Source organism: Rattus norvegicus, chromosome Y (genome assembly GCF_036323735.1).
Source record: "Rattus norvegicus strain BN/NHsdMcwi chromosome Y, GRCr8, whole genome shotgun sequence".
Taxonomy (NCBI): Eukaryota; Metazoa; Chordata; class Mammalia; order Rodentia; family Muridae; genus Rattus; species Rattus norvegicus.
Window position 1 is genome coordinate 36,283,199 of NC_086040.1, and position 72,089 is coordinate 36,355,287.

The following is a 72,089-nucleotide window of genomic DNA, read 5'->3' on the forward strand; positions in this document are numbered from 1 at the left end:
AGTGTTGAGGGTTTCCCCAAGCAGCCCAGGCTTAAAGGTAATGTCCAATAACATTGCGTGCATTTTCTCCACTCATAGGAGTAGCATGAATGACACCTGAACAAGTATCCACAGAAACATGAATGTAGTTTATAGCCCCAAATCCAGATATGTGTGTTACATCGATTTGCCAAATCTTTAGGAGCAAGAGGCCTCTAGGATTAACCACTACACTAGGGGGATGGTGAAAGGTAATACACTGCTGATATCCTAAAACTATCTGTCGAGCATCTGCTCAAGACAGATGAAACTTCTGCTCTACGGTCTCAGTAGGCACATGAAATTGTTGATGAAACTGTCAGGCTTGATCCAATGATGAGCTTAAGAAGATGAACTCCATGAGGGTACATCTATCCATGAGATCATTTCAATCACTGGGAGGAAAAGGCAAACCTTTATGAGCTCTAATATGTAGGACAAAAAACTTGTGACCTCTTTTCCAGATCAATTCCTGAAGTTCCCTCAGTAGCTGGCATACCGTGCTGCTAATTTTAATAGGGCCAGCCACTTCTAATATCTTAACTGCATTAACAGATATGATGAATCACAGAGCAAATTAAAGCCAAAGGAACAATTTTGAGTTCAATTATTTGTGGAAACCCGGGTTGATATTGACACAAAATTGGGTCTTGATGGTTAATCACATAAGCTCCACAGCCATTTTTGGATCCATCTGTAAAAATGTTTGGCGCCCCCTGTATAGGAACACTGGAGGTAACCTTAGAAAGATCATGGGATGTTCTTTAAAGAAGGATAGCAAAGAGTGTTTTGGATAATGACTATCTATCTCTCCATGGAATCCACAGCATAATATACCCTAATCATCGACAGTGCCACACATGATCTTCATCTGCTGACCTGTACAGGGCACTATGATCGAGGTTGGGAAAACACCAAAAAATTGTATGCACTGTTGGATCCCATTCAGGGGTAATCATGCAACTGCTGTAGGATAATACTCTACTGATTTACCTAGAGATTCCTTGGGATAAACACAAAGCAGAGGGCATTCTTGCCACAACAATCCTGTGGGCTGCATGTAGGTGTCTATAATGGATAGCACAATGTCTGCACCCTCTTTCCATCGATGTAAATTTGCCTTGTAATCCTTTTTCAACCTTCTTTAAAGCTCCCTTGCTTCATCAGATAATTGTCTAGGAGAAGCCAAGGCCGAATCCCAACTATAGTATTATACATTGATTTTACTTCATAATTTGGTAATTTTAAATAACATCAGACCAAATTAATATCTCCTAGTAATTTGGGAAAATCATTAAGAGTCTTAACTTATCTTTCCTCAATTCAACCTTCTGGGGGATAATGGTATAAGGACTTATTTTTGCTCTTAAATAATTTACAAGATTGTCCATTTGTAACTTTTCCGGGGCAACAAACAGTCCCCTGCCTTCTAGCAATTTAACTAAATTTCCACTAGCTAAATCTAAAATCTCTTCATTCTTTGAAGTTAAAAGGATATCATCCATAAAATGGATGAATCTCAGTGCAGGAAACTTCTGTCTTATTGAGGCGATGGCGTTGCCCACAAAAAAGTTGACACATAGAAGGGCTATTGGCCATGCCCTGTGGTAAAACTACACATCCATATCGTTGCTCAGGTTTCATGATTGCATGATGGAACAGTAAAAGCAAATATTTCACTCTCCCTAGGACAAAGAGGTAAGGAGGAAAAGAAATCTTTCATATAAATCACTACAACAGGCCAACAGGATGGTGCACAGGATAAAAGAGGAAGCCCGCATTGCACTGGGCCCATGATTTGCATCTGTTGATTAATAACTTGTAAATGATACAACAGTCTCCATTTCCCTGATTTCTTTTTAATCACAAACATTGGGGTATTCCAAGGTGATACTGATGGTTCTATATGCTTCGTAGTCAGCTTTACCTGTGGCAAGCTTCTCAGAAGAAAGCAGCCACTGAGGAACCCACACTGGCTCTCCTGTTTTCCAGGTAATGGGAACCCTTTCCCAGTGGCCCCAAGGAAAAACCCAGGTCCTGATTCCTTTCTCTCTTTTGGGCAGTTATATGGCTAGTCCTACCCTGCAGGTATTTCCCTATTCCTTACTGGGAAAATAGCCCATATGTTTCATAGTCTTTAGTGAAGTTTCAGAATACTCAGTGGTCAATTTGAAACCCATATTTTTTAGCAAATCTCTCCCCCAATGGGAAATGGGCAAATGCAACACATAGGGTTGCATAACTCCTGAATGCCCTTCCTGATCTCTCCAACTCAGTTTTCTTGCACTTATATCAGGATCTGTTGCATAAACGAGACCTTGTAAAGTTTGAGATGAGGCCTGTACTGGTCATCTAGAGGGCCAATCTTTCTTAGCTGTTATACTTCTATTGGCCCCTGTATCCAATAGTCCTAGGATCCTTTTACCATCTAACCTTAGCTCCATTACTGTGCGTTGGTTTAAACCCAAGGCTAAAAATTTCAGGTTGGATCCTGTGGAACTGAAACCATTCTCTCCTCTCCCTCTAGACTGGGCTACAAATCTTTCATGAAGGCTAGGAAAAAGTAATATTTGGTCTATTCTGTCCCCAGGGGAAATGGCAGTAATCCCTTTTGTTGATTCTACCTTGATCTTGACTACCCCAGTATAATCTGGGTCAATAACTCCTGGATGGACATGTAGTCCTTTTAAATTTGAAGATGTCTCCCTATAAGTAACCCTACTGTGCCATGTTCAAGGGGTCCTTTAAAATCAGTTTCTATCAACTGGAACCCCATCCAAAGAGTTAGTACGGGTCTGGTGGTGGAGCAGATGTCCAGTCCTATGGAGCCCTTAGTGGCTCTCCTTGGCCACTCAGATTTCGAAGGGACGGCCATCTCTTGTGACTCTATTCTACATCCTGATTGTCGACTGGCCCATAGATTTGTGGGACCTGGGGTAATGGGCACCACAGTCCATTTTTTGGACATGCTCCACCAAAACCCAAGCTAAGAGGCTGCCCATTGATTTCTTTTACCGAGTGGCACTCAAGAGCCCAATAGTTCCCATTTTTGCAATTGGGACACAGCCCTTGTTGCCTTGGGCATTGGCCACTTACTGTACTGAATAGACTTCTCCTTTCTGTACATTGCCTTTTTAGGTGCCCCTGTTGATCACACTTAACATATGCTCCTGAGCTTCCTCCTTTTCTCTGCTTCATCTGCATAACAGCACCCACAAGTCCAGCATTAATCAAAGGTCCCCCTATTTCTCTAAAGACCTTCATCCAAGCTCCAAGTCCCTTATTCTTGTAAGGAATGATAGCAGCTCGACATTCCTTTGTGCAAAGCTCATAGGCCAAGTGTTTAATTAAGGGCATAATCATATTAGGGTCGCCAAAGACTCTCCCTGCTGCTACCACTAATTAGGCTACAAAGTCAGAAAATGGCTCCATATGTCCTTGAAGGATCTTGATGAGGTTTCCATTCACTTCTCCCTTATTATTTAAGGATTTCCATGCCTTTGTTTCAACTTCATTAATCTGCTGGTAAACCTGTACTGGATACACTGTCTGAGCATTGGCAAAGCATTTCTAACCCAGCAGCATATATCTATCCCAGGCAGCTTGGCCACCCCCCACTTCAAAGTTAGCGGCAGCCTGTTCTTTGACAAACTCAATAAGAAAAGCTCTCCAGTCCAAATACTGTCCCAGACAAAGACAGGCCCAAGCAAGGTTAGTCTAATGACTAGAAGTCATGCAAAATCTGTGTAAGACCTCAACCTGAGCTATGGTAAATGAGGCCATAATGCCAAATGTCCCGACTGATTCCATCAGGGTCTTGATCACCTTAAAGTCTAAAGGCTCATGATACCTTTGTTGATTAGCATCGGCATAAACAGGATAGGATAGATGCAGTTTTGTGTGGACTGGCTTCCAGACTTCTGGGCAGAATGTACTACCCAAAACTCTACTTCCTCCTTCTACAACATTTTAGGGAGGAGAAGCGGAGGAGAACTGCCCAGGAAGTTACTCCGCCATTTTAGGCTTTTTTCTTTTCTTCTTCTCTCTATTCCTTAGAGACTGTTTCCACATTTGATCTGTCAACTCTTGTAACTCTTCTTCTGAATCTGTTTTGTCTGTTTCTTCCTCTGTATCTGTCTTTAATGAGTCTATCTACTTTGTGCTTCCCTGCTTTTCTGACCTCTACATTTGAAGCATTTCTAGGGCACCTTGCCCCTTCTCTATAGTTGTCTGACAACCTTTTTGATCTTCAAGGCAACTACTTGCTAAGCACCACAGTGGATGGATCCCAGGTCTGAGAGTCCCCTGTTTCCAGGCAAAATCAAGGTCTTTCCCTACTTTTTCCCAACTTGCCACAGTAAGATTACCAGAGACTATGAACCAGGGGCAATGACTTCACATTCATTCAAAAATCTCCCTATGGCGCTCCTTTTTATTTTTAGTTTCTTATGCTCAAATAGCTCTTGAAGAGCCAGAAAAATTGCATGAGACTGTGAGGTCCCCATGACAAAAACTTTCTATGCTGGCTTAATTCCCAAGCATCTTCCTAATTTTGGTTCGCTGCTACCGAGAACTTTCTTGTTAACTACCCTGAGAATTTATAGCCACTTATTTCCCACAGTCCTTATGGTCCCACATTCCTTGGGAACTTTCCAGCGCTGCCCTGACTGCAAGAAGTTCTGATTTCAGGAGGTCCCTGTACGGACCACCACTTGCTGCGGCCAACCTCGAATAACAAGGAAGACACGAATAGTGAAGATCTTCTTCAAGCAGTTTTACTCAGGTGTAGAGGACCGCTATAATAATTGCCACCACTAGATGGCGCTGGCTTCCACTGAGCCCCATGTGGAAGGCCAGGATAGCTTTCGCCATTACAAGATGGCACTGGCCTCCAATGCGCCAGCCGACTTCCTTTCAGGAAGTTAACTGTGTGCGCATGTGCAAGAGTGCCTTCGTGCCAGGACTTTGACAACTGCGGGGCGTGCCTAGTGAGATCGTAGGTAAGCAACCAATCAGGTGTGGGTGCGCCATGCTGGGGTGTATATAAGCCGTGCCATGCTGGTGCACGGCGCCTCTCCGTAAGATTCAAAAAAAATTTAGCTGTAGCAAGGATCCGTATGTCCCTGCGTGTTTTCTTGCTGGCAAGGGCACGTGGGATATTTGCTGCTGAAACCCGGGACAAAAACCTCACCATCGCCGGCGCCGAGGAGAGCCTCCGTTCACGGAAAGGGTCCAGAAGCTACAAGACGCTGAAAGGACCTGAAAGACAATGTTTAGCCATGATCTATTCCACCTCACTCCCTTGCTAGATGCGGCAGAAGCCTTTATTATTATTTTGGCAGCTCTCGGGCTTTCTGTATTGGCCTTTGAGTTTCTAGTTACTGCCAGATGGCATCAGAGGTCGCATGGGAGCCGCCCAGCTGTAACAGCAAAGCGGAAAGTGTTGGGTGAGGGGCAAGGCAGCATGACAGAAACCGGATGGGAAGAAAAATTAAAGAGCTCAAGGAAAGACAACCAGACAGTCCCCTCTGCGGAGGTGAGAGAGTGGGGAAAAATGCCCCAGGACAGATAATACAGAGAAGGGAGAAAAAGGTCTTGAAAAGGAGAAGTCTTTATCCGGTAAAGGATTTAAAGACTTCAGAGCTTGATAGCTCATAGACAGACAAGCTTAGCTCCTCTGAGGAAGAGGATTTAGAAGATGAGACACCTCGCTATGAAGAAGAGCTTCACAGAGTCATACTGATCAGATTTGATAGAGTTAGACCACATGAAAATTTATTCAGAGAATCAAACAAAAGGACATCTCAATGCCCATACACAGCTCGATGGAGTTAATGTAATTGGGTTGTGAGTAAAAATATTCAGGACTGTTTTTCACTTCCATACCATTGGCGAATGTCAGTTGTGCTGCACAGATAATATATCTCAGTATCAGACAGAAATTGGGTTTAACAGGTTGATGGACTAGTCCAGGAATTGAGACAATCCATCGACCATAACAACTACACTTGAATGGATAGACAGCGTAAAAGTGGTGAGAAAGAGAAAATCCTACCTATCTGCTGACACCATCTGTTTTTTTTTCCCTCTTTGTCTATTGTCTGCCATTGGTGCACCAAGCTATCCCCATGTCTGTCAGTTTGCGTCTGTGCTTCTTCCTTCTCGTTGTTTAAATGTTTTATGTTTCATGTTCAAAAGAAAAAATGGTAAAAACTTTATCTGCTGGTCGTTCACACCTTGACTTGGTTTTAACTCTCTTAAAAAAGAGAACAAAAAATAAAAAGCAGTTTCAATTAGGTTTTAGAGCCTAGGTCTGTAGCTAGAGGCCTAAGTCCTCTGAAGCATGCTCCCCAGGGGGTGGCTAAATGTTTATACTAGCTTATCTTAAAGGCATCAACAGCTCCTCAGCCTCTTTGGTACAAAACTGATGGCTGTTAATCTTTGAAAAATCTTTGACTGTGATCATTAGACTCAACATGTGACAAGGTGCTTCTCTAAAATAATAGGTAAAAAGGTTAATATGGTGTTTGGTCTAAATATTAAAGATATGTATAGCCACGTCAATTTGCTTCTGATTGTTTTTCAATGTATAAACGTGGTCTACTTGCAATGGTTATGGACTATTGGCTTTTAAGTTATTGGATATGGTTAAAAAAGGTACAATATTGGTAACAAAAAGTTGACATTAAGTTGGTAATTTGTATGGAGTCATTCTTGACAATATGCGGCATGAGCCAACCTCGGGAAACATATCTAAAATGAGATATTTTTATTGGATTCTTATTCGAGAAACCAGTCTTCTAAAAAAATTTAGGACAATGTCTCCTTGTTGAGATATTAGAGACTACACCATCGTGTGTTCACATATAGGAATTGGCAGTCAAACTTTGTACTAGATTGTTGGAGGTCGAGTTTTGCTTTCCAAAGTTGTGGTTTCCCTGAAGCTCTCTGTATTTTGATGCTAACTCCCCTGTCCCAAGAAGAGCTGCCTAGTCAGTACTCAGAACTCAGGTGACTTTCCAAAATTGTGGCTGTGCTCTGGTGATACAAATAGAACTTAAGGATTTGATTAAGCATTGTCAGTGTTACATGGACTAACTCAAACTTATTTATAATTGAGGAAAAATCAAACAGGTAGAGATTGTTACAGGATTTACAAAGGATTGATGAGGTTTTAGAACTTGTGAGAGCATTACAGCCAGATTCCTTATTCCAACTGCCATTTCAAGACAGATTTAGAGGATTGTTTTTATGCAATTTTTTACGTCCTGGCGATTGTGAGTCTTCATTTCGTGAGCTTGCTTATAATTTTAGAGAGCCCATAAAGTGATATCATTAGGAATAGTTAACAGCCTTATATTATGTAATTTTGTTGCTTCTTCAATGTAATAAGTTAGAACTTTAAATCTTTCAGTGTATATGGAAATTTTTACTACAAACTTCTGCTTTCAAAATGAGCTTTAATATTTGGGGAGTAGCTGTTGCACTACTCCAAAAAAGAATATTTGAAACTAATTTTAAACTTCTAGGGCTATGTTAATTGGCTAAGTACCTCACCTTGCCAGAGGACTTAGGTCTTTGTCATTGGATATAAAGCTTAAGTTGTGTTAATACAGAATTGTAGGCTAGAGTCCTGGAAGTATTTCAAAAGGAAACCTGGAAAAACATATCTTATTCCAAACAACAGTTAATAGGTTATTACAAAATACTGATATTTAGCCTATTACATATACAAATTTTTCCAGCAAAATTGATAATTTTACTATTTACATGTTTTTGTACTTACTGTAAATTTGTACATGCAACCCATAGAAAATGCACTTAGTATATTTATAGGTGGTTCATCTAATGAAAAGGCTACATGCATGATTGGATCACTTGTTTATTCTTTTGAGAGTTTCTATTGCTTCAACACAGATTATTAAATTCTGTGGTTTAGCCACTGTTTTTAAAATCAAGCTTTCAATTCACATACTGATAGCCAATGTGTGGCTTGTAGTTTACAATTGATTTCAATTACTTAAAGCTTTACTATAGACAAGTTTTCTACATAAAATCAGTGAGTGAAGATTTCAGTGTGAATGTCTGACAACTCACTGTCCTTTCAGTGCTCTGGCTCAGACAACTAAACAAAACCTTAGACCCAGCTCTTTGAAAATGGTAATAGAGTTGATATGAAAAGAAAAAGCCTTCATTTGCTTACTTTAAATTCCCAGCCTTGCCCTGCCAGCTCAGGGATTTCTAGTATGACTAAATCTAGACAATATTTACAGGATTTGACATTTCTAAATAATGCTTATTTTTAGATAAATAAAGTTTGTGAGGTACTAGAGAAATGGCTTAGTGGTTAAGAGCACTAAGTACTGTTCCTTAATAGACCATTTAAATACTCAAACTGTATTGCCTGGACACTTTAGCAAGGGAGGGCAATGATACCAGACAGATTATAGGCCTTACAAAAGAACAATTAGTCAAAAAAATCTCATTCTTTATATATCCAAAACAATAATGCTAGAGACAATAATTTGGTATACAAGTCAATTTATAAATACAAGTGCTCAGTGTCCTCAATTTAATCCTCAAGGACTTACCTTAATAAATAATATCTTTACTATATCTTAATAATTAAATAGGGGGAGTTATCCCTGTGTGCTAAATAATGATCCTTTTATTTCAATTTTAAAATTTGGATGCCAAAGTTTATGGCACCCTACAACTAGGCATACTTCTTCCTAGGTGAAATAGAAAGATCCACGTATTGACATGATCCTATCCAGATATTTTATATGGGGAAGAGGGAATCTTTGTGTTTTTTTCTACAGGATGCTACAGAGTGTGCCAGCTGCCTGAGTGGATGGTGAGACTTGCTGATCCTGGGAGCATGAAGATTCAGCTCTCCTGGTTTTGGTCCCTGAAGTCATTCCTGTGCCCTTAAGAAGAAGATGGAAGATTCCCCCCTCATCTTTTGTCATCACAGAGATTTTGCTGTTGCTAAAGTCAGTGTTACCGCTGCGTGTGTCCCGTCCCACTATGGCCTGTTCTCTGACCCTCTGTGAACTGCTGCTTTCTGGAGAAGACTGGACTCCAGCCATTGCTGCCCCCCTCCTTCCCCTGGTGGCAGACTGTGGCTTCACAGGATTCCCACCTGCGTAAAGCTGCTTTGGACTGGGGAACTATGCCCTGGTTGTACAGAACTCAGAAATGGTTCCATTGCCTGCCGGTTGTTCCAAAAATCCTGAACTGACCTGGAAAAGACCTTGACACTTTCGTTGCTATTGTAGCAGCCATTTACTACTACAAACATTGTGTCTGCAGTGTCTGGAGTTATCCTCCCCCAATCTATTGTTAGACAAGCACAGTGGGTGAACTTTCTGGAGTTGTTGCTAACAATTGGGAATTCTAAATTTTATTATAGGAGCGGCTTGACTATGGCCCTTGTTGGTAACATCTGAGGAGGACCAAATGAGGTTCCCACTACTTATCGGGAGTGGCTCTGTTTGGTGCAGCCCTATGCTGTGGATTAGTGTTCATGCTATGGTTGGTTTACAAAGTCAGATCTCAACAGAAAAGTGACAAGGCCGTTATCACTCAGGCACTTGTGGCCATTGAACAAGGGGCCTCCCTTAAAATTTGGTTATCTATCTTCAAAAATTAGTCGGTATCTGAGTTCTCTGCTCTTGCACCCCATGGATCTGTGGATCCATTACACTGGGATGAGACAGACTCAATGATTCTTTGATCAACCCTTCCACATTGCTGAGGTTTCCTCATAACACGTGATAGGGTGATCATGATCTTTATAAATAAAATAAGAAAGGGGAGATGTAGAGGGCTGCTTTAACATTCGCCACCACTAGATGGCGCTGGTTTCCTCTGCGCCTCACATGGAAGGCCAGGATAGCTTTCGCCATTACAAGATGGCGCTGGCCTCCACCACGCCAGCCGACTTCCTTTCAGGAAGTTAACTGTGTGCGCATGTGCAAAAGTGCCTTTGTGCCAGGTCTTTGCTGACTACGGGCTGTGCCTAGTGAGATCATGGGTAAACAACCAATCAGGTGTGGATGCGCCATGCTAGGGTGTATATAAGCCGTGCCATGCCGGCGCGCGGTGCCTCTCCTTAAGATTCAATAAACGTTTAGCTGTAGCAAGGATCCGTATGTCCCTGCGTGTTTTCTTGCTGGCGAGGCTGAGGAGGACAGTCAGGAAACTTGATACAATCTTCTGAACCCAGGGAACCCTCGAACCACACTTAAATAGCTAGCGCTGGCCAATCCTATCGAGCCACGTGCGTCATGAAGATAGGCTGTCACTATGCGGAAGCTAAGAGGCCAGGCAGTTGTAGCCAAATAAAGACTAGTTTACTAAAAGGAGAGCTCACAGTTGGGAAGATGGAAGGCAGAAACCAGCGCTATCTTTGAGGCCTGGCACGTTGCAGCTGCCTACAGTCGCGTTTCAAGGAATTTACAATAAGAAATGGAAATACAATATTCATTCAATTAAAGGTCTGTAGGAAACATACTAGAAATTGTGAAACAGAGAAAACCTAGAAAATTGAACTGTATGTCACAGGAAAAAACCTATGACATACATAATAAAAATATTCTCTAGAAGAATCTCCTACACGCCATGTTCCTATAACTTTACTACCCATGCCAAACCCCTGAACAACTTTCACCATTCAGATCATGAAACAAATAGTGAAGCAGAGAGAAGTCTCTTGCTTTAGAGAGATGGAGTACATAAAGGTTTCCACTGTGTCACAGGAGACATACTTAGAAAGTGCTTACTATTTGGCATCTAATTCAGAGAAATTGGGGAGTGATAACAAAGAGGATGAAGAGATTGGAAATGGAGAGAAGGATGCTGGCCTTCTATCTTGGAATAAAAAAAACAAGAAATATGTGGACCTTTGAAAAGCTCAGTGATTCTTTGGTAGGAGTTGAGTGTTATCGCTGAAGAGTAACCATGATATGATCCTTGTACATAAGGGAATAAGGAACTGTGAGTCTCTCAGAAGCATCTGGACTTACCTTTTCTTATCAAAAGGTTTATATCATTCATTTCTTAACTCCAAAAGCCAAGTGTTGGGAAGGGCACAGTTTTTTTCCTGAGAGGTCATGACTTTTACTCTTTTTCTCAAGAAGAAAAGGTCCTAAAGAAGAAAGGAAAAACAAGTATTGTGTCCCTAATTCAAGGTAAACTCCTCCATGCTTTGGATAAATATAGTGCAGTTTGTCTGACACTGATATTTGCTAGAGAGAAGTGTTTCTAGTTGAGACTTCAATAACTCAGTCTTTCCACTAGTATTACTCTACCACTTCAGATTTCCAAATCAATATTTGTGATCACTTTGCAGGTTTTTTTTTCTATTATATCATTCATTTTTTTTTATATTTAAGCAAAATTTATTGCTTTTTAACTAGATGTTTCTATATATACATTTAAAATATTATTTCCTTTCCCAGTTCCCTACAAGTTCCATTTCTTCTTCCCTAATAAGCCTTTGTGCTGCATGACATTCCCTTGAACTGGGAGACAAACTAGGGAGGACAAGGGCTTCTCTTTACTATGTTGACCAAAAAGGCCAACCTCTGAAACATATGGATTTGTAGTCATAGGTCAGTCCATGTACTTTCTCTGTATATTGGTCTAGTAAAAAAAGCTCTGGTTCACTAACATCATTGTTCTTATGGGCTTTAAAGCAACTTCAACTCTTCTAATCCTTTCTCAAAATTTAACAAGAAGTCTGTTTTCAGGTTACTGGTGTGCTACCAGCATTCACTTCTTGTGTCTCTCAGTAAATATCTATATACAGTTCCTTGCAGAATGCACTTCCTATTTTCATTAATCTTATCTAGGTTTTTTTTCTTTTTTTTTTTTTTGTCTGATGTATACATATATACTTTTGGTGGCTCTTACACCAATGAAGTTAATTGGAATGTTAACATGGATTCTGACCAACTATGTCAAGAATATAGAATTCAAAAATGACAATTTCAAAGAGACACCCGCTGTTTTTATGAACGTATTGAAGTAGACTTTATTTTTTCTCTTTTATTCGGAGTTGGGGACCGAACCCAGGGACTTGTTCTTGCTAGGCAAGCATTCTCCATTGAGCTAAATCCCCAAACCTGAAGTAGACGTTTAACTGGTCCTTAAGTCAATCTTTTCCCTGCACATCATCCAGTATCTTACATTTACCTGAAGAAAGAATCATGGTAAATCATCCTAAACCCTGAAGTCTGGCCATGGGAACACTGGAAGCTAGATAGTGTAGTACTGATATCAAATGGGACAAGAAACAGAATTCAATAGTCCATGTTGTCCTTTGCTCTCCTGATGTCTGGTAATTTTTTGATAAAATAAGAATTTGGGAGATTACCATTTGAAGTAGGTACACAGAATTTACACTAATATACTTACTCTGTAGCTGGGCAACATTTGTGACCATATCATTCCAGAAAATGGTATTCGAAACAGAATTTTTGAGTACACTGAAAAATATTTATAAAGTCCAGTATCAAGGAATTTTCAATAAGTAATTGAAATACAATACTCAGTCAATTATATGACGGTAGGGAAAATACTGGCCATTGGGAAACTGAGAAAACCTAGAAAATTAAACTGTATGTCACAGGAATGTACCTGGGAATAAAAATATTATCTAGAAGAATCTCCTACACTCCATGTTCCTAAATTTTTTTCACCCATGCCAAGCCCCACAGCATGTAACCACTAGTGAATCAGAGAGAAGTCTCTAGGTTTAGAGAGAAGGAGCATATAAAGGAGTCACAGGAGACATACCTGGAAAGTGCAAACTTGAATCTTTTCAATGTAAGGAAAGAGTTCAGCACATAGGCCATGACAGTTTTCAGTGACATCATCATTAGGCCCACCCTGAAAACTCTCATGTTACTTGGAGAACACTAGCTTCTTCTGTGATGTCACAAGTGTTGTGACTGCAACTGCCTCTGAGATATTCTTTCAGTACCTTTAGGATTTACTAATTGGCCTCTACTTCAGAGCAAATTTGGGAGTGATAACAAAGAGAATGAAGAGAACAGGAATAGTTAGAAGAAGCTGGACTTCTGGCTTGGTATAAAAAAGAAGGAAGAAAGATGTGGTGCTTTGGAAAGCTCAGTGAGTCTTTTGTAGGTGTTAAGTGGTTTTGCTGAAGACATAGCCTTGATCTGAGTCTTCCACATAAGGGAATGAGGAGCTGGGAGACTCTCTAAAGCATCTGTACTTCTCCGTTCTCATATGGACTTCTCTGTTCTTATGGTTCCTTGAAGTCAGAGAGTTTATATCATTAATTTCTTTATACAAAAAGCCAAGTGTTGTGAAGTTCATAGTTATTTTCCTGAGATATCATGACCTTTAGTCTTTTTGTCAAGAAGGAAAGGTCCTAAGGAAGAAGGGAAAAATAAGTATTGTATCCCTAGCTCTGAGTAAACTCCTCCATGCTTTGGATACCTATAGTGCAGTTTGTGTCTGACACTGATATCTGGAATAGAGAAGTACTTGTAGTTGAGACATCATCATCTCAATCTTTCCACTAGTATTACTCTGAATAACACTTCAGATTTCTGTGTCAGCTTGAAATTTACTAGGCAGCTTTCTTTCTTTTATATCACTCTTTTTTATTTTTTAGCAAAATTTATTGATTTTTTATCAGGATGTTTCTATATTTACTTTTAAAATATTATTTCCTTTCCCAGTTTCCTGCCCACAATGCATTCACTTGAACTGGGAGACAAAGTAGGGAATACAAGGGCTTCTCTTTCCAATGTTGCCTAAAAAGACAATCTTCTGCCACATATGCATTTGGAGCCATAGGTTATTCCATGTACTTTCCTTGTATATCGGTCTTTTATGAGAAAGCTCTGGTTTACTGGCATTGTTGTTCTTCTTGGGTTGAAAGCACCTTCAGCTCTTCTAATACTGTCTCAAACTTTACCAACAAGAGGTCTGTTTTCAGTTCATTGGTTTGCTACTTGCATTCACTTCTGTATTTCACATGCTGTATCTGTTTCTTTCAGGAAGTATCTAAATCCAGGTCCTTGCAGAATGCACTTCTTTCATCAATCTTACCTAGTTTCTTGGCTGATGGATACAAATATAGTTTTGATGGCTCATACACCTATTTTGTCAAGGGGAATGTTCACATGGATTCTGCCCAACTGTGTCAAGAATGTAAAATTAAGAAATGGCAATTCAAATAGAGTCCCTCCTGTTTTTATGAACCTATTGAAGTAGACATTTATCTGGTCCTCAAGACATATTTCCTCCTGCACTTCATCCAGTATCTTAGGATTGGCCTGAACAAAGAATCATGGCAAAACATCCTAAACCATAAATTCTGGCCATGGGAACACTTGAAGCTAGATAGTGTAGTACTGACATCAAATGGGACTTGATAACCGAATTCAATAGTCCATGTTGTCCTTTGCTTTCCTGATGTCTAGTAATTTTTCGTTAAAATAAGGATTTGGCAGTTTATCATTTTAAGCAGGTATACAGTATTTACACTGTTATACTCACTCTATAGCTGGGCCCATGTTGTGACCAAAATCATTGCAGAAATTGGAATTGGAAAACAGAATTATTGAGTACACATTGAGGAATATTTACAAAATCCCCTATCAAGGAATTTACAATAAGAAATTGAAATACAATATTCATTCAACTACAGGTCTGTAGAGAAAATACTGGCCTTTGGGAAACAGAGAAATCTCAGAAAATTGAACTGTATGTCACAGTAATGAACCTGGGAATAAAACTATTATCTAGAATTATCTCCTGCACACCATGTTCCTAAATCTTTTCTACCCATGCCAATTCCCTGTCAAACTTTCTCCATTCAGAAAATGTAACCACTAGTGAAGCAGAGAGAAGTCTCTACTTTTAGAGTGATGTGTTAGAGTATAGGTTTTCACTGTGTCACAGGAGACATACCTGGAAACTGAAAACTTGTATATGGTCAATATAATGAAAGGTGTTCAGCAGGTAGGCCACGACAGTTCTCAGTGACATCATCATTAGGACCACCCTGAAAACTCTCTTGTAACCTGGTGAGTCATAGCTTCTTCTGTGATATCACAACTATTGTAGTGACAGCAACTGCCTCTCAGATATTCCTGCAGTACCTCTAGGGTTTATTAATATCCTCTAATTCATAGCAAATTGGGGTGTGATAACAAACAGATTGAAGAGATTATAAATGGGGAGAAGGAAGCTGGCTTTCTGTCTTGGTATAAAAAATAATGAAGAAATATGTGGTCCTTTGGAAAGCTCATTGAGTCCTTGGTATGTGGTGAGTGGTATCGCTGAAGAGATAGCCTTGATCTGAGTCTTCTATATAAGGGAATCAGGAGCTGGGGGAATCTCAGAAGCATCTGTACTTCCCTGTTCTTATAGTTCCTGAGGGATTATATCCTTCATCTCTTTATTCCAAAAGCCAAGTGTTGTGAAAGGCACAGTTGTTTTCCTGAGAGCTCATGACCTTTACTCTTTTTGTCAAGAAGAAAAGGTTCTAAGGAAGAAGGATAAAACAAGTATTGTGTCCCTAACTCAAGGTAATCTCCATCGTGCTTTGGAAACCTATAGTGCATTTTGTGTCTGACAGTGATATTTGGGAGAGAGACATGCTTCTCATTGAGACTTCATCATCTCAGTCTTTCCACTACTATTACTATGACTACGACTTCAGCTTTCCGAGTCAATAATTGTGATGACTTTGCAGCTTTATTTTCCTCTATATCTTCATTTTTTATATTTTAGCAAAATTAATTCCTTTTTAACTAGATGTTTCTCTCTCTATATATGTATATATATATATATATATATATATATATATATATATATTTTGAAAATACATTTTCCTTTCCCAATTTCCTGACGATAAGTTCCTGAACCCATTCCATTTCCTTTCTTCTCTATCCATCCTTTTTGCCTCATGACATTCCTTCCAACTGGGAGATAAAATATGGAAGAAACGTGCCTCTTTTTCCAATGTTGCCCAAAAAGGCCATCCTCAGCAACATATGCATTTGGAGCCATAGATCAGTCCATGTCCTTTTTTTGTATGTTGGTCTAGTAAGCAAAAGCTCTGATTCACTGTCATAGTTGTTCTTATGGGGTTGAAAGCACACTCAGCTCTTCTAATCCTTTTTCAAAATTTCACAACAAGAGGTACATTTTCAGGTCACTGGTTTGCTACCAGCATTCACTTTTGTATTTGACATGATATATCTGTGTCTCCCCCTAAATATTTATATCCAGTTCCTGGCAGAATGCATTTCGTACCTTCATCAATTTTATCTAGCTTTGTTGGCTGATGTATATATATATATATATATATATATATATATATATATATATATATATATATATATATATATATATATATATATATATATATATATGGTGAATCCTACACCTAAGTGGTTAAGTGGAAAGTTAACATGGATTCTGCCCAACTATGTCAAGAATGTAGAATTCACAAATGACAATTTCAAATAGACTCTCTTCTGTTATTATGAACCTATTGAAGTAGACATTTAACTGGTCCTGAAGACATATTTCTCCCTGCCCCTCGTCCATTATCTTACGTTTGGCCTTAAGAAAGAAACATGGTAAATCATCCTACCCTCACGTCTGATCATGCAAACACTGGAAACTGCATAGAGTATACAGGAATGACCTGTGAATAAAAATATTGTCTAGAAGAACTTCCTACACTCTGGACTTTCCTGTTCTTATGGTTCCTGGAAGACAGTGTGTTAATATCATTCATTCCTTTATTCCAAAAGTCAAGTGATGTGAAGGGCATATTTGTTTTCCTGAAAAATCATGACCTTTACCCTTTGTCAAGAAGAAAAGATCCTAAGGAAGAATGGAAAAAGAAGCATTGTGTGCTTAGGTCCGAGTAAACTGCATGCTTTGGATACCTATAGTGCAGTATGTGCTGACACTGATAATTGGAAGAAAGAAGTGCTTCTAGTTGAGACTTCATCATCTCAGACTTTCTACTAGTATTACTCTGACTACCACTTCAGATTTCTGAGTCAATATGTGTGATTACTTGTCACTTTCTTTTCTTTTATATCATTTTTTTATTTTTTAGCAAAATATATTGATTTTTTAAAATTGGATCTCTATATTTACATTTAAAATATTATTTCCTTTCCCAGCTTCCTGCCCATAAGATCCCTAACCGTTCCATTTCTTTCTTCTCTAAACAGCCTTTCTGCTGCTTGACCTTCCCTTAAACTGGGAGACAGACTAGGGCTGACTAAGGGCATCATCTCCATTTTTGTCCAAAAAGCTCATCCTCTCCCACATATGCATATGGAGCCATAGCACAGTCCATGTAAATTCTTTGTTTATTGGTCTGGTATGTGAAGACTCTTGTTCATTATCATTGTTGTTCTTATGGGGTTGAAAGCACCTTCAGCTCTTCTAATCCTTTTTCAATATTTACCTACAAGAGTTCCGTTTTCAGTTCAATGGTTTGCTATTAGCATTCACTTCTTTATTTGACATGCTGTATTTGTGTCTCTCAGTAAATATCTATATCCAGTTCCTGGAAGAATGCACTTCTTACCTTTATCAATCTTATCTAGTTTTGGTTGCTGATGTTTAAATATAATTTGGTGGCTTCTACACTTATGTTGTTAAGTGGAAAGTTAACATGGATTCTCCCCAACAATGTCAAGAATGTAGAAGTCACAAATGACAATGCAAATAGACTCCCTCCTCTTTTTATGAACTTATTGAAATATACATTTAACTGGTCCTCAAGCCATTTTTCTCCACTGCCCATCATCTGGTAGATTACGTTTGCTCTTAAGAAAGAATCATGGTAAAACATCCTAAACACTCAAGTCTGGCCATGTGAACACTGGAAGATAGATCGGGTAGTACTGACATCAAATGGGAATAGAGAAGCAAATTCAATAGTCCATGTTGTCCTTTGCTTTCCTGATGTCTGGTAATTTTTCGATAAAATAAGGATTTGGGAATTCATCATTCATCATTTGAAATAGGTCACAGAATTTACACTGTTATACTCACTCTATACCTGGGCCACCTTTGTGACCTAAATCATTTCAGAAAATTTAATTGAAAAACAGATTTTTTGATTACACATTGAGGAACATTTACAAAGTCCCCTATCAAGGAATTTACAGTAAGAAATTGAAATACAATATTCATTCAATTAAAGGTCTGTAGAGAAAATACTGGCCTTTGGGAAAGAGTGAAAACCCAGAAAATTGAACTGTATGTCTCAGGAATCAACCTGGGAATAAAAATATTATCTAGAAGAATCTCTTACAATCCATGTTCCTAAATCTTTTCTACACATGCCAAACCCCTGTCTAACTTTCTGCATTCAGAGCATGTAACCACTAGTGAAGCAGAGAGAAGACTCTACTTTAGAGTGATGTAGTAAGTACAGGTTTCCACTGTGTTACAGGAGACATACCTGGTAAGGGCACGCTCGAATCTGGTCAATGAAGGAAAACTGTTCAGCAGGTAGACCATGGCAGTTCTCAGTGACATTTCATTAGGATCTCCCTGAAAACTCTCTTATAACCTGGTGAACCATAGCTCCTTCTGTTGTCATGAAAGCAAATGCCTCTCAGATTTTCCTTCACTACCTGTAGAGTTTAGTAATTGGCCTCTAATTCTGTAGAATTTGGGAGTGAGAACAAAGAGGTTGAAGAGATATGAAATGGGGAGAAGGAAGCTGGCCTTCTGTCTTGGTATAAAAACAAGGAAGAAATATGTGGTCCTTGGGAAAGCTTAGTGTGTCCTTGTTAGGTGTTTAGTGGTATCTCTGAAGATATAGGCTTTATCTGTGCCTTCCACATAAGGGAATCAGTAGCTGGGAGCCTCTCAAAAGCATCAGGACTTCCCTGTTCTTATGCTTCCTGGAAGTCTGAGAATTTATATCATTCATTTCTTTATTCCAAAATTCAAGTGTTGTGAAGGGCACAGTTGTATCCTTGACATGTCATGGACTTTATACTTTTTGTCAGAAAGAGAATGTTACTAAGAAAGATGGAATGGACAAGTATTGTGTCCTCATCTCAGAGTAAACTCTTCTATGTTTTGGATTCCTATATTGCAGTTTCTGTATGACACTTCTATCTGGGAGATCACAGTGCTCTAGTTCAGACCTCATCATCTCAGTCTTTCCTCTAGTATTACTCTGACTATCATTTTAGATATCCAAGTCAATAGTTATGATTATTTGGCAGTTTTCTTTTATATCGTTCATTGTTTAGCAAATTTTATTTCTTTTCTAAACTGGATGTTTCTATATTTAAATTTAAAATGTTATTTCCTTTCTCAGTTACCTGCCCATAACATCCCTAACTAGCCCCCCTCCCCTTCTTCTATAACCCTCTTTACTACCCCTTGACATTACCTTGAACTTGGAGTCAAACCTAGGGAGGACCAAGGACTTCTCCTTCCATTGGTGCTCACCAAGTCCATCCTTATCCACATATGCAGTTGTATACATAGCTCTGTCCATGTACATTCTTTGAATATTGGTCTAGTTTCAGAAAGCTGTGGTTCATTGGCATTGTTGTTCTTATGGTGTTAAAGCCCCTTCAGCTCTTGTATCTTTCCTCAAAATCTACCAACAAGAAGTCCATTTTCAGTTCACTGGTTTGTCACTAGCATTCACTTCTGTATTTGGCATAATCTAGCTGTGTGTCTCAGGAAATATCTATATATGATTCTTCGCAGAATGCACTTCCTATCTTCATCAATTTTGTCTAGTTTTGGTGGCTGATGTATACATAATTACTTTTGCTGGCTCTTATAGCTTTCAGTTTAGCTGGAATTTTAACATGGATTCTGCGCATCTAGGTCGAGACTCTAGAATCCACAAATGGCAACGCCAAATAGACTCCATACTGTTCTTTTGAATCTACTGAAATTGAGGCTTCACTGGTCCTCAAGTCATTCCTCTCCCTACCCAGCCTCCTATATCTTATGTTTGGCCTTAATAACAAATCATGGAAAAATATCCAAAACCCTCAAGTATGGCAATGAAACACAGGAAGGTAGATATTGCAGATCTGATATCAAATGAGACTAGAGAACCAAATCCTATAGTCCATGTGGTACTTTCCTTTATTGGTGTCTGGTAATATTTGGATACAATAATTATATGGGAGTGTGTCATTTGAAGTACGTACACAGTATTACACTAGTATACTTACTCTATAGTTGGGCCCACTTTGTTGCCAAAATCATTGCAGAAAATTGATTGGAAAACAGAATTTTTGAGTACACTTTCAGGAATATTATAAAGTCCCCTATCATTGAATGTACAATAAGAAAACATAATATAACATTCATTCAACTAAAGGAGTATAAGAAAAATCCTAGTATTTGGAAAACAGAGATAACTGAGAAAATTGAACTGTAGGCCATAGGAATGGACCTGGGAAAAATTATTATCCAGAAGAATCTCCTCCACTCCAGGTTCCTAAATCTTGTCCACCTATGCCAAGCCCCTTACTATGACTCTCCATTCAGAGCACGTAACCAATAATGAAGCCAGGAGAATTCCATATATATATATATACATACATACACTATATCTATATACACTATATCTGTATATAGTATATCTATATATCTGGTTCCTGGCAGCATGCACTTCTTAGCTTCAACAATCTTTCTAGTTTTGGTGGCAGATATGTTTATCTATCTGTATCTTTATCTGTATCTGTATCTGTATCTGTATCTGTATCTGTATCTGTATCTGTATCTGTATCTGTATCTGTATCTGTATCTATCCATCTATATCTATCTGTATCTATATCTATCTATCTATCTATCTATCTATCTATCTATCTATCTATCTCTATCTATCTATCTATGTCTATGTCTATGTCTATGTCTAAATCTATCTATCTATCTATCTATATCTATATATATCTATCTATCTATGTCTATGTCTATGTCTATATCTATCTATCTATCTATCTATCTATCTATCTCTCTCTCTCTCTCTCTCTCTCTATATATATATATATATATATATATATATATATATATATATATATATATATATATGGCTCCTTCAGCAATGATGTTAGATATGGATTTGAACAAATAGGTCAAGAATGTAGAATTCACAAATACCAAATAGATTTCCTCCTGTTCTTATGAATCTATTGAGGTTGAGGTTTCCCTAGACCTAAAGCCATTCCTCTCCTTGCACTTCCTCCGGAATTTTGTTTTCCTTGAAGAAAGAATCCAAACATCCAAAACCTGCAAGTCTAGCACTGGGAAAACAAAAAGTTAGATATTCCAGAACTGAAACTTAATCAGACTTGAGAACCGCATTCTGTACTCCATGTTGTCCTTTGCTATACTGATATCTGGTAATTTTTGGATAAAATAAGGATTTTTGAGTTTATCATTTGAAGTAGGTACACAATATATACACTGTTATATTCACTCTATATGTGGGTCCCCTTTGCTTCCGAAATCATTGCAAAAAATTTAATTCATTAACAGAATTTTTGAGTATACACTCAGGAATATACATAAAGTCCCCTATCAAGGAATGTACAATAAGAAAGTGAAATACAGTGTTGGGGATTTAGGTCAGTGTTAGAGCGCTTGCCTAGCAAGCTCAAGGCCCTGCTTTCAGTCCCCAGCTCCAATAAGAAGATAAAAAGTAAATGTAATAGAATATTCACTTAATTAAATATCTGTATGGAAAATACTGGCCATTGGGACACAGAGAAAACCTAAGAAATTGAACTTTATGTCACAGGAATGGACCTGGAAATATATTTATTATGCAGATGAATCTCCTCCACTCCATGTTCCTAGATCTTTTCTACCAATTGCAAGCCCCTGACTAACTTTCTCCATTCATTGCAGGCAACCACTAATGAAGCACAAAGAACTCTCTAATTTTAGAGTGATGTAGTAAGGAAAGGTTTCCACAGCGTTACAGGAGACTATCCTTGAAAGAGCACCGCCAAATCCTGTCAATGTAAAGTTAGCTTTTTAGCAGGTAAGTCATTGCAGTTCTCAGTGACATTATCATTTGTCCCTCCCTGAAAAAATCTCTTGTATCCTGGAAAGCCATGGTTTCTTCTGTGATGTCACAAGTGCTGTTGTGTATGCATCTGCATCTCTGATATTCCTTCAGTACCTCTAGGGTTTACTAATTGGCCTATAGTTCAGAGTAAACAGCCTTTAGGAAGGTGACCAAACAGGATGAAGAGGTCAGAGATGGGGATAAGGAAGCTGGCCTTCTGTCTTGGTATATAAAAAAGGAAGAAATACTTGGGCCATGGGAAATATACATGAGTCCTGGGTAGGGGCTGTGTGGGTTAGCTGAAGAGACAGCCTGGATCTTAGTCTTCCACATATGCAAATCTGGAGCTGGGATTCTCTCAGAATTATCTGGTCTTCCCTGCTTGTTATGGTTCTGGGAATCTGAGAGTTTATATCACTAATTTCTTTATCCCAAAAGCCAAATGTTGGGAAGGGCTCTGTTTTCCTGAGAGCTCATTAATTTTATTCTTTTTGACAAGTAGAAACACATCCTAAGGAAGAAGGGAAAGGTCATTATTGTATCTTCAGCTCAGTGTAAACTCCTCCATGCTGTGGATTCCTACAGTGTACATGTTGTGTCTGACACTGATATATGGGAGAGAAAATGCTTCTAGTTGAGAATTCGTCATCTCTGTCTTTCAACTAGTATTACTCTGTCTCCCATTCATTGACAGTGACTCTTTATATTTCTTAGTTATTAGCGGTGATTAACAGGCAGTTTTCTTTTCTATAATTTCATTTATTTTGAACATATTTTTTGCTTCTTTAATTGGATACTTCTATATTATCTTTTCCAGTTTCCTGTCCATAAGATCTCTAAGCAGTCCCCATCCAATTCCTATAAAACCACCCTTACCGCCCCTTGACATTCCCATAAACTGGGAGCTAAACCTAGTGAGGAAACCAAAGGGCTTCTCCTTCCATTGGTGCCCAAAAAGGCCATCCTCTGCTACATATTCAGTTGGAGCCTTAGGTCTGTCCATATACATTGTTTGAATATTGGTTTAGTACCTGAAATCTCTGGTTACTTGGCATTGTTGTTCTTGTGGTGTTTAATGCCCCTTCAGCTCTTGTAATCATTTCTCAAAATCTACCAGCAAGAGGTCCGTTCTCAGTTCACTGGCTTGCCACTAGCTTTCATTTCTGTATTGGACCTGCTCTAGCTGTGTCTCTCAGGAAAGTTCTATATCCTGTTCCTGGAGGCATGCACTTCTTAGCTTCAACAGTCTTATCTAGTTTGGTGGCATATATATATATATATATATATATATATATATATATATATATATATATATATATATATATATATAGTGGCTCATACAGCCTTGAGATTAGGTGGAATTTTAACATGGATTCTTTGGAACTACCTCAATTATTTAGAATCTACAAATGAAAATACCAAATAGACTTCCTCCTGTTCTTATGAAACTAGTGATGTTGAGGTTTCCCTGGACCTCAAGTCATTGCTCTCCCTGCACAACCTCCTGAATTTTATATTTTATCTGAAGAAAGAACCATAGTAAAACATCCAAAAACCTGAAGCCTGACACTGGGAACACAGGAAGGTATATATTAGAGAACTGACATCTAAAGGTATTACAGAACCTCATTCTCTTGTCCATGTTGTACTTTGTTTTACTGATGTCTCATAATTTTTGGATAAAATAAAGATTTGTTTACCATCTGAAGTAGGTACGGAGTATTTTCACTGATATATTCACTCTATAGCTGGGCCTCTTTGTTGCCGAAAACACTGCTCTGCCACAAACATTCACTTCTGTATTTGGCATGCTATAGCTGTGTATGTCATGAAAGACCTATATTGGTTCCTAGCAGCCTGCCCTTATTAGGTTCATCAATATTATCTAATTTTGGTGGCTGATATATCCATCTGTCCTTCAATCTATCTATCTATCTATCTATCTATCTATCTATCTATCTATCTATCTATCTACTTATCTATGTATCTATCTATCTCTGTATATGTATCTATCTATATCTATATCTACATCTATCTATAACTATATATTTCTATATCTATATCATCTATATCTATCTATATCTATTTATATCTGTATCTATATTTATATATTTTTGTATCTATCCTATTTTATCTCTCTCTCTCTCTCTCTCTATATATATATATATATATATATATATATAGAGAGAGAGAGAGAGAGAGAGAATATATATATATATATATATATATATATATATATATATATATATATATATATAGGCGCCTACTGCTATGAGGGTAGGTGGAATTTTAACATGGATTCTTTGCAAGTAGGGCAAAAATGAGGAGTCCACAAATGATAATGCCAAATAGACTCCCCATTGTTCTTATTAACCTTTTGAAGTTGAGGTTTCACAGGACATCAAGCTATTCCTCTCACTGCCCATCCTCCTGAACCTTATGTTTGTCCTGAAGAAAGAATCATGATAAACATGCAAATCCCTCAATTCTGTGCCTGGAAACACAGGAAGGTAGATATTAGAGAATTGTTATCTAATGGGACTACAGAACCACATTCTATAGTCCATGTTTTACTTTGCTTTACAGATCTCTGGTAATTTTTGGATTAAAAAAAAGGATTTGGTAGTTTATAATTTGCAGTAACTACAGAGTATTTACACTGTTATATTCACTCTTTGCCTTGGCCTTCATTCTTGTCAAAATCATTACAAGAATATTGAATTCGAAAACAGAATTTTTGAGTACACATTCAGGAATATATATATTCCCTATGTGCCCTATCAAGGAATTTACAGTAAGAAAATGAAATACAATATCCACTCAATAATAGGGCTGTAGGGAAAATCCTTTCCTTTGGGAAATAGAGAAAACCTAGGAAATTGAACTGAATGTAACAAGAATGGACTTTGGATTTGAATTATTATCCAGAAGAATCTCCTCCCTTCCATGATCCTAGATCTTTTCTACCCATGACAAGCCTCTGAATAAGTTTCTCCATTCAAAGCATGTAACCACTAATGATGCTAAAAGAAGTCTCTATTTTAGAGAGATGAATACATAAAGGTTTCCACTGTTTCACAGGAGACACTCCTTGAAGGGGCACCCTCAAGTCTGGCCATTAAAGAAAGAAGTTCAGCAGGTAGGCAATGGCAGTTCACAGTGACATCACCATTTGGCCCTCCCTGAAAAATCTCTTGTACCCTGGAGTGCACTAGATTCTTCTGTAATGTCACAAGTGTTGTCATCACAGCCTGGCCTAAGGGTTATTCCTTCTGTAACTCTAGGTTTATTAATTAGCCTCTCATTCAATGTAAACAGTCATTTGGGAGGGAGAAAAAAAGGATGAAGAGATCCGAGAAGGGGAGAAGGCAGCTGGCCTTCTGTTTTCGTAAAACAAAAAATGAAGAAATATGCCATCCGTGGGAACATTCAGAGAGTCCTGGGTAGGGGCTGAGTGGATTTGCTGAAGAGAAGCCTTGATCTTATCCTTCACGTATCTGAAACAGGAGCTGGGAGCCTCTGAGAAGAATCTGGACTTCCCTGTTGTTATGATACCAGGAAGTCAGAGCGTTTATATCATTTATTTATTATTCCAAAAGCCAGGTGTTGGGAAGTGTACAGTTGTTTTCCTGAGAGCTCACGCCTTTACTTTTTTTGCCCAGAAGAAAATAGTCCTAAGGAAGGAGCTAAAGACAAATATTGTGTCCTCTGCTCAGAGGAAATTCCCCCATGCTTTGCATTCCTATAGAGCAGATTGAGTCTGACACTGATATCGTGCTTCTAGTTGAGACTTCATGATCTCAGTCTTTCCACTAGTATTACTCTGACTCCCATTCCCTGAAGGTGACCCTTTAGATTTCTGAGACAATTGGTGACATTAACTTGCAGTTTTCCTTTCTTTTATTTCTTTCATTTTTCTTTATTTTTTACTAAATTTTATTGCTTTTTTTAACTGAATGTTTCTACATTTACATTTCAAATGTTTTTTTTTCTTTCCCAGTTTCCTTTCTGTAAGACTCCTAACCTGTCCCCCTACCCTTCTTGTATAACCTCCCTTACTGCACCTTGACATTCCCTTGAACGGGGAGTCAAACCTAGTTTGGTAAAACGGCTTCTCCTTATTTTGGTGCCGAACAAGGCCATTCTCTGCTACATATGCAGTTGGAGTCATTGGTCTATCCATGTACAGTCTTCGAATATTTGTTTAGTACCAGAAAGCTCTGGTTTGTTGGCACAGTTGTTCTTATTTAGTTGTAAGCACCTTCATCTTTTGTTATCATTTCACAAAATCCACCAACATGAGGTAAGTTTACAGTTCACTGGTTTGCCACTAGGATTCACTTCTGTATTTGACATGATCTAGCTGTGTCTCTCAGGAAAATTCTATATCTTGTTGCTGGCAGTGTGCAATTCTTAGCTTCTTCAATCTTATCTATTTTTGGTGTCTGATTATACACACACACACACACACACACACACACACACACCCACACACACACACACACTTCACACTTTTGGTGGCTCCAACAGGTATGATGTTAGGTGGAATTTTAACATGGATCCTGGGAAACTAGGTCAAGAATGTAGAATACACAAATGACAATGCCAAATAGACTCTCTCCTGTTCTTATGAAACTATTGAAGTTGAATTTTCACTAGACCTCATGCCATTCCTCTTACCGCCCATCCTCCTGAATCTTATGTTTGGCCTGAAGAAAGATCATGGTAAAACATCCAATACCGTCAAGTCTGGCTGTGAGAACACAGGAAGGTAGATATTAGAAACTGATATCAAATGGGACTACAGTACTGCATTCCATAGTCTATGTTGTCCTCTGCTTTACTGATGTTGGTAATTTTAGGGAAAAATAAGGATTTGGGAGTTTATCATTTGAAGAGAGTACACAATATTTACACTGTTATATTCACTCTAAAGGTGGCCCCCTTTATTGCCAAAATCATTGCAAAATAATGAATTGAAAATCAGAATTTTTAAGTTCACATTCAGGAATATATATAAAGTCCTATACCAAGGAATTACAATAAGTAAATATAGTCCAATTTTCATTCAATTAAAGGTCTGCACAGAAAATACTGACCTTTGGGAAACAGAAAACCTAGCAAATTGAACTGTATGTCTCAGGAATGTACCTTGGAAAGAATTATTATCCAGAACAATCTCCTCCTCTCCATGTTCCTAGATCTTTTCTACCTATGCCAAGCCCCTGAGTAACTTTCTCCATTCAGAGCATGTAACCACTAATGAAGAAAAGAGAAGTCTCTACCTTTAGAGAGTTGTAGTATGTAAAGATTTCCACTGGGTCACAGAAGACACACCTGTAAAGGGCACCCTCGAATCTGGTCAATATAAGGAAAGCTGTTTCCCATGTAGGCAATTACAGTTCTCAGTGACATTATCATTAGGCCCTGCCTCAAAAATCTCTTGTATCCTGGAGAGCCCTAGCTTCTTCTGTGATGTCAAAAGTCTTGTTGTGTCTGCAACTGCCTCAACGATATTCTTTCAGTACATCTAGGGCTTACTAATTTGCGTCCAATTCAGAGTAAACAGCCATTTGAGAAAGAGAACAAAGAGGATGAAGAGATCAGATATGGGGAGAAGCAAGCTGGCCTTCTGTCTTGGTATAAAAAGAGGAAAAAATATGTCGACAATGGGCAAGCTCAGTGATTCCTGGGTAGGAGTTGAGTGGGTTTGCTGAAGAAATACCCTTCATTGAGCCTTCCTCATATGGGAATCAGGAGCTTGTTATGGTTCCTGGAAGTCAGAGTGTTTATATCAATATTTTCTTTATTCCAAAAGCCTGGTTTGGGGAAGGGCACAGTTGTTTTCCTGAGAGCTAATGGCTTTATTCCTTTTGGCTCATGTTTGTAAAGATTTTAGTCCTTGATAACTTGAACCCTTCAGGTCTGTAGGAAGTCACATCCCTTTTGAAACAGTGTTAGAGTCAGTTGCTCACTGTTACTATTAGTAACACAACTCGCTGGGGACAGCACACATGACATCTTTACCTTTGGCCAACGCTTGGTTTCCAAACAACATCCTTCATATTTTATCATTTACACATACAAGAAATCTTTTTACTGTGTCTTCATATTCTTTGAATTTTATCACTCTTCACTCCTGCCATTATTACTATATTTGTTTCCACATTTGTTTCTTATTTACCGTATGACAGTGTGCATCTACCGTGAGCTTTTTCTAACCACAAGTCTGTGCAAGGTGGTTTTTCTTCTGTTCCCCTTTCTTCATCCTCTCCCCCTCCATAGTAAACAGTATGTTTAAGGATGTTGCACCTTAGTTGTTGGTTACTTCCAATCTTTTCTTAATCCCCATGTTCATTCAGCTGAATTCATTTGTCTTTGAACACATCTGTTGCTTAGGGAGCTCTTTCCCAGAGTGTCTCTTTGCCTTTTCTTTCCTTCATTTAGATTTCTGTTTAATGCTGTGTTTTTAGTGAGGCACTCTGAGATCACACTACACTAAAATGTTCTCTCTATTTTTTCTATCCCTTTAGCCCATATTAGTTTTTTCAGATGCTTGTGATATGACAGTGCACCACATACTCCTGCCTCTACTTCCCACTAATATGTAAGAAATAGTTGGACTTCTTCACAAACACCTTTATGCCTGGACTGTTTTCTCTAAGCGCTAAAATACTGCATGCAGCATAAGAGGAGTTTAGTAACATTTGGTGAGGTCTGAATGGATTGAAGAGAAAACCAGTTGAAATTAAATGATCTACAGAAGTTTACTATTTCTTGGATGCTTTTTATTAAGAATTGTCATTTTATATCATAAAGTTATAAGCCTAGTTGCAAGGAATTTTACATGAACTTACCTATTGACTGTATATTTTCTTTGTATTATTAGAGTTCTGTAGCTAGTAGGACAGGTCAACCATTACAACCAAAACTTCAAGGTTCTCCTTCCTACTAGTTGATAAAAAGTATTATGCACCCAACACATACTATTTAATATTGCTGAGAGTTATGATAATTTTGTAACCTGTTTCTGTGCATATAGGGTAATTACAGTTTACATGTCTAGGATACATGAAACGTCTACAGTACACATGACCAACCAAATTACCAGGCTACTATGGAAAGAGCATTACTCTGCCTGACTGTCAGGTCCAGCTCCACCATTGGTGGGTTGTTGTTTTGGTCATATGGACAAAACTTCATTTCTACAGAAGTTTCCTCATCTATTCAATGAACTTAGTACCTTAAATTTACAGGAGTACTATAAATTTATTTTTATTTGTTCATCTATAAGTAACTTAAAACCTGACGTGTTTGTATTTTCCATAAATGTATATGTGACCCCCTGCACAGGTAGAATATCAGAGGACCATGGCAGGCATTGTTTCATCTTGTATTGAGGCAGGGTTTCTTTTGTTTACCTTGGCTCTGCCAGACAAGCTGGCCTATCAGCGTCTAAGATTCTCCTATCTCACCCTGCCATCCAGTTGCTGGAGCACAGGGATTATAGATTCATGTTATAAAATCTTGCTTTTTATGTGGATTCCTTGCACTCAAACTCAGATACTCACCCTTGCACCTCAAGCTCTCTGCTCACTGTGCTATCCCCCCAGTAAACCTACAAGTCACCTTTATGTGTCTAGTAACTGCCCTTGACCCCCATGTGTCTTCAGCCAAAAAAGTGTTTGGGGGTGCCGAGGAAGGGGAGGGTTCTGTAGCTCAGTAGCAGAATGGTTGCCTGTCTCAAATCGACTCCTGAGTTCAGTCCCCAGTACTGAAAAACCAGGAGAAGTTAAACCTTAAGAGTTGAAATAAGTCATGGAAGAAGTAAGTCAGGGAAAGATTTCTTTCTTTTCAAGTGAATTAAAGGAAAAGATGGGTTTTTTTTAACATAGTTGACAAACTGAGTTTTTAGTAAACATAGACAGTATTACCGAGTTTTCTATTAATGCATGCAATTTATATATCTAATATTGTTCATTACACTCTAACATCAGAACCACATTTTGTTTGATTTTTGTGTGCATTGCTGAGGGGGAGGGTAAACAGATAAGTCCAGCTGTCTGTCTTTATTTATCTCCCTAAGGTACTGAGAATATAGCAGTGTTGAGAGTCAGAGGGAAACACAGCAGCTGTAATGCATATACAAGCATGATTCTTTACTTTGAGCATTCACATAAAAAAAAAATCTCCTTATCTGAAATCATTTATTTGACTTTTAAGTTGTGTTAGGATTTTAGTCAACCACTTGCCAATACATTTACCACTTACACTTAAAGAATTCTGCAGTTATATCTCAACGTTAATATGTGTTGGTCGCTGCATCATAACGGCTCGAGCGCCAGCAACTTGTCCTCATATAAATGCTCAGGATGCCATTATAGGTGCTGGTGGTCCAAGTACTGATTGCTTAGAATCAGGTCGGATGCCTTGAGAAAGAACATCCTGATCAATTCAGAAGTCGTGACCTTCTTCTGGCACTTTACCCATGCTTAGGTGACACCAAGTTCATTTAGTTAGGAAGTTTGCATTAATAACAAAGATCTAATGTAGAGAGATCTAGCATGTACTCAAAAAGATAATGATAAATTGGGTGTGGCAGGCCACCACTCCCCTGTAATCCCAGCACTGAGGAGGGTGAAGCCATAGGATGGTCGGTCATCCTGGGGTGCATAAATGAAATCCTGTCCCCAGAACAAAAACTACTGGAGAGCAGCAATAAAAAACAATAATGAGCCATAAGCTTTCCCTGATTATGAGGAGGCCATAGACCGTGTGGTCTGGGTGTATGTTTATAGTAACTTGCCACTTAACAAAGCTGTCTCAGTACTCGTGATATTTCTACGTTTTCCTATGTTTAAAGTCATTGAACAAAGCAGATGTTTTTCTTCCTTTTACTCATAGATTCTTTTCCTATAGTTTTATTACACTTGAAAAAAGTACAAAATTATTTTAGTTGGTTCTAGGATATTCAGAAATCTCAAAAACCATTGCCCAGTAGCCCACCTCACCTTTTCCCGGTTTCTCAGCCACGAAAGAGTTTGACCAAGTAGTGTCTGCATAGAAGAGAGTGACTGTGAACCCACGGGTTACGGTTTTAGGGATACGCTGATGGTTAGTTGTACTGTGTGACTAAATGGTACAAACAGTTAATTTATTTGAATTGTGATATTGTTTTCCTTCTTCTTTGAAATCTTCACAGAACCAGAATTTTACCACAGATATACTTTCGGAGTGTGAGCCACTGTTCAGTGCTTTCCTGCTTGGCTTGCTTCATCCAGTGCCTGTGCTGGTACTGTGACACAAGAAGAGCCTCTTGTCATCCATTAAATGCTGCCTGGCAAATCCTCTACGACTTTCTTCACCAGGACATTTCCAGCCCTTTACAGCTCTCACAAAGTTAGGCTGAGGTCTCCCATCTAAGCCCTTACTACTGCAATCTGTTGCCCTGGACTCTGCCATCCCTGCTGCTGGTTCTGCTGAGGCTCCAGAACCTGGTCAACTCAGATTAGCCTTGAATACAGTTTTAATCTCATTACAATTAGCAGTTTTTATCAGTAAGACTTGCAGTCAGTTGGTAAGACTTGAGATCCTATTTCAATCCTGTCTGTTGCTCAGTGGCTTTAACTTATGAGTGCCTTGGGTTTTAATTCAGTGGTTTAGAGTGTTTTTTTGTTTTTGAAGTTTTTTTTTTTTCTTGTTTTTTCTTGGGGGTGCTGGGGAGGTTGAAATTTCCTTGTTTATTAATGAGGTTAAGAAATGGTTAGGTGCACAAGAATCCCTCTCTCAACCAAGTATATTTTTAATCATTTTCTTTGACGAACTTGTAAGGATTGTCTACAGCCCACTTAACTGCAAATTGAGTTCTCTCATCGCTCCACTTTCTCATCTCCATGGCATTCTGCTATGACTTGCTACTGCTCTTCTGTTGGAAGTAGGAAAAAAAAGCTTTTAAGTTCAGAACCACATACAGACACACCTTTTTGAATTTTTAACATTTTCCCAAGAACTGTTAATCAGTGATTTCCCATCCTTGCACTAAAACACATTCCTTCTTTGTATGTTGAGAAAAGGGCATCAGCCCACACCTTACACAGTGCAAAGAGCTGAGACTCATGCAGATTAGTAACGTGCTTTTTAAATACTCACGTAAATTGTTCTCAGTAACCTTTTCTGTGTGGCTCTACTGGGAGATATATTCTGAAGTGCGAAACTGTTGGTCTAACATGTATCTGACGCCATGTCAGATGAGGGCACTGTTAGTACCGTGATATTGGTGTCCCTGAACATTCACAGTATGACATAGGGTCCGTGCTAGAATAGTATTGATCAATGTAGCCATTCTTTTTTTTTTTTTTTTTTTTTTTGCTCCTTTTTTCGGAGGTGGGGATCGAAATCAGGGCCTTGCGCTTCCTAGGCAAGCGCTCTAACCACTGAGCTAAATCCCCTACTCCTAAATGTAACAATTCCTGTTAAGTGATAGAATTTAATTGAGTACCTCAGTGAAGGAAACACATCCCAACGACTTCCATAATTTTAATTCTTGCTAAGGAATTGCCAGTCGTCCGTCCTAGGATGCACCGTGATTTATAGATTTGACAGTGGATTTGGTAAAAGATGCTATATGACTTCTTTTACTAAATTATCAGAAACATCTGCCTCCCATCTTAGATATAAATGAGTGCTGGGATAGATTATACTTGTAATATATTCATTAGGAAGTTAAAATTGCTAGTAGTTGCTATTGACACAACATACAGCACTCACCTCAGGAAATAAGAGATAGTTAATTCTTGTGAGAAAAACTTAAGTGCTAGTAGCCTGGGAGCACAGACTCAGGTTATAACAACTGGAGGTGATCACATAATATTTTATTTGATACAGAACAAAAAAAAACATAAATCAGTGCATTTATCACATTGGTGATCACTGCAAGTAAGCAGGCTACAGCAGAACAAGGGGAACTCTGTATAGATCTGGGATGTCTGATCACATGTTTAGCTTTCAGATTTGTAAGGGCTGGTGCCCTGCTAAGCATACATTTTAGGGCTGTAGTGAATTTGGTCCCCAACACCCATGTAAAGGGTGTGGAAGACAGCAAACACCTATAACTCCAGCTCTGGGGAGATAGACACTGTGACTTGCTTGCCAGTCATTGAGCTGCAGGTTCATTCAGAGACCATGTCTCAAAAAATAAGGTAGAGTACTGGAGAGATTGCTCAGCGGTTAGAGAACCTGACTGCTCTTCCAGAGGTCATGATTCAAGTCCCAGCAACCACATGGTGGCTCACAACCATCTGTAAAGAGATCTGATGCCCTCTTCTGGTGTGTCTGGGGACAGCTACAGTGTACTTATATATAATAAATAAAAAAAAAATAAAAAAAAAATAAGGTGGAGAACACCTGGGAAGACACTGATGCACAGCTCCCCACACACAGAGAACACATTTGACAGATTTGGATAGTCACAGGCACGTTCAGACACAGGTATGAACAGTGAGTGACTTTCAAATGGACAGTCTAAGGTAGTCAGGTTACGGTCTTCACACCATCTACAATGGTGAGAGACTCAGCCTTGAGGAACTTATGTTTACATAAAGACCATTAACAACACAAAAGGATTAGAAGTCCAAGGCCTGTCTTATTTACAGAGTGAGTTTAGGCAAACCTGGCAACATAATAAGATCCTGTCTCAAAATAAGTAATATATAGCTTGCCTGTCATTCATGGAGCTCTGTGGTCAGTCCTTAGCATGATGTAAGAAGAAGTACAAAGAAGGTTGGGATGGGCCAGCAAAATTGCTTCCCAAGGAAAGGCACCTTAAGTAAAACTAGACAGCCTGAGTTCAGTCCCTGAGCACCCATGGTAGAGAAAAAGAACTGCCTCCATCAGGTTGGTTTCTGACCTCTTTGTTTGAACAGTTGGCTTATGAGGAAATGGATGCTAATTCCCCAGTATCACAGGGAGCTGGGGAATGTGAACAGAAGTTTGAGCCATCATAATTTATCTATAAATGAAGCACTTCTGTACTAGTAAATACATATATTTCCTATTTAGCTATAGTTTAATGTAGTACAGTTTTGCATTGATATATTTGATGCATTATGACTTATCTGCTACATATCTATATCTATATCTATATCTATATATGTATAAATATAAACTGACAGTAAATTATATTCTTTTTCAAAAACAAAAAAAATATCTGATTACATTATTATTATTTCATTATATCTGATTTAAAATTATAGAGCTTTGTTTAACTGTATATACTAAGGAATGGTTAAAGTGGTAAATTTATGGAGGTTTAAAACCACATATTTTGAAAGGCTTCTATTATACTATTTTGTGTAAGCAGTGATCAGTAAATCCCTTAGCACAAATCTCTCTCACAGCCTGCTAGGCCACAGATAAAAGATGACATTTAGACTACATGCAGCTGAAAATTACCATGAAGGTCTGATCCTCCTGCCATAACTACTCAAGCTCTGGGATTAGAGAAGTGAGTAACCCTGCCTGGCTCCTTATTTTTATTTTGTGATACCAGGCTCTTGCTCAGGGCCCTGAGTGCGGTGTGCCGTGTGGTCACTGTGCCACGGGGCTCATCCAGCCTCACCTTGCAGTGTAAGGTGCTTCCTTCTTCTGTTTCCCTGGACCCCATTTGTCACAGCTGTTTTTGTCTTACACATAGCTATATCTTTAAAGTAGAGATAATAATACCTATAGCTATTTACTTCAAAGAATCATTGTAAGAATCGTGCTGAAATCATGGTATAGACTTTATAGGTGGACTTGCTGCATGAATGCCATGGAGAGAAAAATGCAGTGGCCATTTATTAATTTTATCACATCCCTAAAGTTTTTAAAACATTTTAATGTTGCTGTATATTGGATACATAAATAATTTTTGTACCAAAAAGTCTAGAACTTGCCCTGGCAAAATTTTGACATTGAATTGTGATCAGGTTTCATTTCCTTCCTTCCTTCCTTCCTTCCTTCCTTCCTTCCTTCTTTCCTTCCTTGATTCCTTCCTCCCTTCCTTCCTTCCTTTGTTCCTTCTTTCTTACCTTTTTCTTTCTTTAGGATTGGGTGTCATGCCAGGAGGTATCACTATATCCCTTTAATCCCAGCAGGGGCAGGTAGATCTTTGAGTTTGATGCCAACCTTGTCTATAGAGAGAATTCCAGGATAGCCAGTGTCACACATAAAAGCCCTGTCTTGAAGAAAAAAAAAAAAGAACAGAACAGAACAGAACAAAACAAAACAAAAAGTACAAGTCTCACACAAAAATTAAAAAAGGAGAGGGCTAGGCCACCCATAGGTCTGACTAGCTTCAAATTCATTATGTAGCAAGCATGAGTTTGAACTTCTGACTCCCTTCTTTCTGTTTCCCTCTTAAGTGCTGGGATTACATGAATGTGCAACAACAACAACAATCAGTTTTATGTGGTGATGGCCATCAAACTCAGGGATTCTGTTTGCTAGGCAGACGTCCTACCAGTTGAGCCATTGACACAGCCCTAGTTAGGTTATTTTATTAGACAGTGTCCTAAAAAACAAAGTCTTTAGAAATAATAACTGAGAAAAAAGAATCTCGTCACAATGACTAATTATGTAGATACTGTTTTATTGAGGCTGTTGCAAAAGAAACATTTGTGAGGAAAGAAGGGTAAAAGACCATGACAAGGCCTTGTTTAGACTCTGATGTGATTCTTTCAAAGAACGAGTCTGCCTGGGTTACCATAGTAACAGCACTGTATTAAGTCCACTTTCAAAATTGTCACCGTGGTTGTTTTCATTTTATGCTGCATGATTTGTTAAGATGGAGGTGTATGCATTAACTCTGCACTAGAATCATTGTAGGTGAGCATTTAGGCAGCCTATTTAGGAAGATTAATCATAATATTTATTTGGAATCTTGTTATATTAAAAAACAAACATATTTGAAATAAGTTATTTGCTATCATTGATTTTTGGAGACAAAAGGATTCAGCTGGAAGCCAATCTCTGTGTTCAAAGATTCATATTTCATTCATGATAACATTTGAAACAACTCCTACAAGTGTTTTCTTGGAAATTTGGATTGGAAAATGTGTAGATTATTTTAAATGGGTTCTGTTTCCTTAAGATTTCTCTTCTTTGAAAATAAAGTTATTTGGGAAGTATAGAAGTAGAAAGATGTGACGTTAATGCTTCTAGGAAATAGGAGAGAGTATTTCATTAGATTGTATGGCATTTGAAGCTTCTGACTTTTTTTTTTTTCGGAGCTGAGAACTGAAACCAGGCCTTGTGCTTGTTAAGCAAGCACTCTACCACTGAGCTAAATCCCCAACCCCAACTTCTGACGTTTTGTGAAAGACCTCCGGAGAGGACCTTTCCCTCAGGAGGAGACCACAAGTGCCCAATGACCAAGCCGAGTCCACTCGGATGCAATCAGCAAGAGGGTTTATTGGAAAACACAGGTACCTGCGGGCACACAATCTCCTCAGAGGACTTGCTTGCCCAGCAGCTCCAGCATGGGGCTTTTTATAGGGTTTGGGGAAGCAGAAGCGGCATACAGAAGCAGATGCATAGTTACGGGGATTGGTGGATTTAAACGAGGCATATAGACATCTTCACATATGATTGGTTATTTCACATGATGAGGTAATAAGGTATAGCTACATAAATTGGCAGGTTTGAGTCATATTCGAATGAGGTTGTAACATGGTAAAAGAGTACTGCGGGCTGGGACGTCCTGAATGTCGGGGGCTGGGGGCTTATCCCTTCCTGCCAGATCCGGTACTCCTAGTCTGTTCTGTATTGCTTTCCTTTTATGGTCTGTTAGTTTTAACGGTGACTCGGCCATAGGTATCTGTGCATGGCTGGGCTCGTTCAAGCCTGTTGCAGCTCTGAGTTAAGACTCATGAGGTGGGTGTTTCATTTTCCCCCATTTTCTTTTAGACTTGAGTAAAATCCTTTACTCAAATCGAATTCTAAGGAATCTCTTCCTGTTGTCTTACCCTCTGGTATTTTTGGGTGGGAACAAGCATCTGAATGACTGAGAGTCTGTTCTTTATGAACTGCATCAATCTGTTTAAAATGCAGGGTCCAAAGAGGAGGATTAGGAGGAGGATGATTAAGGGTCCGATCAAGGTGGACACCAGGGTAGCAAACCAAGGGGATCGGTTAAACCACCCCTCGAACCAGCCTTGTTGGGAATCAAACAGCTTCTGTCTCTGGGCCAAGCATTCTCGGAGCTTAACCATGTTATCTCTCACTAATCCTGTATGGTCTGCTTAGAAACAACATTCTTCTTTTAGAGTAGCATATAGCCCTCCTTCACGAAGGAACAGCATGTCTACCCCTCTCCTATTTTGTAAGACTGCTTCAGACAAAGATGTTAAGGACTTTTCTAATGCACTCATGGATTCCTTGATAGCTTTTAGATCTGCATTCATGGCCGCTTGTAGCTGACGAAAGTGACTCGTCTCGATGAGGGCAGTGGTCCCTGTCCCTATACCTGCAGCCATTCCTCCTAAGGTGATTCCTCCTAAGAGTAGAGCTAGGGTCATGGTGATGGGTTCTCGCCTGAAACGAGTCAGCCCCTCAAAATCTGAGTATATGTACTCGGGCCCATGGTAGGTGACCTTAGGCCAAATTTCTACCAGTACACAGTCAGAGGATCTGCGGAGATTTGCGGCGGAGATACAAGGAGTCAATCTGGTGTTTCAGGCCCAATAGGTGCCTGTAGGAGCTGCTAGGTAGTAGCTTCCAGTGGGGATCCTCTTGGTGATAGCACAGAGGACCTGGTGAGTTGGGGGTATGGTCTCTATACAGTGTGCCTGTCCTGAGACTTCCGGCAACGTCAGCCTATGGCTAGGGAGGGTTGTGCACCTGGCCGGGGCCATGGTCTGGTTAGTTTAATTCCCCATTACTGCCACACCCTCATAATAGGATGGGCTAGAGACCAGGCACAGCCAGCATTCTTGGGTCTTGTCAGGTTCTGAATAATTGAGTGCCAAGTATGCCCTGGTCACTAAGTTGATTAGCTGGTCTCCCGTTCCTAACATCCGAGGGGCCGGTGTGGAAGGGTCCCTAGTCAGGGAGGGAGTTTTCAAGATATCCCCAGAGTTCTGAGTGGTGTTTAGCCACAGTGGGGGTTCGACCGGGGGCAATGCCGGTGCTGGTCAGGAAATGGGCTTTTGATCCATGAGGACTGGATTTGGACCAATCTCTTGTGTGAACAGGAGTCCTGGGTTAGTTTGGCCAGGGGATACAACCGTATCCCCCACCTATGCCCCACCTTCCAGTCTGTGTTTTTACCTTGATCCGTGAATTCTATTGTAATTCGAGATTCGCCTGGAGTCTCAGGGGAGAAGGCCACTAAGTCCGACCCCTTCTTGGTTCCCCACCATCCTCGAGTGTAAGTCTCACACCGCCACTTAGCGCAGTAGAAGGTCTCAGGACCTCCGCACTCCCGTGTCCTCTTACCTCCGGGACAAGTATAACAATCAGAGTGTCTGCAGGGTGGGTATGAGTTGTGGGGAGTCCGCTCATTAAGCTCCCAGGAGTCCTTAGCCAGTTGACAAAGGTTGAAAGTCAAAGGGGGCTACCAGGTTCCTTCAACATGCTTACCATTAGCTAGGACTTGAGACCAACCCATCTCTAAATTAGTTATTATCCAGGACATATTATATACCTGGTGGGGGCTAGCCCCCAGACTCGCCCCACCCCTAGTCCATAAGACAGTTAAGAGCAACAACGTGAAAATCTTAGCTTTAGGGGGTTTTGAGTGCGTTGAGACTTCCATGTCTGTGGCGCGATGTTGTGATTGGCCGTTTCCTCAGGTCGGGCTGCCTTGGCGTGAGACACGTGGATCCAAGCCGCAATTCCTTCTACCTTCAAGGTTGTCGGGGTAGTCAGGAGAGCTGTATAGGGTCCTTTCCACCGAGGCTAGAGATTCTTGGTCTGATGTCTGCGCACCCACATGGAGTCTCCGATCTGGAACAGGTGTGGCACTGTCGGTTGTTCAAGCCTGTCTTGGAAGGTCGTGGCTAGAGGTTTCCAGATGTGTCTCTGCACGATTTGTAGGGCCTGAAGATGTGCTGCCAAGGAACGGATATTAGCAAATTCAGCGATATTTTAATCAAAGAAATTGATAAATGGGGGTGGGGTCCCGTATACTATTTCAAAGGGAGTCAGGCCATGGGAGCCCGGTATATTCCGGGCCCAGTATAGGACTAGGGGTAGTAGGGACACCCAATCCTTTGAGCCAGTTGCAAGCGTTAATTTAGATAAAGTCTCCTTAATTGTTCTATTCATGCGCTCTACCTGTCCTGAACTTCGGGCTATATAAGCACAATGTAACTTCTAATCAATCCCCAATAACTTGGCCACCAACTGACTTACCTGGGAGACGAAAGCGGGCCCGTTATCTGACCCCAATACTTGAGGCATTCCATACCTGGGGAAGATTTCTTCGAGGAGCTTCTTGGTCACCACCTTGGCCATTTCATGTTTCGTGGGGAAAGCCTCTACCCATCCGGAGAAGGTATCTATGAACACTAAGAGGTATTTGTGTCCATACATACCAGGCTTGATTTCAATGAAGTCAATTTCCCAGTGGGTACCAGGCCGATATCCTCGGGGACGGACTCCTTGTCCAATTTTAGCTTTTCCTGGGTTTACCTGAGCACAGGCTCTGCAGCTTTCAGTCACCTCCCGCAAGGCCTTTTCTCATCCCAGGAGGTAGGTGTCAATCTCTTCTCGTTTTAAGAGGGTCTTCATCTTCTTGAGTCCAAGGTGTGTTAATTTATGTAGGTAGGAGATTAATTCAAAGGTCATCTTCGTAGGCATAACTGTTTTCCCTGTGTAGACCCACCGTTTTAGTTGTGGGTACCAAACGGACCCCATTTTCTGTAAGAGCTTTGTGTCCTCCGTGGTGTAGAGCCAACCGGTCTGTTCTGGCTGTGGAGACGTGGGTTGATCTTGGTCTTTTAAGGACAGAACTTGGGTGCCCATGCGGCCTCATGTGCTGAGACATCAGCTAGCTGATTTCCCCGTGCCTCGGGGCTGTGTCCCTTCTGATGCCCTGGGCAATGTATAATGCTCAGTCTTTTTGGTAGGAACAGAGCTGCCAGGAGGGCCAGAATTTTAGTCTTGTTCTTAATGCCCTTACCCTCAGATGTGACCAGCCCTCTTCTCTGGTAGATCTCTCCATGAATGTGTGCCGTAACAAAGGTGTAGCGGCTGTCTGTATATACATTCAGCCTCTTACGTTCTGCCATTTTGAGTGCCTGAGTTAAGGCATTGAGTTCAGACTGCTGTGCGGAGGTACCAACAGGCAAGGCACTTACCCAGATCACTTTGTCCTCCATAGTGACCGCGGCTCCAGCTTTCCATTCCCCGTTCATCAAGTAGCTCCTACCATCGGTGTACCACGTATGGTCTGCATCCTGGAGAGGTCGGTCCGATAGGTCTGGTCTGATTCCATGTACTTCTGCGAGGATCTTCAAACAGTCGTGCTGTTCTGCCTCCTCTGGCAAAGGAGGCAGAGTGGCTGGGTTTAGAGTGAACACGGGCCCAAACTGGACCAGTTCCGCATCCAGTAGCAAGGCTTGGTAGTGGGTCATGAGGGAATTAGAGAGACAGTGGTCAGGGGACTGTTTTATCAAAGCCTCAACTGCATGGGGTGCCAGGATGGTGAGTGGCTGCCCCAAGTTCAACTTCCCAGTGTCTTTAGTTAGGACGGCAATGGCTGCCAACATTCTCAGGAATGGTGGCCAACCGGAGGCCACGGTTTAATTTCTTAGACAGGTAGGCTACCAGGCGCTTCCAGGGTCCCAGTCTTTGTGTTAGGACCCCCCTTAGCATACCCTTGCTTCTCATCCACAAATAGTTCAAAGGGCTTGGTGATGTCTGGGAGACCCAAGGCAGGGGAGGACAGCAAGGCCCATTTAATATTATCAAATGCCTCCTGTTGTTCTGCCCACCCCCAATGGAAGGGCACCCCCTGTTTAGTGAGAGGGTACAAGGGGGCTGCCATTTTGGCAAACCCAGGAATCCATAGGCGGAAGAATCCCGCCGTTCCTAGGAATTACCGTAGCTGTCCGCCATTTCTTGGGGCTGGGATGTTGGCCATGGTCTGTTTCCTAGCCAGAGTCAGCCATTGCTGTCCGTCCCTTAGTTGATAGCCTAAATAAGTAACCTGGGTCTGGCAAAGTTGAGCCTTTCTGGCAGAAGCTCGATAGCCCAATAACACCAAAGTCTGCAAGAGGGATTCTGTTCCCTGGTTGCATGCTGTCTCAGAAGTGGCCCCTAGAAGAAGGTCATCAACAAACTGAAGTAGTATAAGAGTGAAGTGCTGGACTCGAAAGTCAGACAAGTCCCGGTGTAAGGCCTCATCAAAGAGCGTTCGGCTGTTTTTGAAACCCTGTGGTAACCTTGTCCAAGTCAACTGTCCCGAAAGCCCCATTTCAGAGTCTTTCCACTCAAAAGCAAATAAGGGCTGGCTTTCTGGGCTCAGCCGAAGGCAGAAGAAAGCATCCTTCAGATCTAAGACCGTATACCAAGTATGGGTGGGAGCCAGGGTGCTGAGTAAGTTATAAGGGTTTGGGACAGTTGGATGAATATCTTCTACTCTTTTGTTGACCTCTCTCAAATCTTGTACCGGCCTATAGTCTCCAGTGCCGGGCTTCTTAACACGTAGCAGAGGCGTATTCCAGGGTGACCAGGAAGGGACTACGATGCATTGGTCTAAGAGACTCCTGATATGGGGCTTTATGCCCTGATAGGCTTCCCATGACATGGGGTACTGTTTAATGGAGACAGGAGATGTGGTGGCCTTTAACTGGATAATTAGGGGAGGCTGTTGGAGCGCCAACCCCGTCCCGCCAGTCTCCGCCCAAGTCAGTAGGAATTTCATGAACCAAGAGTCTATTTCTAGAGATTTTGGCTTGTCCTGTTATGGTTCATATAATCTATATTCATCTTCTAACTGAAGGGTTAAAATCTGAAGAGGAGTACCGCGGGGCCCGGTTACTCGGGTACCTCCTTCTTAAAAATGGATCTGAGCTTTTATTTGGTAAGCAAATCACAGCCCAGCAGAGGGTATGGGCAATCCGGAACATGTAAGAAGGAATGGGTCACCTTACCAGTAGCCAGCTGAACCCGTCGATCCGTAGTCCAACGGTAGCTCTTGCTGCAAATGGCTCCTTGTACCCAGGCCGTCTGGTCGCTGAGTTGTCCAAGGGCCTGGGTGAGGACTGAGTGCTGGGCTCCTGTGTCCAGCAGAAAGGTGACTGGCTGCCCCCCAACTTCAAGAGTTATCCTGTGCTCGGGGGGGAGGGGGTTCCTGGCCCTGACTTGCCTAATCTTCATCTAGGGCCAAAGGGAAGTCTGTGGGCGGGGTCTTCGGAGCCCGCTGGGTTTCTTAGGGCAATCACTGGCCCAGTGTCCTCTTTCTTTGCAATAAGCACATTGATCCTTATCTAGCTTTGGCCCCTTTCGAACTCCCACCCTCTCTCCCCTTTTCTCTTGACCCTGAACTACAGCGGCCAAGATTCGACTCAACTATCTGCTTCTTTTTCGGTCTCGCTCATCCTTTTCTCTACGTACTCTACCTTCCTTTTCTTCTTGTGTCTCTCTCTTGTTATAAATTCCTTCTGCCTCCTTAAATAAATCCTGCAATGTATACCCTTGTAAATTTTCTAGTCTCTGTAGCTTGGCCCTGATATCTGGTGCTGCCTGCCAGATGAAGGACATGGAGACTTTGTCATTTGTCCTGGATCATCTGGATCTTAAGGGTTATACATGCAATAAACTTCCTTAAGTCTCTCTAGGAAGGCTGAGGGAGTCTCCGCAGCCTCTTGTACCACTTGTTTCACCTGAGCCAAATTGGTGGGGCATCGTGCCGCCCCTCAGAGACCCGCTAGGAGTAACTGGCGATAAAGGTGTAGGTGTCTCCTAACTTCAGCCATGGTGAAATCCCAATCAGGTCTCGTAAGTGGGAATGCGTCATCGATCTCTTCTGGCAGAAGGTCGGGCGTCCATTGTCCCCCAAAACATGTTTCCTGGCCTCCAAGAGCACTCTCTGCTTCTCCTCAGAGGTCAGGAGGGCCTGTAAAAGTTGCAGTATATCATCCCAAGTGGGCTGATGGGTAAGCAAGACAGATTCTATCAGGTCAGTGAGAGCCACAGGATCCTTAGAAAAGGGGGGGTTTGTGTTGTTTCCAGTTATATATGTCGGCCGCCGAGAACGGCCAGTATTGCATCTGGCCGCCAGCCCCTTCTCTAAGTGGAAAGGCCTAGGAGGTGGAGTCTGGCGCCACCTCGAGTCGTCCCCGAAGTCTTGCAGCCACAGGAGAAGGGGCCTCCTCATGTCTCGGTCAAGCAGGAGGCTCCACTTCCTTTTCTCTCGGCAGGGCTGTAGGTACAGGGTATGGAGGAGGTTCTTCCAACAGGAGATCTATAAGGGGGGAATTTGGGTCCGCTGGGAGGATAGGTTTCAGGGGAGGGACTTTGGGAGACTCTTCCTTAGTTAGAGCAGGATAAAGAGAGGAAGAAGCAACCAAAGGGTCAGGTGGGCTCAGGGAAACAGGTTTTGGGGAAAGAGGAAGCCAATTCGGGTCCACAAAGGGTTCGGCCCAAGGAGGAGGGCTAAATGCCAAGCTCTCCCAGGTGACAATGTAGGGCACCTGGTCAGGGTGTCAATACGGCTTCTGGCAGAAATCAGGTCCTTAACCTGAAAAATAGTGGTCTTGTTAAAAGTGCTGTTTACCGGCCGTCCCACATCGTAAGTGGGCCACTCGGACTTGCAGAGGGTCTGCCATTTTCCTTTCTTGATCTCGACTGACTGATCACGTCCTCGGTCTCGGACGTCCTTCCAATGTTCTAGAGTGAGACTCAAGGGGGTTGTTAGCGATTGTCCCATGGTAGCTTCAAAGAAAATCAGGGCACAAATTAGACAGACAAGTCCAACGATCAGACAAACAACAGACCGACGGGCACGGCGGGTTCGAACTGAAACCCAAAACAAAAAGTAAGATGGAGGTGCCGAGGGTCCTGGACCCTCTCCTCCAACCAAACCGACATATCGCTCCGATATGGGCTGAGCCCCAAAGAACCAGGCTCCAATCACCCTTGGAATGTCTCCCAGGGCTGCAGGGGGAGAAGTCCGAGCTCGTCAGCTCCTTCTCTGACCCGCCCAAATGGAGGTGCTGAGGGTCCTGAACCCTGAGACACCGAAGGCCTTCAGCCTTCTCCTCCGAGCCAAACCCAGATCTGAGTCCAAAACTGAGACGAACTGAACACGCGCACAGGACAAGACAAGACAAGACAGGGCAAGACATGACAGATGCTGGCCGGCTTTCTTCCCGGTGGGTGGTCGGTGATCTCTGGGCAGAGGATCTCCAGGTCCCAGGCGAGAGGACCTTTCCCTCAGGAGGAGACCACAAGTGCCCAATGACCAAGCCGAGTCCACTCGGATGCAATCAGCAAGAGGGTTTATTGGAAAACACAGGTACCTGCGGGCACACAGTCACCTCAGAGGACTTGTGCACCCAGCAGCTCCAGCATGGGGCTTTTTATAGGGTTTGGGGAAGCAGAAGCGGCGTACAGAAGCAGATGCATAGTTACGGGGATTGGTGGATTTAAACGAGGCATATAGACATCTTCACATATGATTGGTTATTTCACATGATGAGGTAATAAGGTATAGCTACACACATTGGCAGGTTTGAATCATATTCGAATGAGGTTGTAACATGGTGAAAGAGTACGTGCTGGCTGAGACATCCTAAATGTCAGGGGCTGGGGGCTTATCCCTTCCTGCCAGATCCGGTACTCCTAGTCTGTTCTGTATTGCTTTCCTTTTATGGTCTGTTAGTTTTAACGGTGACTCGGCCCTATCTGGGCGTGCCTGGGCTCATTCAAGCCTGTTGCAGTTCTTAGTTAAGACTCATGGGGTGGGTCTTTCATTTGTAATACACATAAAATCCTAGTGAAAATAGAAACTTAATGTTCACAAAAATAATCGGGATTGGTGGGCGAGAGGGTGGGGGACTTACATGTCATGTTTTCTGAGAATTCTTAGGTTGAGGTAGGTTTCAATATTGCTTTTTGAGGGAGACTCTCTGTAGAGCTCACTCACATCCATGTTATTGGTGCCCAGTTCTTGTCTGGGTCTCTTAATGCACTCTGAAGGCTGATCCTCTCAGAGAGGTTTCCTTGGCTCACATCTGGACCTCTGCAGAAGTAGCTGCTCCATTATTATGAGTGAGCACATGTAGTCTTTGTAGGGAGCAGCACAGCAAAACAAAGATGGCGGGGACAGTCAGCCCTGTCTGAATGTAAACAATTTATCCTACATGCACAGGCTTGTCCCCTCCTCAGGGCAGCTGTATTATCTGGCGCCGTCGAGTGGTGAACAATACTGCGCATGTGCAGGTTTTGCACCTGGTGTCAGTTGGCCGGTAATATGCTAATGAGGGGGCGGTACCATTCTGGTGGGGTGATTTGTTCTCCGCCAATCCCTGGAGGATAAGTAATGGGGTGATAGTGGGATGATAGTGGGATGACCCGTGCCCCGCCAATCACTGAAGGATTATTAGCATACTGCTGTGTATATAATGCGAGCAAATTTGCCAATCATGGTCCCCATATCAGCAATGAAGGTGTCCTGCAGTAAAGGCTGTTATAAAGGATTCAATGGTGTTGCTTCTTCCTTGCCGGAAGAGGTGGGCGCGACATGTCCTACAGCGCTACTTCTCTGGTGTTCAGCCCCTTGCTTCTCTTTTGCTACCCTGAATAATAGGCTTCTGTTCCACATTGTAATCTGCTTATACTATAATAAAAATGATAATTATGGTTTTTAATTTTCTCAGGAAATTTTTGTTCTATTAATATTAAAAAATTATGTGCTATTACCAAAAAAAAAAAAACTCATTTGGATAAATGTTCTCATTTCTGCCTTACTATTGGAAGTAGCTCAAAACATTAACTCTTTTGGAAGTTATTTCATTCTGTTGCAATGCCCTCACATGGGGAGAAACTGATTTACAATCTGTCTCAAAAAAATTGGCTGAACACCTGTTGATACCAGGAAACCAAAATATAAATATACTGTTTTTTTTTCCTAATTAGTAATTGACATTTACTTCTGTTATTATGCTGATTTTTAAACAGGTATAATTGTTTTTATATATAAATCATGTATAGATAAATAATTTCTCTATATAATATGAATTATGGCTTTGAAAAAATTGAAACCTTTACCTTCTTTTTCACTGAAGACTTGTAAAAAGTCTTCACACCTGAGTTGACACCTAAATTTTGTTTTGATTCTTTTCTCTTGTCACATTGAGTTTCTTAATTCTTCTTATAATAAAAACAGCATTTCAACTGGATAGTGGTGGCTCATACCTTTAATCCCTACACTTAAGAGGCAGAGGCTCGCTGATCTCTGTGAGTTCAAGAAATTCCTAATTAAATAACTAAATTCCAAATTAATCATCTAGCAGAGTGGCACCTGTGCTTGCAAATTGCTCTGCAGAGTGACAGATAAGAACTGAAGCGACCTCTGATCTACTGAGGTTCTCCAGAAGTGTGCTAAAAACAAGACAAAGCTCCATTCTGGGACTTGGTCAGGGTTTGAGATGGCGGGCTATTCTTCCACAGGACCCAGGTTTAATACCCAGCATCCATATGGTTGTTCACAACTAACTAAAACCCTAGTTACAGAAGGTTCCATACCCTCTTCTGACCTCTAAGGACATCAGGCTCACACATGTTGCAGACATACATGCAAGCTCAACGTTCAGATTCATAAAAATATTAAAAGGAAGAGAGAGACATTCTCTAGTACTTCACTTGTGCTTTCTACATGCTTCTGTCACACCACGGAAGTCAACCAACCAAACTCAGACACAGGAGTCTTACACAGAAGGTAAATCTTACAAGTAGCAAAGGAAGGGTATTTCACACTTATAAACATATAATTTAGATGAGTGCCACTTTCAGGGTAGCACAGTTCATAAGGGAGTAAAGTAAGCCAGGCCCACTCTGTCTATATTACCAAGACCATGTTCCAGCTCTTGACACAAGGGCTTTTCACTCAAATGCTTCTTTAAAATTCTTTCTTGCAGAGGAGTTGGTTAAATTGAAAGAGGGAGGTAATGAAACCTTACTGAAGGCAATACAAAATTAGGTGGGAGATTAGAAAAAAAATTACAATCTTTTAAGTAATGTTTGTTTGAGGAGGAAGACATGGGTGGGGAGGTATTTGAGACAGGGTCTTGGTGTGTAGCTTTGCCTGTCCTCAAACTCAAAATCCTCCTGTCTCAGGCTCTCAAGTGGTGGAACAGTGTTGTACAGTAAGGTCTCTTAGGACTTATTTGGTAGTGACAAAGATTGACCCCAAGGCTTTGTGCATGCCAAGTAGCCCTCTAGTGTTAAGCTATATCCTCGGCCCTTGGACTTTTGAGACAGATTGCCTTACAAAATTTCCCAGGTTGGTTTTGATCTCAGGATCTTCCGGCCTCTGTCTCCTGCACCACCACTCCAAGTTTAGTTAAGTTTATTCTGCTTTCCACACCCTGAAATGGACATGCTAGCACACAGGCATATGTTAGTGTCTTTGCTATTGGAATGTGTCATAGTCAGCTTCGATTGTCATGCTGGACTTCCAGAGCCCTGATTTTTTTTTTTGGTTCTTTTTTTCGGGGCTGGGGACTGAACCCAGGGCCTTGCACTTCCTAGGCAAGCGCTCTACCACTGAGCTAAATCCCTAACTCCTAGTATTTCTTTGTATAGACTTGATTATCCTGACCATGCCTTTAATCCCAGCACTAGGGAAGCAGAGGCAGGTGTATCCCTGATGTTCAGCTCAGTCTGGTCTACAGAGAGTTGCAGGTTGGCCAGCGATATACAAAGAAGCTTCTGCTACATCGTTTCATCCTAACGTGTTCTTTAACAGGCAAAGTTTAGTTTATTAATATTTCCTTGTATGAATGAAGTTTTCTTGTCTTTTCTTTTCTTTTCTTTTTTTTTTTTTCATCTCGGTCTTAACGTTTTTAACTATTTTCTTATTTTACAGGTAGCTCCATGATCTATTTTGATTGTCTTTCTATGTAAGTTTTGAAATAGTCAAAGTTTCTATTAGATATCTGACTGTCAGGTTTGTGCAACACTAGTGTTATTGCAAAGAGTTGTCTCTGCTCTATTGAATGTCACCTTTCAAGATCAATTAGGCATTTTGGGGGCTGTGAGATCCATTCCTAGATTCTTCCTTTGTGTTTTGTGTTTGCCAATACTGGAACTGCACATTAAATCTCAATTTGGTAAACAGATTCTCCCTGCCTTACTACTCGTTTCCAGGTTGTTTTGCCTCTTTTAATTTCTTTGCATTCTTTTCCTAGTTTTAGAATTATATTATATTTAGAATTATATATATATATATATATATATATATATATATATACATATATGTTTTTCCCATTTATTATTATTTATTTTAACTTAATTCACTTTACATCCTGCCCACTGCCCCCTCCTGGTCTTCCCCTCCCAAATTCCTTCTTCACATTCCCAATTCCTTCTCCACTGACTAGGTAGGGTTCTTCCTGTATATCCCCCGAGCATTACACATCATGTCTTTAAAAGACTAGGCATATTCACTGCCCCTGAAACCAGACATGACAGCCCAGTTAGAACATATCCCACATGCAGGCAACAGCTTTTGGGAACACTCACCCCAAGATGTTCAGAACCAAAATGAAGTCCAGGCTGCATTTGTGCAGGGAGGCCTAGGTCTAACCTGTGTATGTTCTTTCATTGGTTGTTCAGTCTCTGAGAGCATCAAAGATCCGCGTTTGTTGATTCTGTTAGTCTTTTTATGGTGACCCAGTCCCCTCCTGTTCCCCAAATCCTTCCTTCTAATTCTTATATAAGAGTCCTCAAGTTCTGCCTGCTGTTTGTCTGTGGGTACCTACATCTGTCTGAGTCAGCTGCTCAGTGGAGCCTCTTTGTGGACATCCATGCTAGATTCCTGTCTGCAAGCTCAACAGAGCATCATTAATGGTGTTAGGGATAAGTGTTTGCCCATGTGATGCACCTCTAATTCGACCAGTCATTGGTTGTCCATTTTCTAAATTTTGATCCATCCCCTGTCCCTGCATTTCTTGAAGACAGGAAAGATTTTGGGTCAAGTCTCTTGGATGGGATTGTGTCTTTGTTGTTCCACTGAGGTTCCTGCCTTAGCTACAGGTGGTGGCCTCTTTGAGTACCATATCCCCAGTGCTGTGTGTCACAGCTAAGGATGCTCCCATTGATCTTGGGCACTTCCCTTATCCCATTTCTGTCTCATCTTGGAGTTGCCCACCCTAACCCTGTCAGTTGCAGATTTCCACTCATTCTCATAGCCATTTGGCCATCCCTTCTTTTCCTCCCCACACCAGTTCCTGAATTCCCCCCATTACCTTTCTCATCCCCTCTTCCAACCCGTCCCCTCCCTCCATCTGACTCTAATGAAATTTTTATTCCCCCTCTATGTGAGTTTCAAGCATTCTCAATTGTGCCTTCCTTCTTGATTAGCTTCTTTGGGTCTGTGGAATGTAGCATGAGTATCCCGTGTTTTATGGCTAATATCATTTATTAGTGAATAAATACCAGGCATGTCCTTTAGGGATTGGGTTACATCACTCAGGATGATGTTCTTCACCCATTTGTCGCATAATTCATGATGTCTTTTTTTTTTAATAGTTGAATAGTATTTCATTCTGTAGATGTACCATGTCTTCTGTATCCATTCCTCAGACAAGGTTGTTTTCAGGTTCTGACTATCATGAATAAAATTGAGTAAGTGTGTGTGGGATGGTAGAGCATATTTTGGGTATATGCTCGGAGTGGTATAGTTATGTCTTGACTTAGAACTATTCCCAGATTTCTGAGGAACCCCCAAATGGCACTCCCACCAGCAATGGAGGAATGTTCCCATTGCTCACATCCTCACCAGCTGAGTTTTTATTGATGTGAAGGTCAAGTCCAGGTCTCACACAGGGTGAGCTTTGCTCTACCACAGAGCTGCTCCCTTAGCCTCTATGTATGGTTTAAAATAATTTCCCTGCATTATTGTAGAAATATTTTTATTGGTACTCCATACACCTAGGACTTCTTTTTACTTTAAATGTCAGAGAGGATCAGGGAAGCATGCTCTGAGATACAAAAGTGTCTAAATAGCATTGCTATTTCCCTATACCTCTTTTATTCTTAGGACTAGTTAGCCATTCTATTTCCAAGAATGTAAGAATACAAGTCTCCTGTAACCATAAGGTTCGAAGTGACAGAGTCTGGATTCCAACTCAGATCAAAACCAGTTATTTTTGTACCTCTTGTCTCCAGGATTGTAATATCTTTAACTGTGAATGAAAATGAGAATGGCTGCTTTTCATACTCTAAGATGAAAATTGTCATAACCTAAAGAGTACCATGTGCAATAATATGTGCACTAAAACTTACTGAAGACCAGTGACTGAGCACCCATACTTCTGACAGCTGAGAAAGTTGTGTCCTGTCACTCATGAGCACTGAGAATATTGTCAGTCCAAGTGGATTTCATGCACTTTGCCGACCACACATCATAGCTTTTGCAATGGGGAGTACCAGCTGCTGGAAGTCATGAACTCATGACTGCTGGAGCTGTGCTCACTGTTGATGCCTGTCACTGTGAGAATATCATGCAGCTTATAACTAGTCAGAGTACAGGCTATAATTTCTTCTGATGTCATACAGCTTTTACATTATTATATGTTGCAGATTTTCTGTCTATTCATATCGCAGAGAACAGTAGTACTCTCAAAAATCAGTTTGATCTGATGGTTTATAGGAATAAATGCAAATATTTTAGGTGCAAACTTCCGGCATAATTCAGCTTACTCCACAGTTTGGATTTTGAAAACAATATCTGCTCCGTTTTGCTTTTTATCTAAATTTGGATTGAAAAGTGTAAATTATCAGAGTAGGTGACTTTTGACACAATAGACACCCTTCACATGCTGCCCCATTAAGCACCCTTCAAAAAGAGATGGATTGCTCTTTGGTGCTCTGGTTTCCTGCTTTTCACTCCTCTCCCTTCTTATTTCACTTTCATTCCTATCATGGCTGTGGCTCCACAGCTCTTATGAAATTTATTTTTATTTTAAATTCAATAGATTGTCAGTTCTATAAATTTGTCCCGTATATTCTGCTTCAAATTGTAGATGTGTAAGAGAGAGACTCCTCTCGTAGAATAGCAATGACTTGATTTTCTGTCATTCTTACCATTACTAAAGTGGACTAGGAGGGTAAGCCAAGAGAGAATAAGTTGTAATTGCTTGACTAAAGTGCTGGTACTATCCTTCCAGTATGTCCTCTGAATACCAAAGAAGGAGGAGGACTTAAAGGAGGAACATTCTTTATTAGGGAAATAGGGAAGATAAAAAAAATGAGACCCTAATGTAGCATGGGTGCATCATTGAAATCTGAGATAAAATATTACCTACTCTGGAATAGTCTGTGTAGTTATTTAAAAGTCAGTACATCTACATTTGTTTCCTACAAGTTTCATAGAATAAATGGACTTAGAGGAAGCTGCTCTCACCATCTTAACAATTGTATTATTAAGAAAAGGCAAAAATCAGGAAATGGAGGAAGATTAGTAAACTGTGTTTGTTTTAGTATTAATTTACTTTCCTCTGACAATAATTTATATTTATTTCTTCAGTATCTAATAGAGAGCATGCACTTTCATTAATAAGACTTGATACTTCTTATGCACACTTGACAAACACCAGCGTGTGACTTACTGAATATATGCCTGTTCTTCTGTGCAAGTCCTCACTTACTAGTAAGCTAGTAAACTTATTAATATTATTATTATTATTATTATTATTAAAAATAAAATAAAATTTTAGTTTACATGATTTATCATAGACATTTCATTTTAAAAGTTGTGAATTTATCATCAAATATCTTTTCTTTTAATCTCTATATTCATTTTGTTTTTTAAATATTGAAGACTGGATTTCATTCCATTCCTGAATTTGCTTTATTTTTGCAAACCTTGGTAGATAAATTGTGAGTGGGTTTTAATGACATGTGAAGCTGATAATCCCTACTACTTAGCTGACTTCTGAACAAATCCTAATGTACCTAGATAACAAATTATGTGTTAGACACTTAGAATTCAAATGCATTGTTCTAATACAAATATTTAGACCAATATGATTCTGAAGAAAATTCTTATTACTTTCTCAGTACTTTATTGCTGTGAAGAGACAATATCATCACAGCAATTATAATGAAGAAAAACATTTAATTGGGGCTGTCTTACAGTTTCAGAAGTTTAATCCATTTTCATGATGTGAAGCATGACAGTGTACAGGCAGATTGATGCTGAGAAGGAGGTTAGAGTTCTACATCTTGATCCAATGGGAACATAAGGAAACTGTATATTACACTGAGCCTAGCATGAACATATTAGACCTAAAAGCCTGTCTCTTCCTACAAGGCCAAACCTCTTAATAGTGGCATTCTCTTTGGACCCAGGTTTCAGTCTTTTTGGCCAAACCTATTCAAATAACCACAGTGAGTATAATTTAAACCTGTAGATTGTTTCCTATCCAAACAGAGCCTTTCTGTTCTGTTCTCTTCTTTCTTTTCTTCCTCTTCTTCTTACTCCTTTTTTCTTCTTCCTTCTCTTTCTCTATATTCTTCTTTTTTGATTGATCCAATTAGGATCACTTTCGTTTACCTCCTACTAACTGCCTAAAGGAAGCTAAGTAAGTCATATGCTGGTGTATATTTATTTAATAAACCAGCTCTGGGGTGGGCATATAGATTGGGAACACTGGCTTGTAGTGTCTCTTGATTTCCATAACATAAATTTTTCCATCAGACCCAGTTTTTGCCACTGACTGCTGCATGTGGAGTTGAAAGAAGATGTGCAGTGGAGCAGCAATGCACAGTGTTTCTGTAATGTAGATAGAAGTATGCAACCTAGGAAGGGTAGAGAAAAACAGTTTAAAACCAGGAAGAAGTGATATATTATGAGTGTCTATTATTTTAACATATACCTAGTTGTAAGTTTATGTGCCTTACCATTTAATAATGATTGTGTCAGCAAACAGTTATGTATCTTATGAGATAAGACATACTGACTCCAGTTGTTCTAGACCTGCAAGTTATCAGTTCTTTCTGACTGGGCAATTCTGGTGTCAGTAAATGTCTGAGCATTTATTTGACTAAAATAATGATCCTGAGGCCCAAGAAGGCATTCAGAAATCAAGACCTATGTCGTTTCCAATGTTATTTCAAGTGGTTACAAACTATCTTGTGTTTTGTCTTATGTCTTATAAACCCTAAATATAAGCAACAATTTTTTAAACATAACACAATTTCATACCTAAAGCCTTTTCAAAAACGTCTTGAAACTTTAATGACCTCACTTTATCCTCCTAGCATTCGCAATACTGTTTATTTCTTTTTCTAGAAATATCACAAATGCTGTGGGCGTGCATTTCCTTCTCTGGGAAACTCCCATTCTGCTTGATGTTTTTGCCGCTCCTTGTACTTCATTTGAACTCAGAATCACTTATGTAGCAAATGTCAGTTACTCAGTAAATTATCAGTTACCTTTGGATCATTCCATACTCAACTCATTAATAACTATAAAATGATCTGTAAATACTTGTTTAATAGGACAAATTGTGGAGAATGCATGAGACAGTATGAGAAACTGACCACAATTTAAAAGTTTTTGAGGTTAGGTCATGTGTACCATTATTTTTCCTGGTAATTCAGAACCAGCTTATTGGTTATCTAGCCATATCTTGAAACTGGAGAACATCATGGGGACTCAGGAAGTTACCAGAGGAGGATTTCAGAGAGCAAATGTCACTCAAAACCAAAAAGTTTAAATTGTATAACTATGTTTACAAATTATTTTTATTCTGATTTCATGTGCTTTATTGTGTTCTCAGAATTAAGCCAAAAGTTTCCAGCGTAGAGACAGATTAGCCTTTGTATGGGTGATGCCTCAGTTGGGGGAGGCGGGAGGGAAAATCATGGATCTCTGTAGCTTGAGGGAAGCTCGGCTCCATAAATATAAAGGACAAATAAGTGCCTCATCACAGCCTCTGTTGTGTTCTCAGCACTTTCTCTGGAGACCTCTGTGCTCCTAAAGGGTAGGCATAGATGATCCAGTGTGTGAAGGAGGCTCTAAAGTTAAAAAAAAAAACACCCCAGGTGCTGTTGGAGAGAAAGTTGTGCAGGCCTTTCCTGTTGTTTCTGCATTGTTTACCCCCCCACATCTTTTATCCTAAACTGTCACCTAGTGGTAGAAGTTTATATTTCATGTTTAGACATCCAAAAAGTACACTGAACTGTTACAGACCCCTAGTAAACATTTGTATATATTTGTATACGGTTAGTTCAATGATTGTTGTGGCACATCAGAGAAGTGATATTTGTTATTAACCACTGTTTGACAATGATTCTTTTAAGGAGGATTATTTTAACAGTTTGATTTCTTTATGTCGTTATGAAGAATCTACCTTTACTAAAGAACTGTAATTCAATCTAGTAACCTTTTTTTTTTCCTTTTCCTCTTCTCTCCTCTTTCTCCACAACGAGGTCACTCTGACACCATGGTGGTGTTTTACCTGTGGTCATCTTTTGCATCGTCAGTTCCTGCTATACCCTCCTCTGGGATCTCAAGAGGGACTGGGGTCTCTTTGATAAGAATGCAGGAGAAAATAATTTCCTCTGGGAAGAAATTGTATACCCTCAAAAAGCATGTATGGAATGTTTACACTTATCTTAGATATATCTGTAGTTAGGTCATACAGCAGTACTGACACAGGTCTAGTTAACTAATATGATTACAAAACAAATATCCCAGATACCAATCTAGTCCACAAAACACCTTATCTTGTTTGTTTGCTGTGTGGTAGATGCAGTTGGAATAGAATTGAAGACCCAGAAATGAACCCACACACCTATTGTCACTTGATTTTTGACATAGGAGCCAAAACCATCCAATGGAAAAAAGATAGCATTTTCAGCAAATGGTGCTGGTTCAACTGAAGGTCAACATGTAGAAGAATGCAGATTGATCCATGCTTATCAACCTGTACAAAGTTTAAGTCCAAGTGGATCAAAGACCTCCACATCAAACCTGATACACTCAAACTAATAGAAGAAAAACTAGGGAAGCATCTGGAACACATGGGCATTGGAAAAAATTTCCTGAACAAAACAACAATGGGTTGTGCTCTAAGATCAAGAATAGACAAATGGAATCTCATAAAATTGCAAAGCTTCTGTAAGGCAAAGGACACTGTGGTTAGGACAAATCGGCAACCAACAGATTGGGAAAAGATCTTTACCAATCCTACAACAGATAGAGGGCTTATATCCAAAATATACAAAGAACTCAAGAAGTTAGACCACAGGGAGACAAATAACCCTATTAAAAAATGGGGTTCAGAGCTAAACAAAGAATTCACAACTGAGGAATGCCGAATGGGTGAGAAACACCTAAAGAAATGTTCAACATCTTTAGTCATAAGGGAAATGCAAATCAAAACAACCCTGAGATTTCACCTCACACCAGTGAGAATGGCTAAGATCAAAAACTCAGGCGACAGCAGATGCTGGCGAGGATGCGGAGAAAGAGAAACACTCCTCCATTGTTGGTGGGATTGCAGACTGGTACAACCATTCTGGAAATCTGTCTGGAGGTTCCTCAGAAAATTGGACATTGAACTGCCTGAGGATCCAGCTATACCTCTCTTGGGCATATACCCAAAAGATGTCCCAAAATATAAAAAAGACACGTGCTCCACTATGTTCATAGCAGCCTTATTTATAATAGCCAGAAGCTGGAAAGAACCAAGATGCCCTTCAACAGAGGAATCGATACAGAAAATGTGGTACATCTACACAATGGAATATTACTCAGCTATCAAAAACAACGGCTTTATGTACCTCGTAGGCAAATGGTTGGAACTGGAAAATATCATCCTGAGTGAGTTAACCCAATCACAGAAAGACATACATGGTATGCACTCACTGATAAGTGGCTATTAGCCCAAATGCTTGAATTACCCTAGATGCCTAGAACAAATGAAACTCAAGACGGATGATCAAAATGTGAATGTTTCACACCTTCTCAAAAAGGGGAACAAGAATACACTTGGCAGGGAAGAGAGAGGCAAAGATTAAAACAGAGACTGAAGGAACTCCCATTCAGAGCCTGCCCCACATGTGGCCCATACATATACAGCCACCCAATTAGACAAGATGGATGAAGCAAAGAAGTGCAGACCGACAGGAGCCGGATGTAGATAGCTCCTGAGAGACACAGCCAGAATACGGCAAATACAGAGGCGAATGCCAGCAGCAAACCACTGAACTGAGAATGGGACTCCTGTTGAAGGAATCAGAGAAAGAACTGGAAGAGCTTGAAGGGGCTCGTGACCCCATATGTACAAAAATGCCAAGCAACCAGAGCTTCAAGGGACTAAGCCACTACCTAAAGACTATACATGGACTGACCCTGGACTCTGACCTCATAAGTAGCAATGAATATCCTAGTAAGAGCACCAGTGGAAGGGGAAGCCCTGGGTTCTGCTAAAACTGAACCCCCAGTGAACTAGACTGTTGGGGGGAGGGCAGCAATGGGGGGAGGGTTGGGAGGGGAACACCCATAAGGAAGGGGAGGAGGTAGGGGGATGTTTGCCCGGAAACCAAAGAATTATTATTAAGTATTAAATAAATAAAAAAAACTGAAAAATAAAGAAAAAAAAGAAAAAAAAAGTGATAGCCAACCCAATCAGAGTGGGAGAAAAAATATATATGTTATATATTGTATATAATATATTTTATATATAATATATTATTTTGATATTACTGGCGTATTAGAGTTACAGGGCTATGAGATGCTGAATTTTAAATGAAAAGAACAAAATCCTTACACAGATGATTTAGTAAAGGTTAAGTTGGTGATTAGAGCTTGAAAACATTAAGCCATGAACTGGGAATCTAGCTGTCTGTATCAAATCCCAGATATACATCGACTAGCCCATTCAGACAGCAAAAACCGCAGAAGATTATCAAAGTAAGAGTGTTAGATTACATTAGCTCTTGATATTTTTATTGGCCTAAAGTTCTTCTGTGGATAGCATAGAGATTGAATTAATAATTTTTAAGGATTTATATATTTATTTCATGTATATGACTGCACTGTACCTGTCTTCAGACACACCAGAAGAGGGCATCAGATCCCATTACAGATGACTGTGAGCCACCATGTGGTTGCTGGGATTTGTACTCAGGATCTCTTGAAGAGCAGTCAGTGCTCTTATCTGCTGAGCCATCTCTCTAATCCTGAGTTAATGTTTTGACTTATACCACAATGTCACCATTATGTCAGATTTGTGTTTTGAAAATTATGTGACTGTGGGGTGAGGGGTAGAGAATGCTGCCTGCGGGGATTGGACAGCATGTGTGAGCAGAATGCTGTGTGTATAGGGGCCTCGGATGAGCCCTTGCAGGGAAGCAGTGATCCTCACATGAGAATTTAGGAAACATCACAGAGCATTGAACATACTTTTTATAATTTTCACCTAAAGAGAAACAAGGGGCAGGGCTAGGTGACAGCATGCAGGCATAAGCAGGCACATGATACAGATTTCAGTCCCTAGTACTGGGACTAGGAAAGAAAGAAAGCAGGGTCAGGTAAAACTGCTTCATATTCACCATAGGTGTGCTTTTTATAACTGTGGTCGTGTTTGGTAAACACTGGGGCACATTTGTTTCCTGTGCTCACTGTGTAAGGTCAGTGTCTCTATATCAGTGTTAGTTTGTTTTCTGTCATAGACTTCTCATTTGTAGACTTCCATACAGTTAGATTGACAAATAGATTCTGTCAGTCAGTTTCTTTTTTTTTTTTTTTTTTTTTTGGTTCTTTTTTTTCGGGGTTGGGGACTGAACCCAGGGCCTTGCGCTTCCTAGGCAAGCGCTCTACCACTGAGCTAAATACCCAGCCCCAGTCATTTTCTTTATTATTACATATTTTAAAGCTTTAGAAAATAATATTATACTGTTTGAAAAATAATTGCAACATCATAAGAAAAAAGTGAAGAAGCCATTGTGCAGTCCAGTTTACCTTCATTCTGAAATCCTGTTATAGTGTCATACAAATTCTGCCTGCCTCCTCCCAATGGGGAACTTAGGTTGGGTGTGCGTGTAATGAAACTGGGAAAGGGACCATGAAAGGGTTAAAAAGAGGCCTTAAGGCAGGAGGGGATGGGAGTGTTCACCACATGTGTCATGAAAATAGAAGAGGAGCCACTGTGAGGCAAGAGGAGGGGTTAGGGCTAGTTAGCAGGAAGGAATCTGAAGAATTCTGAATGAAGACTGAGGAGATGCCATATGGAATCCTTTTGCTGATTTTTGCTTGCATAATTTTTTTATTTAAAAGCTAATTATCAGCTCATTGATAATGTTTAAAACTGACTAATCAAAACATTTAAAATAATGGAGGCAAATGGGATGGATAATTACAAATATTTTTCTCTAGGGAGTGGAGAAAGAGAGCAGTAAAAGGGGACCTGTTGTAGGTTCTTGTTAACCTTCTAGTGGTGATGAATACTCTTGGCTAAAGTTAAAATAGGTTTGGAGGAATGGATCAGTACCTAAGGAAACCTGTTGATCTTGGAGAGGAACTTGTTCAGTTCCCAGTACCCCTTGATCGCTCACAGCCATCTGCAATTCCAATGCCAGGAACTCATTGTCTTCCACTAGCTTCTGAAGGTAAGAGGGGCACACAAGGTACAGACAAATATATGTATATAAGCCAGCAAACACTCACACACATAAAGAAGAATACTTTTAAACAGTAAATTAAAAAAAAATACTACAGCTTAGTACCTAGGAGTTCTAGTTACCAAAATGTCACAGCCTTGAAATACATTTTAAAGTGCTAATTTTGCTTAGTAATAAAGAAATTCTGTGTTCTGGGATCTGTTGGCAGTTGTGTATTTAAGAATCTTGGATAAACTGCATTAGAGGAATACTATGATCAGTGATGCTTCTTCAATCCAAGCCTTGATGTATTTTTTAACAACAAAAATAAAGGCAACAGTTATGTGTGGGAAGAAGAAATTACAGTCTACACATTGTGTCTGACGCTGATATCTGGGAGAGAGAAGTGCTTCTAGTTGAGATTTCAACATCTCAGTCTTTCAACTAGTATTACTCTGACTACCATTCATTGACCGTGACTCTTTATATTTCTGAGTCAATACATGTGATTAGAAGGCAGTTCTCTTTTCTATAACTTCTTTCATTTTCTCTTATTTTTAACAAGGTTTTTGCTACTTAAATTGGATATTTCTGTACTTTCATTACAAATGTTATGTACTTTTCCAATTTCCTGTCCATAAGATCTATAGGCGGTCCCCATCCAATTCCTTTATAACCACCCTTACTGCCCCCTGACATTCCCTTGAAGTGGGAGTTAACCTAGGGATGAAACCAAAGGGCTTCTCCTTCCTTTGGTGCCCAACAAGGCCTTCCTCTCCTACATAAACAGTTGGAGCACTAGGTCTGTCCATATGCATTCTTTGAATATTGGTTTAACCTGAAATTTCTGGTTCCACGGCATTGATGTTCTTATGGTGTTGTACGCCTCTTCAGCTCTTGTAATCTTTTCTCAAAATCTACCAGCAAGAGTTCCATTCTCAGTTCACTGGTTTGACACTAGCTTTTACTTCTGTATTCTACTTGCTCTAGCTGTATCTCTGGAAACATCTATATCCTGTTCCTGGCAGCATGCCTTTCTAAGCTTCAACAGTCTTTTGTAGTTTTGGTGGCTGGATATATATATATATATATATATATATATATATATATATATATATATATATATAATCATAATATAATAGATAATTCCTTGTAAAAAGCTCAATTACATAGAATACATAAATGACAAGGCCAAATGGACTCCCTCCTGTTCTTATGAAACTAATAATGTTGAGGAGTCCCTGAACCTGAAGCCATTTCTCTCCCTGACCATCCAAATGAATCTCATGTATTGTCTGAAGAAAGAACCATGATAAAATATACAAAACCCTCAAGTCTGGCACTGGGAAAACAGCATGTTAGTATTAGAGAATTGACATCTAATGGGACTACAGAACCGCATTCTATTGTCCATGATGTCCTTTGGTCTACTGATGTCTCATAATTTTTTGATAAAATAAGGATTTGGGAGTTAATCATTTGAAGTAGGTACAGAGTATTTACACTGTTATATTCATTCTCTAGCTGTGCCACCTTGGTTGTCAAAATCGTTGCAAAAAAACTGAAAAGGAAAACAGAATATTTGAGTACACATTCAGGAATATTATAAAGTCCCCTATCAAGGAATGTACAATAAGAAAATGTAATAAAATATTCATTAAATTAAAGGTCTATAGGGAAAATATGTGCCCCTGCGAAACAGAGAAAAACTAGGAAATTGAACTGTATGTCACAGGAATGGACCTGGGAATAAAATTATTATCCAGAAGAATCTCTTCCACTCCATGTTCCTAGCTCTTTTGTACCCATACCAAGCCCCTATCTTTCTCCATACAGAGCATGTAACCAATAATGAAGCAAAGAGTATTCTGTAGCTTTAGAGAGATGTAGTATTAAAAGGTTTCTCCTGTGTAACAGGAGACTCTCTTGTAAAGTGCACCCTCAAATCAGGTCAGTGTAAATATAGCAGTTCAGCAGGTACACCATTGTAATTCTCAGTGATATCATCATTAGGTCATCCCTATAAAATCTTGTATCCTGCAGAGACTGGCTTCTTTTGTGATGTCACAAGTGTTGTCCTGACTGCAATTGAATCGCAGATATTCCTTCAGTACCTCTAGGGTTTACTAATTGGCTCCTAATTCAGATTAAAGAAACATTTGCGAGGGAGAACAAATAGGAATATGGTATCAGAGATGGCGAGAAGGAAGCTGCCCTTCTGTCTTTTTATAAAAAAAGGAAGAAATGCTTGGTCTATGGGAAAGCTCGGTGAGTCCTGCGTAGGGGTTGAGTGAATTCTCTGAAGAGATAGCCTTGATCTGATCCTTCAACATATGGGAATCAGGAGATGGGAGCCTCTCACAGCATCTGGACTTCCCTACTTGTAATGGTTCCTGGATGTCAGAGAGCTTATATCGTTAATTTCTTACAAAATCCAAGAGTTAGGATGGGCATTGTTTTTTACCTGAGAGCTCATGACTTTTTTTTATTTGCATTGTTGTTCACACGCGGTTAAAGCCCCTTCACCTCTTGTAACACTTTGTCAAAATCTACCAACAAGAGATTCATTTTAAGTTCACTGGTTTGCCACTAACACTCACTTCTGAATTTTTTCTAAGGAAACATATATATCTGGTTCCTGGCAGAATGCGCTTCTTTGCTTCATCAATATTATCTAGTTTTGGTGGCATGCATATATGTGTGTGTGGCTCCTGCAGTGAGGAAGTAAGGTGGAATTTTAACATGGATTCTGCTCAACTAGGTTAAGAATGTAGAATCCGGGTTGGGGATTTGGTGCAGTTTAAGAGCCCTTGCCTAGTAAGCCCAAGGATCTGGGTTCGGTCCCCAGCTCTAAAAAAAAAAAAAAAAGAATGTAGAATTCACAAATGAAAATGCCATATAGACTCGCTCCTGTCTTTATGAAGTTACTGAAGTTCAGGGTTCCTTGGACTTCACTCATTCTTCTCCCTGCCCATCCTCCTGAATCTTTTGTTTGGCCTGAAGAATGAATCATGGAAAAGCATCCAAAACCCTCAAATCTGTCCCTGGGACACTGGAAGATTGATACTGTAGTACTGATTTCAAAAAGGTCTACAGAAACAAATTAGATACTCCATGTGGTCCTTTGCTTTACTGATGTCTGAAAATTTTTGAAAAAAAAAATAAGGATTTGGGAGTTTACTATTTGTTTTTTTTTTTTTTTGTTTTGTTCTGTTTTGTTTTTTTTTTTGTTTTTGTTTTTTTTTTTTTTTTTGGTTCTTTTTTTCGGAGCTGGGGACCGAACCCAGGGCCTTGCGCTTCCTAGGCAAGTGCTCTACCAATGAGCTAATGCCCCAACCCTGGGAGTTTACTATATGAAGTACGTACACAATATTTACACTGTTATACTCACTATGTACCTAGGCCCCTTTTTTTGCCATAATCATTGCAAAAAATTGAATTGGAAAACAATTTTTGAGTACACATTCAGCAATATATATAATGTCTCCTTTCAAGGAATGTAGAAAAATATTAATACAATATTTAATCAATTGAAGATCTGTAGGGAAAATACTTGCCTTTGAGAAACAGTGAAAACCTAGGAAATAGAAATGTATGTCACAGGAATGGACCTGGGAATAAAATTACTATCCAAAAGAATCTCCTCTGTTCCATGTTCCTAGACTTTTTCTACACATTCCAAGCCCCTGACTAAATTTTTCCATTCAGAGCACGTAAACACTAATGAAGCAAAGAGAAGTATCTAGCTTTAGAGAGATGTAGTATATAAAGTTTTCCACTGTGTCACAGGAGAAACTGCTGGAAAAACCACTCTCAAATCTGTTCAATGCAAGGAAAGCTGTTTTGCAGGTAGGCCATGGCAGTTCTCAGTGACATCACCATAGGTCATGCCTGAAAAATCTCTTGTATCCTGGAGAGCCCTAGCCTCATCTGTGATGTCACAAGCGTTGTCCTGACAGCAACTGCCTTTCAGATATTCCTTCAGTACCTCTAGCGTTTACTAATTGGCCTCTAATTCAGAGTAAATAGCCATTTGGCAGTGAGAAGAAAGAGGGTAAAAAGAACAGTGATGGGGAGAAAGAAGTTGGCCTTCTGTATTTGTATAAAAAAGGAAGAAATACTTGGTCCATTGGAAAGCTCAATGTGTCCTGTTTGGGGGTTGAGTGGGTTTGCTGAATAGATATCCTTTATCTGAGCGTTCAACATATGGGATTCAGGAACTGAGAGTCTCCCAGAAACATCTGAACATCACTGCTTGTTATGGTTCCTTGAAGTCAGAGAGTTTATATCATTAATTTCTTTATTCCAAATCCAAGGGTGGGAAAAGGCCCATTTGTTTCTTGAGAGCTCATGGCTTTTATAAGTTTTCCGAGAAGAGAAAGGTCCTAAGGAAGAAGGGAAAAACAAGTATTGTGTCCTCAGCTCAGAGCATATTCCTCCTTGCTTTGGATTCCTATAGTGCAGTTTGTGTCTGACACTGATATCTAGGAGAGAGAAGAGCTTCTATTTGAGACTTTATCATCTCAGTCTTTCCACTAGTATTACTCTGACTACCATTCCCTGATAGTTACTCTTTAGATTCTGAGTCAATAGGTGTGATTAGCTGGCAGTTAACTTTTCTTTTTTTCTCTCATTTTTTTTATTTTTTTAGCAATATTTATTGCTTTTTCTAATTGGATATTTTTATATTTTCATTTCAAATATTATTTCAAAGGTTCCTGTCCATGAGATTCCTAAACAGTCCCACAAACCTTCTTCTATAAACCCCATTACTGCACCTTGACATTCCGTTGAACTGGGAGGCAAACCTAATGAGGAGCAAAGGCTTCTCCTTCCATTGTGGCCCAACAAGGCCATCCTCTGCTACCTGTGCAGTTGGAGCCATAGGTCTGTCCATACACAGTCTTTGAATATTGGTTTAGTACCAGAAAGCTCTGCTTAGTTGAATTGTTGTTATTATGGGGTTGAAAGTCCATTCAGCTCTTGTAGTCTTTTCTAAACATCTACAAAGATGAGGTCCATTTTCAGTTCTTTGGTTTGCCACTAGCATTCACTTCTGTATTTTACATGATCTAGCTGTGTCTCTCAGGAAAGATATATGTCCAGTTCCTGGCAGCATTCTCTTCTTAGCTTCAGCAATCCTATCTAATTTTGTTGCCTGATTTTACATATATATATATATATATATATATATATATATATATATATTTTTTTTTTTGATTGCTCCATCTACTAAGAATTTTGATGGAATATTTACTTAGATTCTGTTTAACTAGGTCAAGAATATAGGATCCACTAATGACAATGCCAAATAGTCTCCCTCCTGTTCTTATAACCTATGGAAGGTGAGGTTTCACTGGACTTCAAGCCACTCTTCTTGCTGATCATCACCCAGAAACTGAAGTTTGTCCTGAAGAAAGAATCATGGTAAAACATCCAAAATCCTCAAGTCTTGTACTGGGACCACAGGAAGGTCGATATAAGAGAACTGATCTAAAAGAACTACAAAACCACATTCTATAGTCCATGTTTTCGTTTGCTTAACTGATGTCTGGTAATTTATGGATAAAATAAGTATTTGGAAGTTCATCATTTGAAAGAGGTACACAATATTTACACTGCTATATTCACTCTATAGCTGGGCCCCATTTGTAGCCAATTCATTGCAAAAAATGGAATTGACAAAATTAAAATTTTGAGTACATATGCAGGAACATATATAATGTCCCCTATCAATGAATGTACAATAAAAAATGTAGCACAATATTCACTCAATTAAAGGTCTTTAGGGTACATACAGGCACCTGGGAAACATAGAACACCTAGGGAATTGAACTTTATGTCACGGGATTGGACCTGGGAATAAAATTAATCTCCAGAAGAATCTCCTCCTCTCCGAGTTCCTAGATCTTTTCTGCCCATTCCAAGCCCCTCACTATCTTTCTCCATTCACAGCATGTAACCACAAATGAAGAAGAGAGAAGTCTGTAGCTTTAGAGAGATGTAGCATATAAAGGTTTCTGTGTCACAGAAGAAACGCCTGGAAATGGATCCCTTGAATCTGGTCAATGTAAAGAAAGCTGTTCAGCAGGTATACATGGCATGTCTCAGTGACATCATCATTAGTCCATGCCTGAAAAATCTCTTGAATCCTGGAGAGCCCTAGCTTCTTCTGTGACATCACAAGTGTCGTCTTGACAGCAACTGCCCCTCAGATATTCCTTTCTTTAATCTATGGTTAATAATTGGGCTATAATTCAGAGTAGAGAGCCATTTGGGAGGGAGAACAAATAGGATGAAGTGATCAATGATGGGGAGAAGGAAGCTGGCCTTCTGCATTGGTATAAAAGAAAAGAAGAAATATGTGGTTCTTAGGAAAATACCATGGGAACATGGTTTTAGTTCTTTTTTTCTCTAGGTGCATCGAGCTCTTGGAGAAATTGGTGAACATCCTTAAGACCTTTGGGCAGATGGTTAAGTTTCTCGATACCCCTTTTTAGATTTTGATGGTCCTGGTGATTGTATGGCTGATGATAAATGTTTCCTAGGAAGAGTTTGAGAGCCAGATTGATTTTTCGATGTTTTAGAAGACATGGAATTTTTCTGATATGCAATATCTTTCTACATATCCAGTAATAAAAAGGACACTAACTGGCAAACCCCAACACAAGAAGGCAAGTAAAATCATGGATAAAGGAAGAAATTAATCTTTTCACAACAAAACAAAGAGAAGAACACAACCATAAACTAACCTCCAATTATGAAAATAAAGGAAAGTGACTATCACTAATACATAATATCTCTCAACTTCAATGGACTCAGTTCCCCACTAAAAAGACCCAGATTCACAAACTGGATATGCAATGAGGACCCAGCATTTTGCACTACAGGAAACACACTTCAGACTCAAAGACAGACACTACCTCAGATTAAAAGGATGGAAAAATACTTTCCAAGCAAATTATCTGAAGAAGCCAGCTGGAGTAGCCATTATAATATCCTATAAAATCGACTTTCAACAAAAAGTCACCAAAAAGCATAAGGAAGGACACTTCATATTCATCAAAGCAAAAATCCACAAAGATGAACTCGAAAACATGAATATCTATGTGCCAAATACAAGTGCATCTACATACATAAAAGAAACCTTACTAAGGCTCAAAGAACATATTGCACCGCAAATAATAAGAGCAGGGGATTTCAACTCCCTACTCTCATCACGAGACAGATCATGGTAAGAGAAATTAAACAGAGACATAGACAGACTAACAGAAGGTATAAACCAAATGGACTTAACAGATGTTTTAGAAAATTCTATCATAAAACTAAAGGATATAACTTCTTCTCACACTTCATGGCACTATCTCCAAATTTTATCATATAATCAGTCAAAATGCAGGCCTTCAATGATACAGAAAGATAGAAATAATCCAATGCATTCTGTCAGTCAATCATGGGCTAAGGTTGTTCTTCAATAACAATGAGGAAAGAACCACCCACATATACATGGAAGATGAACAATGCTCTACTCATTGATAACTTGATCAAGGAAGAAATGAAGAAAGAAATTAAAGACTTCTTAGAATTTAATTAAAATGAGGGTAAAATATACCCAAAATTTTGGAACGCAATGAAAGCTGTGCTAAAAGAAAAACTAATACCTCTGAGTGTCTGCAGAAAGAAACTGGAGAGAGCATACATCAGCAGCTTGACTGCACACCTAAAACCTCTAGAACAAAAAGAAGCAAATTCATGCAGGAGTAGTAGAAGGCAGGAAATAAACTCAGAACTGAAATCAACCAAGTAGAAAAAAGGGGACCTTATAAATAATGAACAGAACCAAAAACTGGTTTTTTGAGGAAATCAACAGATTGCATTAACCCATAGCCAGACTATCCAGAGGACACACAAAGTGTGTCTAAAAATAAAATCAGAAATGAAAAGGGAGACAAAACAGCAGAATTAGAACAAATTAAAAAAGTCATCAGGTCATCCTGCGAAAGCCTATATTCAAAAAAACTTGAAAATCTGGAGAAAAAGGAAAATTTTTCTTGATGAATGCCAAGTACCAAAGCTATACCAGGAACAGAAAAACCGTTTAAACAACCAGTAATTTCTAAAGAAATAGAAGCAATCAATAAAAGCCTCCCAACCAAAAAGAGTCCAGGATCAGATGGGTTAAGTGCAGAAATCTATCCAAAATTCATAGAAAATTTCATACCAATACTCTGCAAACTATTCCACAAAAATGAAACAGATAGAGCACTACCTAATGCCTTTTATGAAGCCACAATTACTCTTATACCTAAACCACACAAAGACCCACCAAAGAAAGAGAACTTCAGACCAATTTCCCTTATGAATATCGATGCAAAAATACTTGATAAAAGACTTGCAAACCGAGTCCAAGAACACATCAAAACAATCATCCGTCATGATCAAGTAGGTTTTATCCCAGGCGTGCAGGAATGGTTTTGTATATGGAAACCATCAACGTAATCCATTATATAATCACACTCAATGTTAAAAACCCAATGATCATTTCATTAGATGCTGAGAAGGAATTCGACAAAATTCAACAACACTTCATGATAAAAGTCCTGGAAAGTACAGGAATATAAGGCCCGTTCCTAAACATATACAGCAAACCCGTAGATAACATTAAACTAAGTGGAGAGAAACTTAAAGCAATCACACTGAAATCAGGGACTAGACAAGGCTGCCCACTCTCTCAAAACTTATTCAATATAGTTCTAGACATCTTAGCCAGAGCAAGCAGACACTGAAGGAGGACAAAGGTATTAGATTGGAAAGGAAGAATTCGAAATAGCACTGTTTGTAGATGATATGAAAGTATACTTAGAGACCTCAAAAGTACCACCAGAAAATTACTAAGCCTGATTAAACAATTTCAGCAAAGTGGCTGGGTATAAATGTAAAACTGCAAAAAAGTAAACAAGTGGAGAAAGAAATTAGGGATATGACACCCTTAACAATAGCCCCAAATAATACAAAATATCTCAGGGTGACTCTTTCCAAAGAAGTAAAAGATATGAGCATATAAGCAGAACTTCAAGTCTCTGAAGCAACTGAAGGTGATTTCAGAAGATGGAAAGATTCCCCATGCTCATGGACTTGCAGGATTAATACAGTAAAAATGGCCATTATACAAAAAGCAACCTACAGATTCATTCCTATCCCCATAATAATTCCAATCCAATTCTTCATAGAGTTAGACAGAACAATTCATAAATACATCTGGAATAACAAAAAAACACAGAATAGCTAAAACTGTCCTCAACAATAAAAGGACTTCCTTGGGAATCAATATCCCTGAACTCAAGCAGTATTATAGAGGAACGGTCATAAAAGCAACATGGCATTGAGATACAGGCAGGCAAATAAACCAATGAAATAGAAGTGAATCCCTGAAATGAACCCATACACCCATGGACACTTAATTTTTGAGAAAGGAGCCAAAACCATCCAATGGAAAAAAAAAGATAGCATTTTCAGCATATGATGCTAGTTCAACTGGAGGTCAGTATGTAGAAGGCGGCAAATTGATCCATTCTTACTGCCCTGTAGAAACCTTAGTCCAACTGGATCAAATACCTCCACATAAACCTGATACACTCAAATTAATAGACGAAAAGTGGGGAAGCATCTCCATGGGCACTGGAGAAAATATCCTGAAGAAAACACCAATGGCACATGTTCCAAGATCAAGAATCGACAAATGCAATCTCATAAAACTGCAAAGCTTCTGTAAGGCAGAGGACTCTGTTGTTAGGAATAAATGGCAACCAACCGGTTGGAAAAAGATCTTTACAAATTCTAGAACTGAAAGAGGACTAATATCCAAAATATACAAAGAACACATGAAGTTAGACTACAAGGAGACAAATAACCCTATTGAAAAAAAGTGTTCAGAGCAAAACAGGGATTTCACAGTGGAAGAATATCAAATGGCAGAAAAATACTAAAGAAATGTTCAACATCTTTAGTCATAAGGGAAATGTAAATCAAAAGAACCCTGAGATTTCACCTCACACCAGTCTGAATGGCTAAGATCAATACATCAGGTGACACCAAATGCTGGCAAGGATGTGGAGAAAGAGGAGCACTCCTGCATTGTTGGTGGGATTGCAGACAGGTACGACCATTCTGGAAATCAGTCTGGAGGGTCCTCAGAAAATTGGACATTGAACTACCTGAGAATCCAGCTATACATCTCTTAGGCATATTCCTAATAGATGTCCCTACATATAACAAAGACATGTTCTCCACTATGTTCATAGCTGCCTTATTTATAATAGTCAGAAGCTGGAAAGAACCCACATGCCCTTCAACAGAGGAATGGATACAGAAAATGTGGTACAACTACACAATGGAATATTATTCACCTATCAAAAACAATGCCCTTTGTGAAATTCATAGACAAATTTTTGGAACTAGAAAATATCATCCTGATTGAGGTAACACAATCACAGAAAAACACACATGGGATGCACTCATTAATAAATGGCTATTAGCCCAAATGCTTGAATTACACTAGGTGCATAGAACACATGAAACTAAAGAAGGATGATCAAAATATGAATGCTTCACTCCTTCTTTAAAAGAGGAACAGGAATACCCTTGGTAGGGAATAGAGAGTCAAAGATTAAAACAGAGAGAGAAGGAACACCCATTCAGAGCCTGCCCCACATGAAACCCATACATATACAGCCACCCAATTAGACAAGATGGATGGAGCAAAGTAGTGAAGGCCGACAGGAGCTGGATATAGATCTCTCCTGAGAGACATAGCCAGAATACAGTAAATGCAGAGGCGAATGCCAGCAACAAACCACTGAACTGAGAACAGGACCCCCGTTTAAGGAATCAGAGAAAGAACTGAAAGAGCTTGACGTGGCTCCAGATCCCTTATGAACAACAATGCCAAGCAAGAAAACCTTCCAGGAAGTAGGCCACTTCCTAAAGACTATACATGGACTGAACCTGGATTCTGAAGTCATAGGTAGCAACAAATATCCTAGTAAGATCACCAGTGGAAGGGGAATCTCTTGGTCCTGCTAAGACTGAACCTCCAGTGAATGTGATGGTTGGGGGGATGGCAGCAATTGGGGAAGGAAGGGGAGGGGAACACCCATAAAGAAGGGGAGGGGGAGGGACTAGGGGGATGTTTGTCCAGGAACCAGGAAAGGGTATAACATTCGAAATGTAAATAAGAAATACTCAAGTCAATAAAGAAGAAGAAGAAGAAGAAGAAGAAGAAGAAGAAGAAGAAGAAGAAGAAGAAGAAGAAGAAGAAGAAGAAGAAGAAGAAGAAGAAGAAGAAATATGTGGTCCAAGGGAAAGCTCAGTGAGTTCTGCATAGTGGTGATAGGGTTAGTTGAAATGATAGCCTTTACCCGTTCCTTCCTCATATGGGAAACAGTTGTGGTGAGCCTCTCCGAAGCATCTGGACTTCCCTGCTTGTTATGGTTCCTAGAAATCAGAGAGTTGATATGATCAATTGCTTTATCCCATAGCCAAGTGTTGGGAAGGTCACAGTTGTTTTTCTGAGAGCTCATGGGTTTCATTATTTTTGCCCAGGAGTAAAAGTCCTCAAAAAAAAGTGAAAGACAAATATTGTGTCCTCAACTCAGTGTAAACTCCTCCATGCTTTGGATTCCTATAGTGCATTTTGTGTCTGACACTGATATCTGGGAGAGAGAAGTGCTTTTTGTTGAGATTTCATCATCTCAGACTTTCCACTAGTACTACTCTGACTACCATTTCCAACAGTGACTCTTTAGATTTCTGAGTTAATAGGTGTGATTAGCTGGCACTTCTCCTTTCTTTCATTTCTTTCACTTTCTTTTTATTTTTTAGCAAAATTTATTGCTTATTCAATTGGAAATTTCTATTTTTTTCATTTCAATTGTTATGTCCTTTTCCAGTTTTCTGTAAGTAAGATCCCTTACTGATAACCTGCCCTTCCACTACAACCCCCCCTTTACAGCCCTTTGACCTTTACTTGAAGTGGGAGTCAAACCTTGTGATGACCAAGGGTTTCTCCTTCCATTGGTGCCCAAGAAGTCCATCCTCTGCCACATATGCAATTGGAGCCATAGGTCTGTCCATGAACAGCCTTTGAATATTAGTTTAGTACCAGAAAGCTATGGTTCATTGGCATTGTTGTTCTTATGGGGTTGAAAGCACTTCACCTCTTTTAATCCTTTTTCAAAATCTACCAATAAGAGGTCTGTTTTTTGTTAACATTTTTGCCACTAGCATTCACTTCTGTATTGACATGCTCTAGTTGTGTCTCTCAGTAAAGATGTACATCCAGTCCCTGGCAGCATGCACTTCTTAGTTTCAACAATCTTATCTAGTTTGGGTGGCAGATATATGTATATACTTTTAGTCGCACCTACAACTAAAAGGCTAGGAGGAATATTAACATAGATTCAGTGCAAGTAGTTCAATATTGTAGAATCCACAAATGGCAATGCAATATAGATTCCCTCCTGTTCTTATGAACATATTGATATTGAGGGTTCTCTGAACCTCAAGCCATTCACCTTCTTGAGCATCCTTCTGAATCTTCTTTTTTTCCTGAAGAAAGAATCATTTTAAAACATCAAACACCCTCAAGTCTGGCCATGGGAACACAGGAAGGAAGATATTGCAGAACTGATATGAAATGGAAGTAGAGAACCGCATTCTATAGTCCATGTTGTCCTTTGCTTTACTGATGTATGTTAATTTTTTGATAAAATAAGAATTTGGAGTTTGTCATTTGAAGTAGGTACACAATACATTTGAAGTAGGTACACTTATGTATTCACTCTATACCTGGGCCCCCTTTCTTGCCAACATCATTGCAAATTTGGAATTGGAAAACATAATTTGAGTTCACATTCAGGAATACTTATAAGGTGCCCTATTAAGGAATGAAGAATTAGAAAATGAAATACAATAATCACTCAATTATAGGACTGTAGGGAAAATACTGGCCTTTGTGAAACAGAGAAAAAATAGGAAAGTGAACTGTATGTCACAGGAATGGACCTGGGAATAAAATTATTATCTAGAAGAATCTCCTCCATTCCTAGATCTTTTCTACCCATGACAAGCCCCTGATTAACTTTGTCCATTCAGACCATGTAAACAC

The 72,089-nt window shown here is 39.8% G+C and overlaps 1 long non-coding RNA gene and 1 pseudogene across 1 annotated transcript; one reads left to right on the top strand and one right to left on the bottom strand.

Annotated features, from left to right (window-relative positions):
• Positions 1-12,983: 12,983 nt before the first annotated feature.
• Positions 12,984-32,057, top strand: LOC108353341 (uncharacterized). The gene is made up of 4 exons (XR_010061667.1): positions 12,984-13,158; positions 21,940-22,075; positions 25,184-25,241; positions 31,305-32,057. It is a non-coding gene; the product is annotated as an uncharacterized LOC108353341 (long non-coding RNA).
• A 5,044-nt stretch (positions 32,058-37,101) lies between these two features.
• On the bottom strand, positions 37,102-40,851 carry LOC134484503 (MLV-related proviral Env polyprotein-like; annotated as a pseudogene).
• Between the last annotated feature and the right edge of the window lie 31,238 nt (positions 40,852-72,089).